Source organism: Lactuca sativa, chromosome 9, assembly GCF_002870075.4.
Source record: "Lactuca sativa cultivar Salinas chromosome 9, Lsat_Salinas_v11, whole genome shotgun sequence".
In the NCBI taxonomy this organism is placed as follows: domain Eukaryota; kingdom Viridiplantae; phylum Streptophyta; class Magnoliopsida; order Asterales; family Asteraceae; genus Lactuca; species Lactuca sativa.
Window position 1 is genome coordinate 182161980 of NC_056631.2, and position 72089 is coordinate 182234068.

The 72089-nt window shown below is 36.2% G+C and overlaps 7 protein-coding genes across 7 annotated transcripts in view; all 7 read right to left on the reverse strand.

Annotated features, from left to right (window-relative positions):
* Positions 1–3354: 3354 nt before the first annotated feature.
* Positions 3355–4258, reverse strand: LOC128128442 (putative germin-like protein 2-1). Its single transcript, XM_052767384.1, has 2 exons — positions 4117–4258; positions 3355–4008 (listed from the first exon to the last, which is right to left on the reverse strand). Exons 1-2 carry the CDS (start codon positions 4226–4228, stop codon positions 3473–3475), a joined length of 648 nt encoding a protein of 215 aa, XP_052623344.1. The 5' UTR covers positions 4229–4258; the 3' UTR covers positions 3355–3472.
* Positions 4259–17536: 13278 nt separating this feature from the next.
* LOC111909638 (putative germin-like protein 2-1) lies at positions 17537–18414 on the reverse strand. Its single transcript, XM_023905419.3, has 2 exons — positions 18281–18414; positions 17537–18172 (listed from the first exon to the last, which is right to left on the reverse strand). Exons 1-2 carry the CDS (start codon positions 18390–18392, stop codon positions 17637–17639), a joined length of 648 nt encoding a protein of 215 aa, XP_023761187.1. The 5' UTR covers positions 18393–18414; the 3' UTR covers positions 17537–17636.
* A 5628-nt stretch (positions 18415–24042) lies between these two features.
* Positions 24043–24968, reverse strand: LOC128128434 (putative germin-like protein 2-1). The gene is made up of 2 exons (XM_052767370.1): positions 24816–24968; positions 24043–24700 (listed from the first exon to the last, which is right to left on the reverse strand). The coding sequence occupies exons 1-2, from the start codon at positions 24925–24927 to the stop codon at positions 24165–24167; spliced, it is 648 nt and encodes a 215-aa protein (XP_052623330.1). The 5' UTR covers positions 24928–24968; the 3' UTR covers positions 24043–24164.
* Positions 24969–30142: 5174 nt separating this feature from the next.
* LOC128128433 (putative germin-like protein 2-1) lies at positions 30143–31071 on the reverse strand. Its single transcript, XM_052767369.1, has 2 exons — positions 30912–31071; positions 30143–30796 (listed from the first exon to the last, which is right to left on the reverse strand). The coding sequence occupies exons 1-2, from the start codon at positions 31021–31023 to the stop codon at positions 30261–30263; spliced, it is 648 nt and encodes a 215-aa protein (XP_052623329.1). The 5' UTR covers positions 31024–31071; the 3' UTR covers positions 30143–30260.
* A 6464-nt stretch (positions 31072–37535) lies between these two features.
* On the reverse strand, positions 37536–38468 carry LOC128128421 (putative germin-like protein 2-1). Its single transcript, XM_052767341.1, has 2 exons — positions 38309–38468; positions 37536–38193 (listed from the first exon to the last, which is right to left on the reverse strand). The coding sequence occupies exons 1-2, from the start codon at positions 38418–38420 to the stop codon at positions 37658–37660; spliced, it is 648 nt and encodes a 215-aa protein (XP_052623301.1). The 5' UTR covers positions 38421–38468; the 3' UTR covers positions 37536–37657.
* A 16225-nt stretch (positions 38469–54693) lies between these two features.
* Positions 54694–55626, reverse strand: LOC111898968 (putative germin-like protein 2-1). The gene is made up of 2 exons (XM_023894853.3): positions 55467–55626; positions 54694–55351 (listed from the first exon to the last, which is right to left on the reverse strand). Exons 1-2 carry the CDS (start codon positions 55576–55578, stop codon positions 54816–54818), a joined length of 648 nt encoding a protein of 215 aa, XP_023750621.1. The 5' UTR covers positions 55579–55626; the 3' UTR covers positions 54694–54815.
* A 16248-nt stretch (positions 55627–71874) lies between these two features.
* LOC111894698 (putative germin-like protein 2-1) overlaps positions 71875–72089 on the reverse strand; it is a 933-nt gene continuing 718 nt past the window's right edge. The window contains exon 2 of the mRNA XM_023890790.3: positions 71875–72089. This exon is cut by the window's right edge and continues 443 nt beyond it. Coding sequence (XP_023746558.1) covers positions 71997–72089 — 93 coding nt within the window. The 3' untranslated portion in view covers positions 71875–71996.

The following is a 72089-nucleotide window of genomic DNA, read 5'->3' on the forward strand; positions in this document are numbered from 1 at the left end:
TCAAGAGAAGAGTTGAAGGGCTAAAAGAGTATATTGGGAAAGAGTGACTCGGCGAGTAGAGTCGCGATTTGGTCGCGTGTTAAGTAGCCGACTCGGCGAGTCAATGAGATGGAATCGGCGAGTAGGCGCTGAGTGGAGAAAACCCTAATTCTCGGGGTTGAGCCCTATATAAAGAACATTATGTTTCCTTCCCAGCCTCTTTATCACCCCTTGAGTCCCAGAAACCCTAATTTCGTGGAGAAACCCCATTGTTGAGCAAATTGGAGCTTGGAGAGGTGGTTGTTAAAGAGATCTTAGAGAAGAAGAGGCTTGGAGCAAGGGGCTTTGCTTGGAATTGAGTTTCATTGCAGTTGGGGCGTTCTTTTGAGGTAATATCTCGTTTTTGAGCTGCTATTTCCAAGATGCATCATTTTGGGGGTATTAGAGATCATATCTTTGGATGTATTGGAGTTTAGAGGTTAGATCTGAGGTTGCTACCTCAGATCTTGAATGGAGAAGAGTTGGAATGCATGAAAGTCCCTGTGTTGAGTGTTGGATGAAGCTATCATGTCCCAAACCTTAGCCCTAATGTGCAAAATGCATAGATCTCTTTAGATTCACGTAAAGTTTGCCACTTTACGTGATGGATGAGTTGTAGGAGGATAGATCTATGTTTTGGATCAATTACATGGCCTGGAATGCTTCTGTATGGATTCAGACCGGTGGTACTCGGCGAGTCACATGGGTGTACTCGACGAGTTGGTTGAAGATGAGCTGGAACTCGACGAGTTGGAAGAACAACTCGGCGAGTTGGATGAAGATGGCCTGGAACTCGGCGAGTAGGTTGAAGATAGCCTTAGACTCGGCGAGTCTGTTCTTGGACTCGGCGAGTCTTGTCGAAGAGTCCCAATATTTTCTGGTTGAGTCGAGAATCGGCGAGTCGCGGGACGACTCGGTGAGTTGTGGGCGAGTGGACTCAGAGTTGTTGGACTCGACGAGTCTCGGGGTGACTCGGCGAGTTAGGTCGCGGATTGAGGAAAGTTCTAAGTATGGGGACTCGGCGAGTCATCGGGTTGACTCGGCGAGTAGAGTCAGTCAGGGGTTGACTTTGACCTCGTCCAAGGGTTGACCAGTTGTCTTTCAGGGGTATTTTGGTAATTAAGGTTATTTATTGAGTGAGTGTGTTGGTGTCCAGTGGAGGAGTTCGTGTCGGAGCTTGGAGCAGCGGGATCTTATCCTTTCAGCCGGCAGTTTCGAGGTGAGTTATCGTCACTATATCAACAGGGTCTAAGGCACCAATGTCGGCCCTTATCGGATTGAGATCCGAGTAGTTGCTGTTATGTTGCTGCTTTGATATGTTTGTATCCTGTGAGTTAGGATGGTATATGTTAGAGACCTGATTGAGATTGGTATCCTAAGAGATAGGGAGATGCTTTGTTAGTGACCTGTTAGGTCGGTATCCTGGTTAGGATGATGATATGTTATGTGATCTGTTGATCCGTTTGTTGACTGTGAATTGCTATATGATTGTATGTATATGTGCACATGGTTGTTTGGACTGGAGTTGGGTTGAGGCGGGTCCTGCTGTGTGCTGTAGGCCAAGATACCCAGGGCGTACCGGTTGTCCCGAAGGCCCAGCGAGCGGTCCGGATAGGCTGTAGGCCCCGAAAGGGCGGACCAGACGTGCCGAAGGCTCGGAGAGTGGACCAGATAGACTGAAGGCCCGGTGCGGGCGAACCAGTCATACTGTAGACTTAGAGAGTGGACCAGGTGGATTGAAGGTTGGGAGTGGGCGCACCAACTACACTGCAGACTCGATGTATGTGGATAGACTCAGAGGGTGGACTAGGTGGACTGTAGGCCGGTGTGGCGGACCAGTCACACAGTAGACCCGAAGTGCATGGCTGTTCTATGATCTGATATGTCATGGCATGTTATGCGTGTATGGTATTAGTGGTTGGTATTTTGGGGATATCTCACTAAGCTTTCAGGCTTACAGTTGTGGTTTCATGTTTTTCAGGTTCTTTAGGAGACTATGGCAAGGCGAATGCGTGATCGTACCGTTCCTCGTAATTTTGTAGTAATGTGATTCTGGGAATACGTTAAATGTTTTATATTGAAAACCTTTTTGTAAAGATTTAATGGAATCGAACTGTTTTTGAAAAATTTAAAATTGGTTGTATTTTTCGGTCGTTACATTTAATTTTGTATGTTATTAGATATTAATATGGATGTAGCTACATGTGTGTATATAATTTTTTAAAGTAGTAGACATCATGTATACATTTTCTTTTTATATTCGTGACATTGTATTTTTGACATATTTGTTTCTATGTTTGATGCTCTCACTTTCTAGTTACCGATGAATGTCAAGAGAAGCTCTGTGGCTTTTTCATACATAGATTTTTATGTTTTACTATGTAACATTTTCTTTAAGTTAATGAAATCTTAAAAGGGTGGTCGGAGGGCAATTCGTGATTTCTGTTTTTAGGCAAGGATCTTGGGAGGGTTTTTCTTTGATTATAGATGGACAGGTTGAAGATAGATGATGCAAATAGGCGTGGCTTTTTCATTCGTAGATTTTTATGTTTTACTATGTAACATTTTCTTTTAGTTAAGGAAATCTTGAAAGGGTGATCGGAGACCAATTCGTGATTTCTATTTTTTGGCAAGGATCTTGGGAGAGTTTTTCTTTGATTATAGATGGACAGGTTGAAGATAGATGATGCAAATAGGCGTGGCTTTTTCATACATAGATTTTTATGTTTTACTATGTAACATTTTCTTTTAGTTAAGGAAATCTTTAAAGGGTGGTTGGAGACCAATTCGTGATTTCTATTTTTAAGCAAGGATCGTGGGAGGTTTTTTCTTTGATTATAGATGGAGAGGTTGAAGATAGATGATACAAATAGGTGTGGGTAAAACCCTAAACACCTTCTGGTTGACAACAGGGGTGGGGAATGGAATGGGAGGTGGGTGGCATAAAGTGAGGTGGATGGGGTTGGGGTTTATCTAATTTCACTTTTAATTATAACAAAAAAGAGTTAAAAGGATAATAAATTAACTTTGCATAGGTTGCACATGTTGACCGACATAGTAACTAAACGAAACACCAAGGACCATATTAATCATTTAAAAAAAAGTTTACGGTTGAACTTCTAGTCTTTCTAAAGCAAGTGTGTTATTTACGTAAATTTGTCTTTGTGATTTCTAAGTCTATTCCTTGCACAAACTTAGGTTTGTCTTTCTGATTTCTAAGTCTATTTCTTGCACACTCTTAGGTCAATTTAACTTTGTGATTTCTAAGTGTATTTCTTGCACACTCTTGGGTTTTGAGTTTATATCTTACTTTTGAAGTAGTTAATTCCACGTAAGTAAATCAAAATCACTATGACAGTAGTATATATATTATTCGATTTTAAATATAACAACATAAACATAACAAATATCACAACATGGATAGGAAAATCAACATTTTGAAAGCATGTAAAAGCTAGAATTTCGATTGAATTTGATAGACAACGTTGATGTCAACTTGAAAGGCCTTCGCAAGAATATCTCCAGCGATATCGGGATTTGAGCCAAAAACAGCGTTTGCAATGGTAATAACACCTGGATTTTGACTACTCAAAGCTGCAATAGCGACAGCATAGCCATTTCCCACGTTTTTCTGGAAGTGAATCAGGCCTTCTGGGAAAACGAAAACATCGCCTTTCTGAAGTTCTTTTGTGATGAGTCGGTTTTGAGGGTTGGACGTGACAAATCCGACTAGAATACGGCCTTCCATAACAGTCAAAATTTCAGTGGCCCGAGGGTGTGTATGTGGGGGGTTAATACCCTGTGGTGCAAAGTCAATACGTGCCATTGAGATACCAAGAGTGTTAAGTCCTGGCAACTCTTCTACGGTCACTGGAGTCACAGCAGACCCAACCGCATTCGATGTATTTCCCATTAGTTGCAGTCCTCTATAAAAGAAATCATCAGCTTGTACAAGCCTCGCCTCTTTACAAACCAAGCCATTCACGAATACTACACCAAGAAAAATAAATAAACTATTAATCACAATTAAATATGATATGTTTTCAAATCATGCATGAATGCAGGAGAGTTTCTCGACTTTCACACATAAATTCTTACCTGTGCTATTTTGGTCTGCCACACAGAAGTCCTGAAGAGGACTAGGGTCCGAAGCAAACGCAAGGGAGCAGCCTGCCACCAAGAGACCAAATAAAAGCCAATGAGACGTCATTGTTGAGAAGCCCAAAACTTGTTTCTGATGACTTAATTATGGTAGCTTGGGAAATCTATGAAATACAGAATGGAACTCCCAATGCTTTTATAGTGAAAATATAGGAAGATCAAGACTAATACCATCATAGCGTCATCAATTATCATCTTGAGATGCATTCAAATTTTGCTGTTCAATTTCTAGAAGCAAGATACATTCAACTTACGTTGTTTGGTTCTTAATTTCATAAAGGTTGCAACTACTAACCTTAATTATATGTCTATGATCCTTCCATTTAGTATATTTACTTATATACTTTTTCATAACATCCATATTTAGGATTCATTTTAATGGAACGTCGTTGAATGTTTATTATGCATGGAAAATTTCTACTTTGATCATTTTTTAAGAAAATCAAAAAGTCTTGAAGAGCAATGTTGACCGTTTCCATACCAGATAAATATTATGGTTAAAGAACGCTTTATGTATATTTTATTTTTCAATTGATGCATTCTAGGCTTTTCTTGAAAAAAATGATTAGCCTCCGTGCAATACAAAAAGGTGCACAATTATCGAAAACCATTTATGTGTATAATCCGTTCATAATGGGTATTACTGGTTGGTTAGACACATATCAAAATTGGTTGGAAGAAGGTGTACTTGGAAAATATCTTGTACACATACATAACATACATTACAGACTTACTACATTCACCGACAGATGCAAAATACTATGGATTTCATTATAGATATAAACTTCATAACGATGTATTGCACACAAATTTACGATCCTTTTAGCAACACGGTATCTTTTCTAGCTGTTTGTAAATTACTTGTATTAATTAGACGTTTAAGTTTAGCAAATAATAATAATAACATAAAATAAAATATAAAAATCTTATTTTTCTTGAATAAATAAAGTAAGACAAATTATACCAAACAGTATATTGGGATTTTATAGTATGAATGGAAACAGTAAATATAAGTCTAAAAATTTGCAAAACAAGGTCCATAAAAATAAACTACTAGGAAAAAACAGGGTAGGTTGCTAAATAACAATGCCTAATCAACGTCGTTTGATCTACCAATGGCTGAGATTGATAACCATGTTTGATGTACCTAATCTCTATGTATACTTTCTAATGAAGATTTTGGAAAGAACTTCCTACGTCTAATCATATATGTCTCTTCCATTAACCTTTTTATAAAAACACACCAACCACCAATGTTGATTTATGTGGGGTTGTTGGCTCACCGTTCGCCCTAGATTTCAACGATGATAGAACACGAAGCAAAGAGGCGAAGATTGAGGAAAGGTTAAATTGTTGAACAACTCTAAAATTAGTGAAATTCGTCTCAATCTATTTTCATCCCACCATATACCTGTATCAAATTTATGAAAAAAATCAAGAAACAATAAACTGAAACTGTAAGCCCGGAGGCTTAGTGAGCTACCCCAAAATACCAAATTATCAGCAACAGATAATCAACAACATGCATACTGAGCCTTCGGCCTGACTGGACCGCCCTGCAGGGCCTACAGTCTATATGGGTCTATGTCGAGCCTTCGTCATGACTGGACCGCCGTACAGGCCTACAGTCTCTCCGGACCGCTCGTAGGGTATGTTGGCCTTCAGCACAAAGTAGGACCGCCTCAACCCAACCATTAAGCAAATAACCATGTGCACATAACTAACATATACTGTCATATACAAGTATCAAACATAACTATCTCACTGATCATCAATACTAGCAATCCCTCATAACAAGAGCACCAACCTAGCAGGTCACTAACATACCAATCCTTACGGATCATAAGAGCATAACAAGGTACTGTCGATCCTGATACCGATCTAACAGATCATAACCACATATAGCATACCATAACCAAATAACAACTAAAGGGCCGACCTTGGTGCGTTAGACCCTATTAATATAGTGAGAATAACTCACCTTGCTAACAGCTCGGAATGATACTGTCCACACCTCCAGATATAACTCCAACCACCTTGCCTGTACCCATAAGTGGTCCTCGCAATAATTACCCAAATTACCAAAACCCTTGGGAGGTATAGGACACCCCATAGTAAAGGTCAAGTCACTGGTCGGTAGTCAACAGTCCATGTTGACCTATATGCTGAAAATAACTTTCTCTGCCTCGAGACCCCACTGATTCCAAAATTTCCCGACTCAACTCACCGAGTCTAGAAGCAGACTCGCCGATTCAATACGTGATCCAGTACTTGGAACTAAAACTGACTCATTGGGTCATCTCCCAGACCTCGCCGAGTCCATGCGGGACCATTTTGGACAAAACCCTACCCGAATCGTTGAGTCATCTCCCAGACTTGCCGAGTCCAAATGCATATTCTCATGATCAAGCGATTATGAGCTATCCCTTTGATCCAATCAGTAGATCCAGGTGCCTACAGTGTATTAGCAACGTAAAGTTGCTACCTTTACGTATTTGCATAATGGGACTTTACTCATAAACAAGGGTTCCTTCATGACACTATTAAGAACTTTATGAACTTAGGGCTCAAAAGAGGTTCAGATCTGAAGTTTCAACTTCAGATCTAGCTCCCATACCATAATCCCTTCATGAATAGCTAAAGAAAGACCTAATCTTCACATATGAAAGATTCTAGAAGAAAAGTGGTCAAGGTAACCACTTGTTACCTCCAAAACGTTCCCAAGCTGAAGTAGACTTTGGATCCACACGAAATCTTTGATGCTAGCCTCTTGATCTACAAATTTCCTTCACAAAAATCACTTCCCAAAGCTCCAAAACACTCTCCAAGATCATACTCACGGAAATTAGAATTTCTGGCTCTCAAGGGGTGATAGAGGACAGTGGGAGGCGCTAATGGTCCAATATATAGGGTGCAAAAACCCTAAAATTTCGGGTTTCCTCGGCCAGCTCCTACTTGTCGAGTCCCTCTTGCCGACTCGTCGAGTCCCTCAATAAATGACGTGTCCTGTCCCGCTTCTACTCGACGAGGCATAGCGTCAACTCATCGATTAGACCTTAAAACTTGAAATTTTAGAAGGAATAATAATGATACCTGACAGTTGGGATGTTACATCTTTGGTTCTCATTTGTAGGTTACCATGGGACTTTATAATGTTTATTTAGTTGTCAAGGATATGGGGAGGTGGTTGCTTTATTTTTTGATGGTCAGGTTTAAGACAAATAACGAAAATAGGGGTGGGTTAAACCCTAAACACCTTCTTCGTTGAAATAGTGATTGTGGATGGTGATGGTAACGGTGGTGGCGGTGGAGGGCGACCGAACAAGGGAGATTAATGGAATGGCGGTAGGTATGGCCATGTAAGGTAAGGTAGGTGGGGTGGGTTGGGTTTATTTGTTATCTTTCTGAATTATAAAAAGTAAAAGCAAAGGATAAAAAACGTATTTGAACTTATGCGAAAGTCAATTTACAATTTTACATAGTTATGGATCGATCATGCAAGTATTCGAAACCATAAGGACCATACTCGTCAAGAAAAAATAATAGTTGTTGAACTTCTTAATTTTTTAAAGCGCACAACATGATATAATCTATTACAAATAGGCACATAAGGCATGTAAATTAAAACTTGGTTTTTGAAAAAATCAAGTTCTCTTTTGCAGAATTTAGGTTTAATGAAGGGAAAATTCATATGACCCTTACTGTCTCATTGTCTTCCACTTGATTACCCTCTTCCTTATATTTCTTTACTTTCTCGGTACAGTCTTTGCTAGAAACACAACAAAACCGGTCACAGGACATTTAAGTTACGATATGGTCTAACAGTTTTACATGGGATGAAAAGGAGATAAGTTTTACCATCGGCTTCCATGAAGGATCTCCTCCCCCATGTGATTTCAAGAAAGTAAAAAGAATTTGGCAACTTTGGACCCTCCTTCCATGATCTTAACATTTTAAGTTTTAAAATTATAGTTTTTAGTCCTTTGCCAAAACAAAATACATCTTTTTATGTTATATAATTGTTCATAATTATTTTATAACATTATTTCTTTATTTATTATAACTCTTAAGGTAAATTCAATAAAATTAAATAACGACACTAGTGTTACAATATGCTGCATTTTTTATCAACATGGTGACCTCCCTAAGGTTACTCAAGAACTCATAAATGAGACAACCAGTAGGATGTTGTCTTGTTTGATTTATTTGTATTGTTTTAAAGTGTGCAAGTTGTTTGCCCTTTGGAAATCGGACCTAAGATCAATCTTGGAGAAGTAACTAGCCCCTTGCAGTTGGTCGAATAGGTCGTCTATACGGGGAAAAGGGTAGTGATTCTTGACCGTCAACTTGTTGAGTTCTCTGTAATCGATGCACATACGGAATGATCCGTCCTTCTTCTTTACGAACAAGACCGGTGCTCCCCAGGGTGAGAAGCTTGGTCTTATAAAGCCCTTGTTGAGCAGCTCATTAAGTTGACCAGACAGTTCTTTCATTTCGGAAGGCGCTAGACGATAGGGCGATTTGGCTACGGGGGTAGCTCCTGGGATTAGGTCGATTCTGAACTCAACCTGACGTTTGGGTGGTAAACCTGGTAGCTCCCCTGGAAAGACGTCAGGGAAGTCGCATACGACGGGGAAGTCTTTTAGATCTTTCGTTTTCCGGCTTGTGTCGACAACGTGTGCAAGGAATGCGCGATATTCCTTACGCAAGTACTTATGGGCTTGAATACTTGAGATGACGCGAAGGCTCGTACTAGGTTTGTCTCCGTAGATTAACAAGGTCTCATTATTCGGTAGATTTAGATGGATTGCTTTGTCGAAGCACAGGATATCATCACGATGGAGACTCAACCAGTCCATGCCCACAATGACATCGAAACTCTTGATCGATACTGGTATGAGGTCGATTGGGAATGAATGATCATCTAGCGTGAGGGTGCAACCTACGTAGATTTCGTTAGAGCTCTCTGTCTTTCCGTTAGCCATTTCTACGACGAATGTTTCTTTTAGTGGTTGTGGGGATTGCTTAAGTAAGTGTTTAAAGTTTTAGTTATGAAACTTCTTTCTTCTCCACTATCGAATAAGATACAAGCATAAGAGTTGTTGAGAAGGAACGTACCCATGACTACTGTGGGGTCGGCTACTGCTTCATTGTGGCCAATAGCGAGTAGTCTTCCTGTTCCTCCCATATTCCCGGCCTTCGGACAGTTTTTCTTGAAATGACCTACCTCGCCGCAACCATAGCAGGCCTGGCTCACTCCTGAGCTGGGGACTTGAGAGATAGGTTTGGGTTGGGATCTGCAAAACCGGACGGTATGGCCCTTCCGACCGCAGTTAGTCCAGTGCAATTCACGGCAAGGGCCGTTATGATGGAAGGGGCACTTGGGGCATTTGGGTAGGTTTCCAGCATAGGATTTGGCTGGCACAGGGGTAGCAGGAGTGGTGGCAGCATGACGGCCACCATCTGTTGGTTTTTGGAAGAGGAATGAGTTTTCTTGCCCTTCTTCTGATCCCAACGCTTCCTCTTGTTGTCGGATGATTTGGGTGGTGCAGTGGTAATCGCCGTGGTTGTTGATGGGGTGGAGGGAGTTTCATGATCAATCAACCTTTGGGCCAATACTTTGGCGCTATTAAAGGTCGTAGGGCGTGATGCTAACACGTTCCCTCGATACGGGGGCACTAAACCCCAGATGTATCATTCTATCTTCTTATTTTCAGTAAGGATCATGTTAGGACACATAGCTACCAGGTTGCAAAATCTGGCCGTATAAGCTATTATGTCGGTCTCCTTCATCTTGAGGTTCCAAAGTTCTTCTTCAATTTTCTGAACTTCGCCCCTAGGGCAGTACTGCCTCATCAATAGGTCCTTCAGTGTGTCCCAGCCCATGACGTTGGCTGTTACAAAGGAGAGTGATTTGACATGGCAATTCCACCGTGTCAAGGCCCTTTCGGTGAAAGTTGCAGCAACGAACTTTATTTTGCTTTCTTCGGGGCATGAGCACATTTCGAAGACAGCTTCAGTTCTTTCGATCCATTGGGACAAAGCAAGGATCCCTCCGGTCCAATTGAAGAATGTCAGTTTGTAGTTCATGAAATCCTTATAAGTACACCCCTGTGCGCGTGAGGGAATTTCACCGTGTCTGGAGTTGATGCCCATTTCAGCTCCACTGGCATCACCAGAATTCATTTGAGCTATAGCAGCTGTTACAGCTGTTTGAAACATCACAGGATCGAACTGTGGAGGAAAAGGTGGTGGAGTTGGAGTATGAGTCGCAGGTCTGCCTCTGTTCGGGCGCTTGCGGGGAGGCATCTTTTACTGAAAGTTTATAGAGATGATGACAGTAGTAAGAATCAATTGGATATATGATGAGAGCATTTCATAGACTAAATCGACATAGTCCAACTATCAGATAGAGTCATAGTAATAAAGTAGGTAACTGCCAATATTATTGGTATTAATGATGTAATATGAGTTCGGGAAAAATGACCTAACAGTAGGTCTTACATCAAATCATAAGGGAAAATGTTGGCAGCCTAGGAGTCTAGGTAAAGTACTTTCAAAATTAGGAATGTTTACAGACCAGTGCTCTACCGAGCATAGAAAAGAAAGGCTATTCCTTAAACAAAAAAGGAAGATAAGTGGACATCTTCTACTGGCGACGGGTATCCATTGGGCGAACCCTCAGATCAGCCAGTTGGCGCACAACTTCATTAAGATGTCGTTCCTGTGCCCTCTGACGCGCCCGGAGTTCCTAGACTTCGGCTTGGGATGCAGCTAGTTGCTACTGCAGAGCCTCATTGGTCCTCCTAGTCCTATCCGTAGCTTCTTCCAGCTACCGGATGCGGACAGTGTTGAGGTTAGAGTTGGCATCAACCTCCACAACTCTACCAATGGCTGCTTGACCTTGCTCGGCGTTCCTGGAAATCCTTCGGACCATGATGGGCAAGACTTGGTCCGCCGAACCTCCCTCCCTTATGTTGTAGAAGCTTTGGTCTCCGTTGAAAGGTAAAGGCTGACCCTGCTCATTGCTCCATCGGTCCAAGGTTATTTCCCACATGGGGGTGGGACCTTGAAATGCCGAATGGGGATTAGGGTTTGGAGCTACTCGGGGAAGGTTGTTGACTTCTGGTTCGGAGTCAAAGCTATCTGAAAAGCCTTCAGCATGGTGATCATCGAACGGGATCGGGTGATCATCTTTTGGCTCCTCATTGAGCCATCCCCCATTGCCTTGGTTTGGATAGTACGGATCGCCGGGATGGTGGAAGCCAGCCATGCAATCTATGCGAGAATGGGGAAAGAAAGGTTAATAGATAATCTAAGATACTTATAAGATGATCGTTACTAGCCGACCCAATACTTGCATAGTGCATACCAATTACATGTAACTGAAGCAGGATAGACCTTCGAATAAGCGACCCTAACTCTAAGTCCACAATCAAACAAGAACAGGAAATGAAGCAAAGGTCATAGATTCTAAGTCTATAGCGCCCTAGTCACATGTAACCGTGGTGTATCCACTTAGCAACTATTGCCCTACTAGTAACAACCCTTTTTAGTTATCATATATGTAGTTAATAGAATGCAGAATACTCCTATAGTATTCTTGTTCTAAAGTTCTTGTGGTAGTGTTGGTAAGTTTTTAGACTTGTTGCAATGCCACAGTCACTCTTAGGCACATGCTAGTCACTCCTAGGAAAATATAGTTGATCAGGCTACATCCACCCAGATGTGACTATATGTCTCTAAGCCTAATTGTGCTGCTCAACAATCTTAATACTTTTGTTCTGTTCTAGTATGATACTGACCCTTTGTATTTATGGATGTATAGATATATATACTTGGTTAAATATTTTAATATTTAAAAGTATATATTTTTGGTCAGAGTGTTTTAGTCCCGAAGTGTTTATAGTTCGTATATCTTTTATGGGTTGATATACTTGATTCACTATAAACAATGCTCTGATACCAATCTGTCACACCCCAAAACCGAGAACGGCGGAATACGTTCTGGGATGGAGGACGTCATGTACAGTATCATAAGAATGGCATAATAGTAAAAACAAGCGACAACAAGCATTGCATTAATATAGTAATTGTAAATACAAGCGTGTTCTGTACAGTTTGATAGACACCAAAAGTATAAACAAAATAAAAGGTGGGTCTTGTATATGCTCCATCTTCTCAAAAGTTGCATCAGTACCTATCTATTTTTGACCTGAGAATACAAGTTATTTTGAAAACGAGTATCAGCATAAAGCTGGTGAGTTCATAAGAATTTAGTGACGTTGCTTGTATAAAAGTGTTTACAATCATGTAATGTAAAAGTTGTGATTAATGTTTGAAAATGGTAAAATCCCTAGAAAATCCTATATTTTCCAGATTTGCATATTTGTAAGTTGAATCCTTTGAGTGTGTAAAATTTTTCCCATTGAGACTGTCAATCATGAAAATAAGGGTATAAATTTCATTTATGTAAAGTAAATGAAGAAAGATAATATCTTATTTCAGCAGTTTTACTGTCGGCTGGATATAGTAGTGTTGCAAACTTTAATTTAGTAATATATGTATATATATTCACTTCGGGAAGTTAGTTTTTAGACTTTAATTCTTAGTGTGTTGACTTGGGTATAAATGTGATTTCTCATGTAACCAATCTGAGTGATAATAGAGTGTCCGACGACCTTCCCGGTCATACGTAGTGTAGCGATGTTTCGTCGCCCCTGGGCCTAGTCGGCTCGGACTGTAGTTAGCAGTCGGGTTGTAATAGTGTCCGTCTTGTATAGATCTATACATGTAGTGGTTGCTTTCCCTCCGGGAAGCGCTGGTTACACGGTGGTTGCACAATAGGGTACCGTATAGAGGAATAGTGTGTCATATTCTAGATTAGTGTATTCTCTTGTATTATAGTATAATGAACATTTTTGTATAATGTATAGAGTTTTTTCTTTAACATGTATTGTCTCGTAATAGTAGTAATTATAGTGAGTATCATAGTGATAGGGGTAATGAGTAGTAGTCTTAACTATACCTATTATAGTTAAATAGAGTGTGGGATTGCATGCCTTTGATTTACAAAGGTATTGAATTAAGTGAAGACTTTCATATCTAACACAAATATATATGATATATAACTAAGAATTCAACGACAGTCGGACAGATAACAGTATACCCCAAGACCACAATCAAACAAGAACAAGAAGCAAGGCGAGCTATCAGTCCTATGTCCTTCAAGTCTTACTTATATAAATATATTGGTGTAGATATAGTTTTAAAAGAAAAGAGGTTTAAAAATAATTTGATAATAGTTTATTAACAGTTTAACATAAAATGCGTTTGATAGTTATTTAAAACTGTTTTGTTTACAAAGAAGTTAAAAGTATAGAAAATCCTTTTTGTTAGCAAGTTATAAATCACATGTGATTGATACTATAACTTGTTGTATTTAACTTGTGTTCCCCCTCCCCATAAAAACATCTAAAAACATTTGAAAGGTTAATTAAGGGGTATGAACTCACCTGCAGCGAGTGGATCGAATGGAAGTCTCGGTTGAGTGTTTGGTGTCAAGTGAAGACTTGAACACACTTTATGACCCTAGTAACATATGAAGACATATGTTTACATATAATTAGTGATTAAGACACTAATTTAACACGTATAGAAATCCTAATGCAAAGAAAAACGCTTTGGTCAAGTGCTAGGAGGCTATTGGGTTGAAAGGAAGGAGTGTAAGGCCTCACTATGGAGTTTACTCCTTAATTACCCACCTTAGGAGAGTTTGCGGTTGAGGGACCAATTCCCCCATGAGTTTACGGCCGTAAACTCATGGGAGGAGTGGATTTGAGTGCTTAAGGGTCTCTTACATCACTAGGAAGGGTTCTAAGGTTAAATCCATGGCTTGAGAAGTGATTAGGGTCTAAAAGGGGACTCCCTTGGAGTTTGCGGTCCTTGGACCACTCCTTGGGAGTTTACGGTCGTGAACACTATGGTTTACGGCCGTAAACCCTTGGACACCTCTTATACTTCATTTTTGTGGTCCTATGCTCACTCCTACAAGTTTCTAGGTTAAGGTCTAAGGCTAAATAAGGGGTTTAGGGCTCATTTTGCATCATTTGAGGGAGTTTACGGCCTAAGAATGTTCTTGGGCCGTAAACCCTCATTCAAGCCTCCAAACTTGATGTTTAAGGCCCAAAACACTTCAAGGTTAAGTTCTAAGCTAGTCTCTAAGCCTAAGGAAGGGATTTAGGGGCATTTTGGCACCCTTTTAGGGGTTTACGACCTAAGAATGTTCTTGGGCTGTAAACTCCTTGTTCTCAGCGTTATTGGATGATTTTAATGCTATATTGACATGAAATGAGCTTTAGAACAATCTAGGGTAAGAGAACTTACAGTTTGGGGGACGAAAACTTGCGGATTTTTGGAAGAATCGGGCCTTGAAGAGAGAGAGTAGAGAGAGAGTGACTAGAGTGGCAAAAGTTCAAGTTGATGACCACTCAACCCTTATATAGGGTTTGAGTTTGTGACCAGGTGGGAATCTACCCAATACCGACGTTAAACGGGGCTTATGGTCGTACCCGATTAAATGGTCGTAATTTGACTTGATTGTAACTAAAACTTTTTAAGGGAATATTGAGGGTGTTTCACGAGTTTCTAATTCGTTCCAACACTTATGAAGTCAAATTAAAAGTCCCAATTTAATTTGCATGATCAAAAATGTTAACGGAAGAATTTAATGAAAACGAGTTTTATTAACGGAAATGGGTTACAGTGATGGAATAAATTTCAGGTTGTCACAGAAACTTAGATTTTTGATTTTGTATGTTATTGGGTATTGCGTTTTCAGATCACACTCTTTATCAGTCTCTTGTCGCAGCATTACAATATCTCACCATCACTCAACCTGATTTTTCCTATGTTGTTAATCAAGTTAGTCAGTTCCTACAAACTCCTACTACTACTACTCATTATCAAGTTTCTAAGCATATTCTACGTTTTGTCAAGGGCATTGTTCTTGACTCAAAATCCAATTTCACATAAGCGTGGAAAACACATCGATCTTGAATATCACTTTATCCGAGAGCTTGTTTCTTTCGGGAAGCTACGCACGAAATTTGTGCCTACCAAGCTTCTTCAGGATGATGACATTTTCACCGAAAGCCTTTTATGTTCACAGTTAGAATTTTTTCGATCCATGCTTTGTCTATGTCCACCACTGATTCGCTTGAGGGGGGATATTAGAGATAAATCCAGACATAATTTAAATGTTAGAGATAAATCTTAGCATACATATCTCTTTACGTCTTCTGTTATGTAATCTATGTAATTATCCTTTGGATATTCCTCTTTTATCTTTGGCTATATATAATACGTCTCAACATAATTGAGATGATGGTTGAACTTCTAGTCTTTCTAAAGCAAGTGGGTTATTTATGTAAATTTGTCTTTGTGATTTCTAAGCCTATTTCTTGCACACTCTTAGGTTTGTCTGGTGCTTAATTTCATAAAGGTTGCAACTACTAACCTTAATTGAGACAATCAGTAGGAATATATGTAGGTTGAAACTACAATCGTGCATGTTGTCTTGTTTGATTTATATGTATTCGTTTTAAAGTGTGGAAGTTGTTTGTCCTTTGGAAACCATGGATGAGAGATGTACGCTCGATGATAAGTTGTTTTCACTATTAGGAAGATGATGCAAGGTATTTGTATGATAAATCAACCATTTAATTTTATTAAGGTTATTTTATTTTATAATTTTTTCGGTTAAGATTTATCTTTATTAAGAATTTTTATGCCCTTTATTAATAAAATATTTAAATTTCTATTATCACTTAATAAAGATGATTTCAATCATAGTTATGAGACATATTAGGGTTTTAGTTTAATTATAAATTGGTTAGCCACCTTTGAGTTTTAGGAGTTGATTCTGATTAATAAAGAATGGTATTTGAAACTCTATTTTCTTTACTTTGTGTTCATGTGGTTGTAATCGGCTACTCAAACCGACCGTCTTATGTCATGAGTAACATATGGTTTTGTTCTTTAATCCATGAAACTAAGATTTTTCAATTTGTATGTAATTTGTTATTGATATGGATGTAGCTACATGTGTTTAATGTGTTTTAAGTAGTAGACAACATGCATATATACATTTTCTTTTTCTGTTCGTGACATTGTATTTTGACATATTTGTTTGTATGTTTGATGCTCTCACTTTCTAGTTACCAATGAATGTCAATAGCTAGAAGCTTTTCAATGGCTTTTTTAAACATAGATTTTTATGTTTTACTATGTATACTTCATTTTCTTTTAGTTAACGAAATCTTGAAAGGATGGTCATGAGACCAAAGCACTTCGTGATTTCTATTTTTAGGGTTGAATTTTGTGAAGTTTTTTCTTTGTTTATAGATGGATATGCTGAAGATAGATGATGCAAATAGGTTTGGGTAAAGCCCTAACCACCTTCTTGATGACAATGGTGGTGGTGGAAGGTGACAACAGAAGGGATTGGAACGGGAGGTGGGTGGCATAAAGTGAGGTGGATGGGGTTGGGGATTATTTCGTTTCATTTTTAATTTTGACAACTAAAATAAAAGAGTTAAAAGGATAGAAAACTAAATTTGTATAGGTCGTTGACCGACCTAGTAAGTAATCGAAACACCAAGGACCATATTAATCTTTTTGAAAAAATTGATGCTTGAACTTCTAGTCTTTCTTAAGCAAGTGGGTTATTTATGTAAATTTGTCTTTGTGATTTCTAAGTCTATTTCTTGCACACTCTTAGGTTTGTCATTGAGATTTGTAAGTCTATTTCTTGCACAAACTTAGGGGGTGTTTGGATTGGGAAAAAATAGGCTGCTTATTGTTTATTGCCTAATCCCACCGCAATAAGCAAAAATTTAAGTGTTTGGAAAGAAGTCTTTAAAAATCAGCTTATTGCGGTAGTAATAAGCTAAATAAGCTGATTTTAATAAGCAAGGGGTGGGATGCTTATTGCTTATTGCTTATTCGTCATTTTACTTATAAAAACTGTTTTGTTTGCCAAACATTTAAAATGCTTATTGGTTATTGTTTATTTCCACCGCAATAAACTAATCCAAACACATTTTAAAAAAGTGTTTATTCTCATCGATATAAGCAAATAAGCAATAAGTTAATAAGCTAAAAACTATTTATCCAATTTCCAAACACCCCCTTAGGTTTGTCTTTGTGATTTCTAAGTCTATTTTCTTGCACACCCTTACGTAAATTTAACTTTATGATTTCTACGTCTATTTCTTGCACACTCTTGCGTTTTGAGTTTATATCTTACTTTTGAAGTAGTTCATTCCACATAAGAAAATCAAAATCAGTATGACAGTAATATAGATTTATTTCATTGAATTTTAAATATAGCAACATAAACATAACAAATACCACACCATTGATAAGAAAATCAACATTTTAAAAGCACGTAAAAGCTAGAATTTGGATTGAATTTGATAGACGACGTTGATGTCAACTTGAAAGGCCTTCGCAAGAATATCTCCAGCGATATCGGGATTTGAGCCAAAAACAGCGTTTGCAATGGTAATAACACCTGGATTTTGACTACTCAAAGCTGCAATAGCGACAGCATAGCCATTTCCGACGTTTTTCTGGAAGTGAATCAGGCCTTCTGGGAAAACGAAAACATCGCCTTTCTGAAGTTCTTTTGTGATGAGTCGGTTTTGAGGGTTGGACGTGACAAATCCGACTAGAATACGGCCTTCCATAACAGTCAAAATTTCAGTGGCCCGAGGGTGTGTATGTGGGGGGTTAATACCCTGTGGTGCAAAGTCAATACGTGCCATTGAGATACCAAGAGTGTTAAGTCCTGGCAACTCTTCTACGGTCACTGGAGTCACAGCAGACTCAACCGCATTCGAGGTATTTCCCATTAGTTGCAACCCACTATAAAAGAAATCATCAGCTTGTACAAGCCTCGCCTCTTTACAAACCAAGCCATTCACGAATACTACACCAAGAAAAATAAATAAACTATTAATCACAATTAAATATGATATGTTTTCAAATCATGCATGAATGCAGGAGAGTTTCTCGACTTTCACACATAAATTCTTACCTGTGCTATTTTGGTCTGCCACACAGAAGTCCTGAAGAGGACTAGGGTCCGAAGCAAACGCAAGGGAGCAGCCTGCCACCAAGAGACCAAATAAAAGCCAATGAGACGTCATTGTTGAGAAGCCCAAAACTTGTTTCTGATGACTTAATTATGGTAGCTTGGGAAATCTATGAAATACAGAATGGAACTCCCAATGCTTTTATAGTGAAAATATAGGAAGATCAAGACTAATACCATCATAGCGTCATCAATTATCATCTTGAGATGCATTCAAATTTTGCTGTTCAATTTCTAGAAGCAAGATACATTCAACTCACTACAAGAATAACAGGCAATAGCGGCGACACCTTTAGGAGCGACAGTCACTTTTAGCAGCGACATCAAACAAATGTGTTTTTTGTCGCCGCTAAAAGTATCCGTCGCCGCTAAAGGCTTATGTTGGCAATCCGCGTCATTTCAATCCTAACCGTTGATTTAGATGATGATCCAACGACTAGGAGGACATAGAAAACCCCGCGTTATTTTCCCTCCGGTGTGTCGCCGCTAAAGGCTACCCGTCGCCGCTAAAGGCGTCGCCGCTAAAGGCGTCTCCGGTATTGCCTGTTCTGGCGATCCGCGTCATTTCAACTCCATCCGTCGATTTAAGCAATGATCCAACGATGTAGGAAACTCCAGATAGTATTCCCTCCGATGTGTCGCTGCTAAAGGTCGCCCGTCGCCGTTAAAGGCGTCGCCGCTAAAGAGCATCGACAATAAAATCAGCTTCGTCTTCACTTTCTTCCGTGATCTACTTCTGTGTTTTCCCTCTTCTTCTCCATTTCCCACCTTCTTGCCGGAGTATACCGCCACCACCACTGTTCATGACGAAAATTTGAGTGTATTTTTATGTATGTATATGTGTATGTGTATGTGTTTTTGTATGTATATGGGTTTGTATGTGTATTTTGTTTGTAGATGTGGATATGTATTTGTATGTATATGTGTATTTTGAGTGTATTTTTATGTATGTATATGTGTTTTTGTATGATCATTTATATGTATATGTGTATTTTGTATGTAAATTATGTATGTGTATGTGTTTTTGTATGTATATGGGTATTTTGTATGTGTATTATGTATGTATGTGTATTTATATGTATACAAATACATATAAATAGCGGCGATGTCTTTACTGGCGACAGATAGTATTAGCAGCGACGCGTCTTTAGTGGCGACAGAAGGCAATAGCGGCGACCAAAGAAGCATTAGCGACGAAGCAATAGCAACGACCCTTTAGCGACGACGTGTTGCCGCTAAAGCTATTAGCGGCGACATTTTCGACTTTTAGCGGCGACGCCCGTCGCCGGTAATACTCTAATTTCTTGTAGTGACTTACGTAGTTTGGTTCTTAATTTCATAAAGCTTGCAACTACTAACCTTAATTATATGTCTATGATCCTTCCATTTAGTATATTTACTTATATACTTTTTCATAACATCCATATTTAGGATTCATTTTAATGGAACGTCGTTGAATGTTTATTATGCATGGAAAATTTCTACTTTGATCATTTTTTAAGAAAATCAAAAAGTCTTGAAGAGCAATGTTGACCGTTTCCATACCAGATAAATATTATGGTTAAAGAACGCTTTATGTATATTTTATTTTTCAATTGATGCATTCTAGGCTTTTCTTAAAACAAAAGATTAGCCTCCGTGCAATACAAAAAGGTGCACAATTATCGAAAACCATTTATGTGTATAATCCGTTCATAATGGGTATTACTGGTTGGTTAGACACATATCAAAATTGGTTGGAAGAAGGTGTACTTGGAAAATATCTTGTACACATACATAACATACATTACAGACTTACTACATTCACCGACAGATGCAAAATACTATGGATTTCATTATAGATATAAACTTCATAACGATGTATTGCACACAAATTTACGATCCTTTTAGCAACACAGTATCTTTAATAGCTGTTTGTAAATTACTTGTATTAATTAGACGTTTAAGTTTAGCAAATAATAATAATAACATAAAATAAAATATAAAAATCTTATTTTTCTTGAATAAATAAAGTAAGACAAATTATACCAAACAGTATATTGGGATTTTATAGTATGAATGGAAACAGTAAATATAAGTCTAAAAATTTGCAAAACAAGGCCCATAAAAATAAACTACTAGGAAAAAACAGGGTAGGTTGCTAAATAACAATGCCTAATCAACGTCGTTTGATCTACCAATGGCTGAGATTGATAACCATGTTTGATGTACCTAATCTCTATGTATACTTTCTAATGAAGATTTTGGAAAGAACTTCCTACATCTAATCATATATGTCTCTTCCATTAACCTTTTTATAAAAACACACAAACCACCAATGTTGATTAATGTGGGGTTGTTGGCTCACCGTTCGCCCTAGATTTCAACGATGATAGAACACGGAGCAAAGAGGCGAAGATTGAGGAAAGGTTAAATTGTTGAACAACTCTAAAATTAGTGAAATTCGTCTCAATCTATTTTCATCCCACCATATACCTGTATCAAATTTATGAAAAAAATCAAGAAACAATAAACTGAAACTGTAAGCCCGAGGGCTTAGTGAGCTACCCCAAAATACCAAATTATCAGCAACAGATAATCAACAACATGCATATTGAGTCTTAGGCCTGACTGGACCGCCCTGCAGGCCTACAGTCTATATGGGTCTATGTCGAGCCTTCGTCATGACTGGACCGCCGCACATGTCTACATTCTCTCTGGACCGCTCGTAGGGTATGTTGGCCTTCAGCACAAAGCAGGACCGCCTCAACCCAACCATTAAGCAAATAACCATGTGCACATAACTAACATATACTGGCATATACAAATATCAAACATAACTATCTCACTGATCATCAATACTAGCAATCCCTCATAACTAGAGCACCGACCTAGTAGATCACTAACATACCAATCCTTACGGATCATTAGAGCATAACAACGTACTGTCGATCCTGATACCGATCTAACAGATATAGTTGTTGAACTTCTTAATTTTTTAAAGCGCACAACATGATATAATCTATTACAAATAGACACATAAGGCATGTAAATTAAAACTTGGTTTTTGAAAAAATCAAGTTCTCTTTTGCAGAATTTAGGTTTAATGAAGGGAAAATTCATATGACCCTTATTGTCTCATTGTCTTCCACTTGATTACCCTCTTCCTTATATTTCTTTACTTTCTCGGTACAGTCTTTGCTAGAAACACAACAAAACCGGTCACAGGACATTCAAGTTACGATATGGTCTAAGAGTTTTACATGGGATGAAAGGGAGATAAGTTTTACCATCGGCTTCCATGAAGGATCTCCTCCCCCATGTGATTTAATGCAAGTAAAAAGAATTTGGCAACTTTGGTCTCTCCTTCCATGATCTTAACATTTTAAGTTTTAAAAGTATAGTTTTTAGTCCTTTGCCAAAACAAAATACATCTTTTTATGTTATATAATTGTTCATAATTATTTTATAACATTATTTCTTTATTTATTATAATTCTTAAAGGAAATTCAATAAAATTAAATAACGACACTAGTGTTACAATATGCTGCATTTTTTTATAAACACGGTGACCTCCCTAAGGTTACTCGAGAACTCATAAATGAGACAACCAGTAGGATGTTGTCTTGTTTGATTTATTTGTATTGTTTTAAAGTGTGCAAGTTGTTTGCCCTTTGGAAATTGGACCTAAGATCAATCTTGGAGAAGTAACTAGCCCCTTGCAGTTGGTCGAATAGGTCGTCTATACGGGGAAGAGGGTAGCGATTCTTGACCGTCAACTTGTTGAGTTCTCTGTAATCCATGCACATACGGAATGATCCGTCCTTTTTCTTTACGAACAAGACCGGTGCTCCCCAGGGTGAGAAGCTTGGTCTTATAAAGCCCTTGCTGAGCAGCTCATTAAGTTGACCGAACAGTTCTTGCATCTCGTAAGGCGCTAGAAGATAGAGCGATTTGGCTACGGGGGTAGCTCCTGGGATTAGGTCGATTATGAACTCAACCTGACGTTTGGGTGGTAAACCTGCTAGCTCCTTTGGAAAGACATCGGGGAAGTCGCATACGACGGGGAAGTCTTTTAGATCTTTCGTTTTCCGGCTTGTGTCAACAACGTGTGTAAGGAATGCGCGATATTCCTTACGCAAGTACTTCTGGGCTTGAATACTTGATATGATGCGAAGGCTCGTACTAGGTTTGTCTCCGTAGATTAACAGGGTCTCATTATTCGGTAGATTTAGACGGATTGCATTGTCTAAGCACAGGATACCAGCACGATGGAGACTCAACCAGTCCATGCCCACAATGAAATCGAAACTCTTGATCGATACTGGTATGAGGTCGATTAGGAATGAATGATCATCTAGCGTGAGGGTGCAACCTATGTAGATTTCGTTAGAGCTCTCTGTCTTTCCGTTAGCCATTTTTACGACGAATGTTTCTTTTAGTGGTTGTGGGGATTGCTTAAGTAAGTGTTTAAAGTTTTAGTTTATGAAACTTCTTTCTGCTCCACTATCGAATAAGATACAGGCATAAGAGTTGTTGAGAAGGAACGTACCCGTGACTACTGTGGGGTCCGCTACTGCTTCATTATGGTCAATAGCGAGTAGTCTTCCTGTTCCTCCCATATTCTCGACCTTCGGACAGTTTTTCTTGAAATGACCTACCTCGCCGCAACTATAGCAGGCCTGGCTCACTCCCGAGCTGGGGACTTGAGAGATAGGTTTGGGTTGGGATCTGTAAAACCGAACGGTATGGCCCTTCCGGTCGCAGTTAGTGCAGTGCAATTCACGGCAGGGGCCGTTATGATGGAAGGGGCACTTGGGGCACTTGGGTAGGTTTCCAGCATAGGATTTGGCTGGCACAGGGGGTAGCAGGAGTGGTGGCCGCATGGACGGCCACCATCTGTTGGTTTTTGGAAGAGGATTGAGTTTTCTTGCCCTTCTTCTGATCCCAACGCTTCCTCTTGTTGTCGGATGATTTGGGTGGTGCAGTGGTAATCGCCGTGGTTGTTGATGGGGTAGAGGGAGTTTCATGATCAATCAACCTTTGGGCCAATTCTTTGGCGCTGTCAAAGGTCATAGGGCGTGATGCTAACACGTTCCCTCGATACGGGGGCACTAAACCCCAAATGTATCATTCTATCTGCTTACTTTCAATAGGGATCGTGTTAGGACACATAGCTACCAGGTCGCAGAATCTGGTAGTATAATTTAAATATTAGAGATAAATCTTAGCATACTTATCTCTTTACGTTTTTAGTTATGTATTCTATGTAATTATCCTTTGGATATTCCTCTTTTATCTTTGGCTATATGTAATACGTCTCATCATAATTGAGATCATGAGTTTTTCCTTATTTACAGACAGCTACTTAAATTTGCATAGCTCGTTGATCGACCTAGTAACTAATTGAAACACCAAGGACCATATATTAATCCTTTTAAAAAAGTTGATGGTTGAACTTCTAGTCTTTCTAAAGCAAGTGGGTTATTTATGTAAATTTGTCTTTGCGATTTCTAAGCCTATTTCTTGCACGCTCTTAGGTTTATCTTTGTTATTTCTAAGTCTATTTCTTGAACAATATTAGGTTTGTGTTTATGATTTCTAAGTCTATTTCTTTCACACCCTTACGTAAATTTGTCTGTGTGATTTCTAAGTCTATTTCTCGCACACCCTTGGGTTTTAATATAGTTTATCTCTTAGTTTTGAAGTAGTTAATTGCACATCAGTAAATCAAAATCACTATGACAGTAGTATATATATTATTCGATTTTAAATATAACAACATATATAAGCATAACAAATACCACACCATTGATAAGAAAATCAACATTTTAAAAGCATTTAAAAGCTAGAATTTCGATTGAATTTGATAGACGAGGTTGATGTCAACTTGAAAGGCCTTTGCAAGAATATCTCCAGCGATATCGGGATTTGACCCAAAAATAGCGTTTGCAATGGTAATAACACCTGGATTTTGACTACTCAAAGCTGCAATAGCAACAGCATAGCCATTTCCCACGTTTTTCTGGAAGTGAATCAGGCCTTCTGGGAACACGAAAACATCGCCTTTCTGAAGTTCTTTTGTGATGAGTCGGTTTTGAGGGTTGGACGTGACAAATCCGACTTGAATACGGCCTTCCATAACAGTCAAAATTTCAGTGGCCCGAGGGTGTGTATGTGGGGGGTTAATACCCTGTGGTGCAAAGTCAATACGTGCCATTGAGATACCAAGAGTGTTAAGTCCTGGCAACTCTTCTACGGTCACTGGAGTCACAGCAGACCCAACAGCATTCGATGTATTTCCCATTAGTTGCAGTCCTCTATAAAAGAAATCATCAGCTTGTACTAGCCTTGACTCTTTGCAAACCAAGCCATTCACGAATACTACGAGGAAAAAAATTAAATAAATAAACTATTAATCACAATTAAATATGATATGTTTTCAAATCATGCATGAAAATGCTGGAGAGTTTCTCGACTTTCACAAATAAATTCTTACCTCTGCTATTTTGGTCTGCCACACAGAAGTCCTGAAGAGGACTAGGGTCCGAAGCAAACGCAAGGGAACAACCTGCCGCCAAGAGACCAAATAAAAGCAAATGAGCCGTCATTGTTGAGAAGCCGAAAACTTGTTTTAATTTTGATGACTTAATTATGGTAGCTTGGGAAATCTATGAAATAAAGAATGGAACTCCCAATGCTTATATAGTAAAAATATTGGAAGATCAAGACTAATACCATCATAGCGTCATCAATTATCATCTTGAGATGCATTCAAATTTTGCTGTTCAATTTCTAGAAGCAAGATACATTCAACTTACGTTATTTGGTTCTTAATTTCATAAAGGTTGCAACTACGAACCTTATATGTCTAAGATCCTTCCATTTAGTATATTTACTTATATACTTTTTCATAACACATCCATATTTAGGATTCATTTTAATGGAACGTCGTTGAATGTTTATTATGCATGGAAAATTTCTACTTTGATCATTTTTTAAGAAAATCAAAAAGTCTTGAAGAGCAATGTTGACCGTTTCCATACCAGATAAATATATGGTTAAAGAACGTTTTATGTATATTTTATTTTTCAATTGATGCATTCTAGGCTTTTCTTGAAACAAAAGATTAGCCTCCGTGCAATACAAAAAGGTGCACAATTATCGAAAACCATTTATTTGTATAATCCGTTCATAATGTCTATTTATTTGTCATGGATATGGGGAGGTTGTTGCTTTATTTGTTGATGGTCAGGTTGAAGACAAATAACGAAAATAGGGGTGGGTTAAACCCTAAACACCTTCTTCGTTGAAATAGTGATTGTAGAAGGTGATGGTTATGGTGGTGGCGGTGTAGGGCGACCGAACAAGGGAGGTGAATAGAATGAGGGTAGGTATGGTGATGTAAGGTAAGGTAGGTGGGGTGGGGTTTGGTTTTGGGTTTATTTGTTATCTTTCTTAATTATAAAATGTAAACCAAAGGTTAAAAAAATGTATTCCAACTTATGCGAAAGTCAATTTACATAGTTATGGATCGATCATGCAAGTAATTGAAGCCAAAAGGACCATACTCGTCAAGAAAAAATAATAATTGCTGAACTTCTTAATTTTTTAAAGCGCACAATATGATTTAATCTAATACAAATAGGCACATAAGGCATGTAAATTAAACCTTGGTATTTGAAAAAATCGTGTTCTCTTTTGCAAAATTTAGGCTTAATGAAGGGAAAACTCATATGACCCTTATTGTCCCGCTGTCTTCCACTTGATTACCCTCTTCCTCTTATTTCTTTACTTTCTCGGTACAGTCTTTGGTAGATACACAAAAAAACCAGTCAGGGGCCATTCATGTTACGATATGGTCTATGAGTTTTACATGGGATGAAAGGGAGACAAGTTTGGTCCCTCCTTCCATGATCTTAACATCTTAAGTTTTAAAATTATAGTTTTTAGTCATTCGCTAAAAAAATAAATCTTTTTATGTTATATAATTGTTTATAATTATTTTATAACATTATTTCTTTATTTATTATAACTCTTAAGGGAAATTCAATAAAATTAAATAACGACACGAGTGTTACAATATGTTGCATTTTTTATAAACATGGTGATCTCCCTAAGGTTACTCAAGAACTCATAAATGAGACAACCAGTAGGAATATATATAGGTGGAAACTATAAGCGTGCATGTTGTCTTGTTTGATTTATTCCTATTGTTTTAAAGTGTGCAAGTTGTTTGCCCTAACCGTGGATGAGAGATGAAGACTCGAGGACGAGTCGTTATCACTATAGGGAAGATGGTGCAGGGTATTAGAAAGATGAATCAATGATTTAATTTAATTTAGTTTATTTTATTCTATGAGTTTTTCTGCTAAGATTTAGCTTTATTATGAATTTTTATGCCCTAAATAAATAAAATATTATGATTTATATTATCTCCGAATTCAGATGATTTCTATAATAATTATGAGTCATATTAGCGTTTTAGTTTAATTATACACAGCGTAGACGCCTTTGAGTTTTAGAAGCTGACTTTGATAAATAAAGCATCATATTTAAAACTCGGTTTTCTTTTCTTTGTGTTCATGTGGTTCTAATCAACTACTCAAATCGTTTGTCTGGAAAGCATCTTAATACATATGTCATAAGTAACACATGGTTTTGTTGTTTAATCAATGAAACTTAGATTTTTTTATTATGTATGTTATTGGGTATTGATATGGATGTAGCTACATGTGTTTAATTTTTTTGAAGTAGTAGACACAATGCATACATTTTCTTTTTATGTCAGTGACATTGTATTTTTGACATATTTGTTTGTATGTTTGATGATCTCACTTTCTAGTTACCAATGAATGTCAAGGGAAGCTTTGTGGCTTTTTCATGCATGGATTATTGTGTTTTACTACGTATGCTTTATTTTCTTTTAGTTAACGAAATCCTAGAAGGGTGGTCGGAGGCAAAACCACTTCGTGATTTTATTTAGGCAAGGATTTTAGGAGGTTTTATCACTGATTATAGATAGACAAGTTGAAGATAGATGATGCAAATAGGTGTGGGTAAAACCCCAAACACTTACTTACTGGTTGACAACGTTGGAAGGCGACCAAAGAAAGGAATGGAATGGGAGATGGGTAGCGTAAAGTAAGGTGGATGGGGTTGGGGTTTATTTAATTTAATTTTCGGTGATAACTACTAAAATAAGAGTGTTAAAAGGATAGTATTAGAGATAAATCAAGACTTAATTCATATATTAGAGACAAATCTTAGCATACTTATCTCTTTATGTTTTCTGTTATGTAATCTATGTAATTATCCTTTATATATTCCTCTTGTAATTTTGGCTATCTATAATACATCTCATCATAATTGAGATGTTGACTTTTTCCTTATTTACATGGTATCATCAGCCTAGTATGATCCTAAACCTAATTCCTTTGTATATTCCTTATTTACATGGTTCATATGTTTTGAACCATCTACCTCCCAAATATACATTAAAAGACATGCACAGTTTGATGAAACATCATTTCCATATAAGACACAAACTCTATCTTCTGACCATTTTTCTTTTGGAGTTGACTAGCTTTTTCGACCATCATACGTTTGTTCCATCTTCACCAATGGCTGCGAAACCTCTTCCTCAACAACCATCTACTCACGACCCATGCTCACTCTGCATTATTCCATCTGTTGTACCACCTGGTCTGATTCATCAACCTTTCAATTTAGTCACGATTATTATATCGACTAACAAACCTTCTGCTTCGATCCCTCCCATTGTTGCAGATTCGCCGGTCTCAGTTGACCAAGTGTTAGATACGAGCTCCAGTACTAAGTACGAACCAACATCCCTGCCACATCTCCTCCAACTTCACGTCATCTAATGATTACTCACTCCGAGCCTGGTATTTTTAAAACATGACATGTTGCAAACTTGGCTTGGTTATCTCATCACTCTCTTCATCATGCACTTTTTCCCATTACTGAACCCAAAGGACTCAAGTCTGCTGCAAAGCACTCTCTTTGGATGATGGCAATGGATGAAGAAATAAAATTCCAACGTTCCGATGATACTTGGGATCTCGTCCCTTGTCCTTCTGACTCCAACATTGTTGGCTCTAAATGGGTGTTTTGAACTAAACTTCACTCAGATAGAACCATTGATAGGTATAAAGCTTGCTTTGTATCTCAAGGTTTCACTGTGATACCTGAGACTGATTACTCTCATACTTTTAGTCCGATTGTGTTTTCTTCATCAACCATTATAATTGTTGTTTCTCTTGCAACCATTTATCATTGTCTTCTTCATCAACTTGATGTTAAGAATGCTTTTTTACATGACAATCGTAATGAACTGGTTTACATGGAACAACCCCCCGACTTTATTGCTCCTGCTCGTCCCAATCGTGTGAGCAAGTTAAAAAAAAAAAGCATTATATGGTTTAAAACAAGGTCCTTGTGCTTGGTTTAAACGCTTGAGTGATTTCTTGTTCAAACACGGCTTTACAAATAGCATGTCTGATCCTTCTTTGTTTTGGTTATCACAAAGGACATATACTACTATATTTCCTGGACTATATTGATGAGTTTATTTTAAAAGGTTCAGACAAGGCTATCATCAAGCGATTTCTTTCTTATCTAAAGAAGGATTTTGTTGTTAAAGATCTCAGATTGCTTAAAGATACATTGATGGTTTCTTATCTAAATAAGGAGTTTGTTGGTAGTTTTTTTGGGTCTCAAGGTTTACTATACCATTCATGGTTTGTTCCTCAGTCAAGCTAAATATACACATGATATTCTCACATGTGCTAGTTTGCTTGAAGCTAAGCATGTCTCCACTCCACTTGCTCCACATGAGTTATTTACGACATTGGGTATTGCGTTTTCATATCACACTCTTTATCGGTCTCTTGTCGCTGCGTTACAATATCTCACCATCACTCGAAGTGATATTTCCTATGTTGTAAATCAAGTTAGTCAGTTCCTACAAGCTCCTACAACTGCTCATTATCAAGTTTTTAGGCATATTCTACGTTTTGTCAAGGGCTTTGTTCTTGACTCAAAATCCAGTTTCACATAAGCGTGATAAACACATAGATCTTGACTATCACTTTATCCGAGAGCTTGTGTCTTCCAGGAAGCTACGCACAAAACTTGTGCCGACCAAGCTTCTTCAGGATGATGACATTTTCACCAAAAGAGTTTTACGTTCACACTTATAATTTTTTCGATCCATGCTTTGTCTAAGTCCGCCACAGATTCGCTTGAGAGGGGATATTAGAGATAAATCCAGACATAATTTAAATATTAGAGATAAATCTTAGCATACTTATCTCTTTACGTTTTTAGTTATGTACTCTGTGGAATTATCCTTTGGATATTCCTCTTTTATCTTTGGCTATATGTAATACGTCTCATCATAATTGAGATGATGAGTTTTTCCTTATTTACAGACAGCTACTTAAATTTGCATAGCTCGTTGATCGACCTAGTAACTAATTGAAACACCAAGGACCATATATTAATCCTTTTAAAAAAGTTGATGGTTGAACTTCTAGTCTTTCTAAAGCAAGTGGGTTATTTATGTAAATTTGTCTTTGTGATTTCTAAGCCTATTTCTTGCACACTCTTAGGTTTATCTTTGTTATTTCTAAGTCTATTTCTTGAACAATATTAGGTTTGTGTTTATGATTTCTAAGTCTATTTCTTTCACACCCTTAAGTAAATTTGTCTGTGTGATTTCTAAGTCTATTTCTCGCACACCCTTGGGTTTTAATATAGTTTATCTCTTAGTTTTGAAGTAGTTAATTCCACATCAGTAAATCAAAATCACTATGACAGTAGTATATATATTATTCGATTTTAAATATAACAACATATATAAGCATAACAAATACCACACCATTGATAAGAAAATCAACATTTTAAAAGCATTTAAAAGCTAGAATTTCGATTGAATTTGATAGACGAGGTTGATGTCAACTTGAAAGGCCTTTGCAAGAATATCTCCAGCGATATTGGGATTTGACCCAAAAATAGCGTTTGCAATGGTAATAACACCTGGATTTTGACTACTCAAAGCTGCAATAGCAACAGCATAGCCATTTCCCACGTTTTTCTGGAAGTGAATCAGGCCTTCTGGGAACACGAAAACATCGCCTTTCTGAAGTTCTTTTGTGATGAGTCGGTTTTGAGGGTTGGACGTGACAAATCCGACTAGAATACGGCCTTCCATAACAGTCAAAATTTCAGTGGCCCGAGGGTGTGTATGTGGGGGGTTAATACCCTGTGGTGCAAAGTCAATACGTGCCATTGAGATACCAAGAGTGTTAAGTCCTGGCAACTCTTCTACGGTCACTGGAGTCACAGCAGACCCAACAGCATTCGATGTATTTCCCATTAGTTGCAGTCCTCTATAAAAGAAATCATCAGCTTGTACTAGCCTTGACTCTTTGCAAACCAAGCCATTCACGAATACTACGAGGAAAAAAATTAAATAAATAAACTATTAATCACAATTAAATATGATATGTTTTCAAATCATGCATGAAAATGCTGGAGAGTTTCTCGACTTTCACAAATAAATTCTTACCTCTGCTATTTTGGTCTGCCACACAGAAGTCCTGAAGAGGACTAGGGTCCGAAGCAAACGCAAGGGAACAACCTGCCGCCAAGAGACCAAATAAAAGCAAATGAGCCGTCATTGTTGAGAAGCCGAAAACTTGTTTTAATTTTGATGACTTAATTATGGTAGCTTGGGAAATCTATGAAATAAAGAATGGAACTCCCAATGCTTATATAGTAAAAATATTGGAAGATCAAGACTAATACCATCATAGCGTCATCAATTATCATCTTGAGATGCATTCAAATTTTGCTGTTCAATTTCTAGAAGCAAGATACATTCAACTTACGTTGTTTGGTTCTTAATTTCATAAAGGTTGCAACTACGAACCTTATATGTCTAAGATCCTTCCATTTAGTATATTTACTTATATACTTTTTCATAACACATCCATATTTAGGATTCATTTTAATGGAACGTCGTTGAATGTTTATTATGCATGGAAAATTTCTACTTCGATCATTTTTTAAGAAAATCAAAAAGTCTTGAAGAGCAATGTTGACCGTTTCCATACCAGATAAATATTATGGTTAAAGAACGCTTTATGTATATTTTATTTTTCAATTGATGCATTCTAGGCTTTTCTTGAAACAAAAGATTAGCCTCCGTGCAATACAAAAAGGTGCACAATTATCGAAAACCATTTATGTGTATAATCCGTTCATAATGGGTATTACTGGTTGGTTAGACACATATCAAAATTGGTTGGAAGAAGGTGTACGTGGAAAATATCTTGTACACATACATAACATACATTACAGCCTTACTACATTCACCGAGAGATGCAAAATACTATGGATTATAGATATAAACTTCATACCGATGTATTGCACACACATTTACGATCCTTTTAGCAAAACAGTATCTTTTCTAGCTGTTTGTAAATTACTTGTATTAATTAGACGTTTAAATTTACCAAATAATAATAATAACATAAAATAAATAAAAAAATCTTATTTTTCTTGAATAAATAAAGTAAGACAAATTATACCAAATAGTATATTGGGATTTTATAGTATGAATGGAAACAGTAAATATAAGTCTAAAAATTTGCAAAACAAGGCCCATAAAAATAAACTACTAGGAAAAAACACGGTAGGTTGCTAAATAACAATGCCTAATCAACGTCGTTTGATCTACCAATGACTTATTGATAACCATGTTTGATGTGCCTAATCTCTATATATGCTTTCTAATGAAGATTTTGGAAAGAACTTCCTACAATAATCTACATCTAATCATATATGTCTCTTCCATTAACCTTTTTATAAAACACACCAACCCCCAATGTCGATTTATGTGGGGTTGTTGGATCAACGGTCGCCCTAGATTTCAACGAAGATAGAACACTGAACAAAGAGGCGAAGATTGAGGAAAGGTTAAATTGTTGAACAACACTAAAATTAGCGATATTCGTCTCAATCTGTTTACATCCCCACCATAAACCTGTATCAAAATTATGAAAAAAAAAATCAAGAAACAATAAATTATTTCAAAGTGATTCTTGTCTTCCTTGCTTGATTAAGCCATATGTGTATCCCCTTGTTCCAATCCATTCCCAACGAGTTCTAATGATTGGGGGATTGTGTCATCTTAATCCTTTTGCCATTAGTAATACAAGGTTTTGTTCTTTCATCCATGAAACCTATATTCGTAATTTTGTATGTTATAGCCATTGGTATGGATGTAGCTACATGTGTTTAATTTAATTGATGTCATAGACAACATTCGCACTTCTACTTATTATTTTTTGTCACATTGTATTTTTGGCTAATTTGTTCATATCTTTTAGGTTCACACTTGCTAGTTACTAATGAATTTCTAGAGAATCATTGTATGTGTTTTGTTCACATTTGCAAGTTACCATGGGGCTTCATAATGTCTATTTATTTGTCATGGATATGGGGAGATTGTTTCTTTATTTGTTGATGGTCAGGTTGAAGACAAATAACGAAAATAGGGGTGGGTTAAACCCTAAACACCTTCTTCGTTGAAATAGTGATTGTGGAAGGTGATGGTTATGGTGGTGGCGGTGCAGGGCGACCGAACAAGGGAGGTGAATAGAATGGGGGTAGGTATGGTGATGTAAGGTAAGGTAGGTGGGGTGGGGTTTGGTTTTGGGTTTATTTGTTATCTTTCTTAATTATAAAATGTAAACCAAAGGTTAACAAAATGTATTCCAACTTATGCGAAAGTCAATTTACATAGTTATGGATCGATCATGCACGTAATTGAAGCCAAAAGGACCATACTCGTCAAGAAAAAATAATAATTGCTGAACTTCTTAATTTTTTAAAGCGCACAATATGATTTAATCTAATACAAATAGGCACATAAGGCATGTAAATTAAACCTTGGTATTTGAAAAAATCGTGTTCTCTTTTGCAAAATTTAGGCTTAATGAAGGGAAAATTCGTATGACCCTTATTGTCTCGCCGTCTTCCACTTGATTACCCTCTTCCTCATATTTCTTTACTTTCTCGGTATAGTCTTTGGTAGATACACAACAAAACCGGTCAGGGGCCATTCATGTTACGATATGGTCTATGAGTTTTACATGGGATGAAAGGGAGATAAGTTTTACCATCGGCCTCCATGAAGGATCTCTCCCCCCCCCCCCCCCCCCCCCCCCCCAATGTGATTTCAGGAAAGTAAAAATAATTTGGCAAGTTTGGTCCCTCCTTCCATGATCTTAACATCTTAAGTTTTAAAATTATAGTTTTTAGTCATTCACTAAAAAAATAAATCTTTTTATGTTATATAATTGTTTATAATTATTTTATAACATTATTTCTTTATTTATTATAACTCTTAAGGGAAATTCAATAAAATTAAATAACGACACGAGTGTTAAAATATGTTGCATTTTTTATAAACATGGTGATCTCCCTAAGGTTACTCAAGAACTCATAAATGAGATAACCAGTAGGAATATATATAGGTGGAAACTATAAGCGTGCATGTTGTCTTGTTTCATTTATTCCTATTGTTTTAAAGTGTGCAAGTTGTTTGCCCTAACCGTGGATGAGAGATGAAGACTCGATGACGAGTCGTTTTCACTATGGGGAAGATGGTGCAGGGTATTAGAAAGATGAATCAATGATTTAATTTAATTTAGTTTATCTTATTCTATTAGTTTTTTTTGCTAAGATTTAGCTTTATTAGGAATTTTTATGCCCTAAATAAATAAAATATTATGATTTATATTATCTCCGAATTCAGATGATTTCTATCGTAATTATGAGTCATATTAGAGTTTTAGTTTAATTATACACAACGTAGATGCCTTTGAGTTTTAGAAGTTGACTTTGATAAATAAAGCATGGTATTTAAAACTCGGTTTTCTTTTCTTTGTGTTCATGTGGTTCTAATCGACTACTCAAATCGTTTGTCTGGAAAGCATCTTAATACATATGTCATAAGTAACACATGGTTTTGTTGTTTAATCAATGAAACTTAGATTTTTTTTATTTTGTATGTTATTGGGTATTGATATGGATGTAGCTACATGTGTTTAATTTTTTTGAAGTAGTAGACACAATGCATACATTTTCTTTTTATGTCTGTGACATTGTATTTTTGACATATTTGTTTGTATGTTTGATGATCTCACTTTCTAGTTACCAATGAATGTCAAGGGAAGCTTTGTGGCTTTTTCATGCATGGATTATTGTGTTTTACTACGTATGCTTTATTTTCTTTTAGTTAACGAAATCCTAGAAGGGTGGTCGGAGGCAAAACCACTTTGTGATTTTATTTAGGCAAGGATCTTAGGAGGTTTTATCACTGATTATAGATAGACAAGTTGAAGATAGATGATGCAAATAGGTGTGGGTAAAACCCCAAACACTTACTGGTTGACAACGTTGGAAGGCGACCAAAGAAAGGAATGGAATGGGAGATGGGTAGCGTAAAGTAAGGTGGATGGGGTTGGGGTTTATTTAATTTAATTTTCAGTTATAACTACTAAAATAAGAGAGTTAAAAGGATAGTATTAGAGATAAATCAAGACTTAATTCATATATTAGAGACAAATCTTAGCATACTTATCTCTTTATGTTTTCTGTTATGTAATCTATGTAATTATCCTTTATATATTCCTCTTGTAATTTTGGCTATCTATAATACATCTCATCATAATTGAGATGTTGACTTTTTCCTTATTTACATGGTATCATCAGCCTAGTATGATCCTAAACCTAATTCCTTTGTATATTCCTTATTTACATGGTTCATATGTTTTGAACCATCTACCTCCCAAATATACATTAAAAGACATGCACAGTTTGATGAAACATCATTTCCATATAAGACACAAACTCTATCTTCTGACCATTTTTCTTTTGGAGTTGACTAGCTTTTTTGACCATCATACGTTTGTTCCATCTTCACCAATGGCTGCGAAACCTCTTCCTCAACAACCATCTACTCACGACCCATGCTCACTCTGCATTATTCCATCTGTTGTACCACCTGGGCTGATTCATCAACCTTTCAATTTAGTCACGATTACTATATCGACTAACAAACCATCTGCTTCGATCCCTCCCATCCCTGCAGATTCTCCGGTCTCAGTTGACCAAGTGTTAGATAGGAGCTCCAGTACTAAGTACGAACCAACATCCCTGCCACATCTCCTCCAACATCACGTCATCTAATGATTACTCACTCCGAGCCTCGTATTTTTTAAACATGACATGTTGCAAACTTGGCTTGGTTATCACATCACTCTCTTCACCATGCACATTTTCCCATTACTGAACCCAAAGGATTCAAGTCTGCTGCAAAGCACTCTCTTTGGATGATGACAATGGATGAAGAAATAAAATTCCAACGTTACCATGATACTTGGGATCTCGTCCCTTGTCCTTCTGACTCCAACATTGTTGGCTCTAAATGGGTGTTTCGAACTAAACTTCACTCAGATAGAACCATTGATAGGTATAAAGCTTGCTTTGTATCTCAAGGTTTCACTGTGGTACCTGAGACTGATTACTCTCATACTTTTAGTCCGATTGTGTTTTCTTCATCAACCATTATAATTGTTGTTTCTCTTGCAACCATTTATCGTTGTCTTCTTCGTCAACTTGATGTTAAGAATGCTTTTTTACATGGCAATCGTAATGAATTGGTTTACATGGAACAACCCCCCCGACTTTATTGCTCCTGCTCGTCGCAATCGTGTGTGCAAGTTAAAAAAAGGCATTATATGGTTTAAAACAAGCTCCTTGTGCTTGGTTTAAACGCTTGAGTGATTTCTTGTTCAAACACGGCTTTACAAATAGCATGTATGATCGTTCTTTGTTTTGGTTATCACAAAGGACATATACTACTATATTTCCTGGACTATATTGATGAGTTTATTTTAAAAGGTTCAGACAAGGCTATCATCAAGCGATTTCTTTCTTATCTAAAGAAGGATTTTGTTGTTAAAGATCTCAGATTGCTTAAAGATACATTGATGGTTTCTTATCTAAATAAGGAGTTTGTTGGTAGTTTTTTTGGGTCTCAAGGTTTACTATACCATTCATGGTTTGTTCCTCAGTCAAGCTAAATATACACATGATATTCTCACATGTGCTAGTTTGCTTGAAGCTAAGCATGTCTCCACTCCACTTGCTCCACATGAGTTATTTACGACATTGGGTATTGCGTTTTCATATCACACTCTTTATCGGTCTCTTGTCGCTGCGTTACAATATCTCACCATCACTCGAAGTGATATTTCCTATGTTGTAAATCAAGTTAGTCAGTTCCTACAAGCTCCTACAACTGCTCATTATCAAGTTTTTAGGCATATTCTACGTTTTGTCAAGGGCTTTGTTCTTGACTCAAAATCCAGTTTCACATAAGCGTGATAAACACATAGATCTTGACTATCACTTTATCCGAGAGCTTGTGTCTTCCAGGAAGCTACGCACAAAACTTGTGCCGACCAAGCTTCTTCAGGATGATGACATTTTCACCAAAAGAGTTTTACGTTCACACTTATAATTTTTTCGATCCATGCTTTGTCTAAGTCCGCCACAGATTCGCTTGAGAGGGGATATTAGAGATAAATCCAGACATAATTTAAATATTAGAGATAAATCTTAGCATACTTATCTCTTTACGTTTTTAGTTATGTACTCTGTGGAATTATCCTTTGGATATTCCTCTTTTATCTTTGGCTATATGTAATACGTCTCATCATAATTGAGATGATGAGTTTTTCCTTATTTACAGACAGCTACTTAAATTTGCATAGCTCGTTGATCGACCTAGTAACTAATTGAAACACCAAGGACCATATATTAATCCTTTTAAAAAAGTTGATGGTTGAACTTCTAGTCTTTCTAAAGCAAGTGGGTTATTTATGTAAATTTGTCTTTGTGATTTCTAAGCCTATTTCTTGCACACTCTTAGGTTTATCTTTGTTATTTCTAAGTCTATTTCTTGAACAATATTAGGTTTGTGTTTATGATTTCTAAGTCTATTTCTTTCACACCCTTAAGTAAATTTGTCTGTGTGATTTCTAAGTCTATTTCTCGCACACCCTTGGGTTTTAATATAGTTTATCTCTTAGTTTTGAAGTAGTTAATTCCACATCAGTAAATCAAAATCACTATGACAGTAGTATATATATTATTCGATTTTAAATATAACAACATATATAAGCATAACAAATACCACACCATTGATAAGAAAATCAACATTTTAAAAGCATTTAAAAGCTAGAATTTCGATTGAATTTGATAGACGAGGTTGATGTCAACTTGAAAGGCCTTTGCAAGAATATCTCCAGCGATATCGGGATTTGACCCAAAAATAGCGTTTGCAATGGTAATAACACCTGGATTTTGACTACTCAAAGCTGCAATAGCAACAGCATAGCCATTTCCCACGTTTTTCTGGAAGTGAATCAGGCCTTCTGGGAACACGAAAACATCGCCTTTCTGAAGTTCTTTTGTGATGAGTCGGTTTTGAGGGTTGGACGTGACAAATCCGACTAGAATACGGCCTTCCATAACAGTCAAAATTTCAGTGGCCCGAGGGTGTGTATGTGGGGGGTTAATACCCTGTGGTGCAAAGTCAATACGTGCCATTGAGATACCAAGAGTGTTAAGTCCTGGCAACTCTTCTACGGTCACTGGAGTCACAGCAGACCCAACAGCATTCGATGTATTTCCCATTAGTTGCAGTCCTCTATAAAAGAAATCATCAGCTTGTACTAGCCTTGACTCTTTGCAAACCAAGCCATTCACGAATACTACGAGGAAAAAAATTAAATAAATAAACTATTAATCACAATTAAATATGATATGTTTTCAAATCATGCATGAAAATGCTGGAGAGTTTCTCGACTTTCACAAATAAATTCTTACCTCTGCTATTTTGGTCTGCCACACAGAAGTCCTGAAGAGGACTAGGGTCCGAAGCAAACGCAAGGGAACAACCTGCCGCCAAGAGACCAAATAAAAGCAAATGAGCCGTCATTGTTGAGAAGCCGAAAACTTGTTTTAATTTTGATGACTTAATTATGGTAGCTTGGGAAATCTATGAAATAAAGAATGGAACTCCCAATGCTTATATAGTAAAAATATTGGAAGATCAAGACTAATACCATCATAGCGTCATCAATTATCATCTTGAGATGCATTCAAATTTTGCTGTTCAATTTCTAGAAGCAAGATACATTCAACTTACGTTGTTTGGTTCTTAATTTCATAAAGGTTGCAACTACGAACCTTATATGTCTAAGATCCTTCCATTTAGTATATTTACTTATATACTTTTTCATAACACATCCATATTTAGGATTCATTTTAATGGAACGTCGTTGAATGTTTATTATGCATGGAAAATTTCTACTTCGATCATTTTTTAAGAAAATCAAAAAGTCTTGAAGAGCAATGTTGACCGTTTCCATACCAGATAAATATTATGGTTAAAGAACGCTTTATGTATATTTTATTTTTCAATTGATGCATTCTAGGCTTTTCTTGAAACAAAAGATTAGCCTCCGTGCAATACAAAAAGGTGCACAATTATCGAAAACCATTTATGTGTATAATCCGTTCATAATGGGTATTACTGGTTGGTTAGACACATATCAAAATTGGTTGGAAGAAGGTGTACGTGGAAAATATCTTGTACACATACATAACATACATTACAGACTTACTACATTCACCGACAGATGCAAAATACTATGGATTATAGATATAAACTTCATACCGATGTATTCCACACACATTTACGATCCTTTTAGCAAAACAGTATCTTTTCTAGCTGTTTGTAAATTACTTGTATTAATTAGACGTTTAAATTTACCAAATAATAATAATAACATAAAATAAAATAAAAAAATCTTATTTTTCTTGAATAAATAAAGTAAGACAAATTATACCAAATAGTATATTGGGATTTTATAGTATGAATGGAAACAGTAAATATAAGTCTAAAAATTTGCAAAACAAGGCCCATAAAAATAAACTACTAGGAAAAAACAGGGTAGGTTGCTAAATAACAATGCCTAATCAACGTCGTTTGATCTACCAATGACTTATTGATAACCATTTTGATGTGCCTAATCTCTATATATGCTTTCTAATGAAGATTTTGGAAAGAACTTCCTACAATAATCTACATCTAATCAAATATGTCTCTTCCATTAACCTTTTTATAAAACACAACAACCACCAATGTCGATTTATGTGGGGTTGTTGGATCAACGGTCGCCCTAGATTTCAACGAAGATAGAACACTGAACAAAGAGGCGAAGATTGAGGAAAGGTTAAATTGTTGAACTACTCTAAAATTAGCGAAATTCGTCTCAATCTGTTTACATCCCCACCATAAACCTGTATCAAAATTATGAAAAAAAAAAATCAAGAAACAATAAATTATTTCAAAGTGATTCTTGTCTTCCTTGCTTGATTAAGCGATATGTGCATCCCCTTGTTCCAATCCATTCCCAACGAGTTCTAATGACTGGGGGATTGTGTCATCTTAATCCTTTTGCCATTAGTAACACAAGGTTTTGTTCTTTAATCCATGAAACCTATATTGGTAATTTTGTATGTTATAGCTATTGGTATGGATGTAGCTACATGTGTTTAATTTAATTTATGTCGTAGACAACGTTCGCACTTCTACTTATTATTTTTTGTCACATTGTATTTTTGGCTAATTTGTTCATATGTTTTAGGTTCACACTTGCTAGTTACAAATGAATTTCTAGAGAATCATTGTATGTGTTTTGTTCTCATTTGCAAGTTACCATGGGGCTTCATAATGTTTATTTATTTGTCATGGATATGGGGAGGTTGTTGCTTTATTTGTTGATGGTCAGGTTGAAGACAAATAACGAAAATAGGGGTGGGTTAAACCCTAAACACCTTCTTCGTTGAAATAGTGATTGTGGAAGGTGATGGTTATGGTGGTGGCGGTGCAGGGCGACCGAACAAGGGAGGTGAATAGAATGGGGGTAGGTATGGTGATGTAAGGTAAGGTAGGTGGGGTGGGGTTTGGGTTTGGGTTTATTTGTTATCTTTCTTAATTATAAAATGTAAACCAAAGGTTAAAAAAATTTATTTGAACTTACGCGAAAGTCAATTTACATAGTTATGGATCGATCATGCAAGTAATTGAAACCAAAAGGACCATACTCGTCAAGAAAAAATAATAATTGCTGAACTTCTTAATTTTTTAAAGCGCACAATATGATTTAATCTAATACAAATAGGCACATAAGGCATGTAAATTAAACCTTGGTTTTTGAAAAAATCGTGTTCTCTTTTGCAAAATTTAGGCTTAATGAAGGGAAAATTCGTATGACCCTTATTGTCTCGCTGTCTTCCACTTGATTACCCTCTTCCTCATATTTCTTTAGTTTCTCGGTATAGTCTTTGGTAGATACACAACAAAACCGGTTAGGGGCCATTCATGTTACGATATGGTCTATGAGTTTTACATGGGATGAAAGGGAGATAAGTTTTACCATCGGCCTCCATGAAGGATCTCCCCCCCCCCCCCCCCCCATGTGATTTCATGAAAGTAAAAATAATTTGGCAAGTTTGGTCCCTCCTTCCATGATCTTAACATCTTATGTTTTAAAATTATAGTTTTTAGTCATTTGCTAAAAAAATAAATCTTTTTATGTTATATAATTGTTTATAATTATTTTATAACATTATTTCTTTATTTATTATAACTCTTAAGGGAAATTCAATAAAATTAAATAACGACCACTACTAGAAAAACAACCTTTTACGACGCTCATTGCGCGTAGTAAAAGGCTCAGACAACGCGCAAATGCGCGTCAAGGAAGGCCCTGTCATAAAGAGAGACGACGCGCTTTTGCGCGTCGTCTATAGAGGACGCGCATTTACGACGCTCATTTACGACGTGCAATTACGACGCGCGTTTACGACACGCAATGCGTATCAAGGAAGGCCCTGTCATAAAGGAAGGCGACACGCATTCGCGTGTCGTAACCTTACGACGCGCATATTAATGACACGCAATGCGTATCATTAAAACCCCTGTCAAGAAAGGCCATGTCAAAAAGGAAGATGACACACATTTTTGCGTATCGTAAATTTAAATGTTTAAAAAAATATATTTATTTATTTATTAATTTTTAAATTAAATTTGCTTTTACTGTCTCATAATAGAAATAAAATATCATATAAAAAATACAATTCATTGCATAAAATTTAATGTCATACAATTGTATTTCTTACAATAAATAAATTTGCATTCATCTAATCTACTCTGTGTTTCATACTAACAATTGAAATGAAGAATGCAACACTTGCGCGCATTTGCAGCATCTTATCTCTTTCAGCTTGAGCTTTCTTTTCCTCCTCTAATTCCAGAGCTATTCGTTTTCATCAACCCTGTAAACACAACACAAAATCACTTGTCATTTTCATTCTGCTTTAGAAATGTCAGCAGTAAAGTTAATGGATTCTGAAGAAGAAAACTTTGTTCCAATAAATTTAGCAACTTCACTGAACTTTTCTACACTTGGGAACTTCAGAACAGATGGTCTAAACCCACGTATATCAAAATTTAATGTCATCATAATGTAAGGAGCTGCAACATGAATTAACTTCATTTTAGTTTATGTCACAAAAATAAGGAGAGAGGATAGGTTATTCACCCAAATTCATGGCAAGACAGCTGGTGAAAAGGAAATCCAAGAAAGTAGTCACGATGAACAGATGCTTGATCTTCCGCAGGTCCATGCCAACTAACTTCATTGGTCACTTTCAAATGGCCTAGATCAATTTCCAAGAAACTGCATCCATGAAAGAAACACCGAGAAACCATTTTCAAAAGATGTTTATGCAAAGAACCTTCAATAAGTAATTATAGCATCCCCATACAAACAACTAACTGAATGAGAATGACATGCACCTTTAAAACAAGTGCCATTGTCGCTATTGAAACACTCTTCTGGACAATATTTATAGTAGAAACTATATACATATCCTTATCTATTTATAGTAGAAACTATATATAACACCAACCACTCCAGTTCTCTGCACACATTAACACAACACATTTTTTTATTTTTAAATATTGTTATTAAAAAAAAAAGTAAACATTTCACCTAAAAAATTATACTATAAGGATAAAAAACCAATCCTGGATGTTGTAACCCTTTCTGGATATAACTCCGGTGATCAGGTTGAGAACTCCAGGAGCATTATTGACAAGAATGTTCACAGTGTGAGACTTATGACCAGTTAACTGTTTTATTAATATTAAATCCGAGTTATATATATCCCATAAACTATTTGGTAAATAATGATTGATAAGACATTAATGAAAAATGAGAAATTGACGCATATCTTACATCTGCTTCATAAAGCACACCCCAATGGGGGTCAAGGAGTTGATTCATTGAGAACCTATTGTAGTACTCCACAGGATAAACATCTCACTACATTCAAACAAATATATCACAACTCAAATTAATAAAAAAAAAGAAGAAATTATCACAAATAGAAACCTGCAAAGAATTAAAGAATATACCCCTGAAACCGCACTCAAGATCTCATCAACCGTGTGACTTATATTTGAGGCAGTAGGAATTGGAGCTGGGGCTTCCAGATCTGGATAAGAAGCAGCACGAAAGTTCCAAAATGGAGCAGTTTCACTTAACTTTTTATCTTCTTAAAGCAATCTAGAATTTGCAGCATACCAGTAGACTAGTGAAGCTTTTTAGGGCTAATTTTTTATGATAAAGAAGAGATTGAGAGCGGGTTTTTTGTCCCATTTGACATGAAAATAAAAAGGTACCTGGATTCTTGAGGGACTTTTAACTTCAAGGTTTGTAGATGCAGTGGAGATGAAAGTAGAAAAAGGGGAGGAGAATGTGATGGAATTATCAATGGTAAGGGTGGTGGTAGAGATTTGTTGACAAATCTTCTCAACCATAAAAAATGGAGTTGTACGCACTGCCAGAAGTGGTAATAGCTCAGAAAATGCAGTGAACCTGTTAATTGTTATGTTACCACATAAACAAAAAATGTTTCAGAACACAACAAGGGCAAAATGGGAAAATTAAGAAATTATGAGGAAAATGGTTGGAGAAAGATGTAAACATGCTTACTAAAATAAATTATTAATAATTAAGTGAAGCAAGCAAAGTAAGAAGAAATAGGTAAATAGGGAAGGAACTTGAAATTACTCTTAGAATGCTTACAAGGAGAGAATTCTAAAGGTTTTAAGTAGTATAAAGAAAGGGTGGGGCTATAGAACAATTACAGTTTCCTTATAGTGAACTTAGGTTATTTATAATTATAATGGCAAGAATTGATGGATGTGGGGTAGATTGAACTTAATTTTCAACAAAGGGTAAATAGGTCATTTAACTTAACCTTTAAAGACTCAAGATTCTTGTAACTCATGATAGTGTCGGGAGAAAGACACAGCTAACCCACAGGTTCAACCTTTACTCTCTAGTTGAACAATTTTACTTCTCTAAGTGGCTTTTGTTGAAACATTGGGACAAGAGCATCTTTTTGTTCACAGTGTGAGACTTATGATGAAGCTCTGTATAAGGGTTTAGGGTCTGAAGGGAGATGAGATTGTGAAGACCATCTTCTGCTTCCATGGTAGCTTTATGTGTCTGAGATATGTTGGTCTAGCCAATAACTCCACGATGTCTAGGTCCGCTTACTGATTTGTTTAGCTGTTTAACAAAACAAGAAATTTAGTTAATTTGGCTCAAAAAATTCACAGCTTTATTGTGAAAAACTGAAATCAAAACTATACTTTTGAAAATATAGTTGACAGATCATCTAAATCCAATACAGATCTTGCACCTGGCTCCTGTGGAAAAAGAAGATGTAAGATTTAGAAAGATGAGATATTTTATCACTGCAGGTTTAGGGATTTGAATTTGCATGAAGTTAATTGAAACTATTGTAACGACTTTAGATGTCTAAAATGTGAAGTGATGAATGCATAATATCTCAAACGTTTAGATTTATGAACAATAAATGAAGATAAATATGGAGTGAAGTGAAAACAAAAGATGCACAATGTACATTATACCTCTTCTCTGTGAAATAAATGGCATTCATCATCAGGAACTCCAGTTGAAGGATTATCTTCATCTTCTTCTAAACACCTAAACTCAATTTTCTCAGTAGTAGGTCGACCAAAAAAAGGATACTGTGAAGCATCAAAGAGTTTATCATCTGCTCAATAATGAAAGAATCAAGCATAAAAAACAAAATCACTACTAGAAAAACAACCTTTTACGACGCTCATTGCGCGTCGTAAAAGGCTCAGACGACGCGCAAATGCGTGTCAAGGAAGGCCCTGTCATAAAGAGAGATGACGCGCTTTTGCGCGTCGTCTATAGACGACGCTCATTTACGACGCGCTATTACAACGCGCGTTTACGACACGCAATGCGTATCAAGGAAGGCCCTGTCATAAAGGAAGACGACACGCATTCGCGTGTCGTAACGCTACGACGCGCGTGTTAATGACACGCAATGCGTATCTAGAAAGCCCCTGTCAAGAAAGGCCATGTCATAAATGAAGATGACACATATTTTTGCGTATCATAATTTTAAATGTTTAAAAAAATATTATTTATAGATTTACTAATTTTCAAATTAAATAATACATTAAAAATCTCATAATACAAAATAAAATACCAAAAATAACAAAGATAATTCATTTCACTAATATGTCAGATAAAAATAATTATTCCAATAGTGAGTAGATGTTATAAAAAAAATTAACTCATTTATATATAATTGCATCATCTAGCTTACTATGTGCCAACAACTCTCTGTGTGTTTATTTTTGCTTCAGTCTCGTTTCCTCCAAAGCTTCTAGCCATGCCAAAATATTATATCTTGAGTCTCGTTTCAAGAACCAACATCACCTTCAATCACCCAATTAAACTCTAATGTTGGTAGACTGAGAGTTCCAGAATCAAGTTTACAACTATCACCTTCAATCACCCAATTAAACTCTAGATCTTCTGTTGTTTGAAAGAAATTGGTGTTTCTAATCTATGAACAAAAAACGCAAAGACCAAGGTTAACATTTGCTATACAGAAAGCACAACTGCACATATGAATATATAATACGCAACATAAACATTTTCATGAAAAAGATATAGACAGTAAGAGTGATGATATTGATACCTTAATTACGCCATTGGTGAACGAAATTTTAATTGGTTGATAGCAATACTTGACCTCTGAAAACAAATAAACAAAGGATCGCATCATAATTAGCTCAATGAAGTAATTCTTATACATTGTCTCTACCAAAAGATTCATCATGGAAACATTTTTGTTGGAAATAACTAAACAAAAACCTAAATAATAAGCAAAAAAATTATAGTAATCACCATTTACAGCAGGATGAGGAGTCCGATCAGGCCATATAAGACCATTTAAGTAGAAATTTAAGTCATTTGGTGTATCTCCAAAGTCACCTCCATATGCCCAGTATTTGCTAGCATTTGCATTTTCCTTGAGTAACCCCTGAAACGAGATGCAAATATTTAGAACTACACTTGCACCACATTTACAATTTTATAAAATTTTATATGCCCAGTATTTGTACACAACCACAACCACTTATTCCATCTTATTTCCTATAAATGTGTATATATATATATATATATATATATATATATATATATATATATATATATATATATCATACAATTACAAACACAAGTAACTCACCTGTTTACTTTCTAGTTAGGCAACTAGCTCCATAACAAAGTCTAACTAACTATAAATATTATGAAACCAAATCAAACCACAAGTTACAAACTAATAAACAAAGTCAACCAAGTTAAGATTAAGATGATGGGATCTAAAATGCATCCAGCTCCTGGATAACCGTAAAGGGTAAGAAGGTAAAATCAGTTGTAAAAAAAAGAATAATAATGTAAATTCATTGGTAAAAGGGTAAAAGGGTAAGAAAGTAAACTCATTTGTAGAAGGGGATAAATCAGTACTTGTCCCAATTCCCACTCTAGAATTCCCAGCTTCTTCATGTGCAGTTGCTAATTAGGTGTAACACTTAACCGACCTTCTTTTCTAGGTGTAACACTTAGTTGAGCCTGAAAAAAGTTAAAAATAAATAAATAAATAAATAAAAACATCACAATCGTATACAATACATGATACGTGAAACTCCACCACTCTCAATCATGACAGATACTTCAACTGGTAAATAGTTTTTCACTATTAAAGGATTACTTAATGTAATCAGGTGAATACACCTCTTATTTGACTGATCCTGGTTCTCTATCTTGTCAGCAATATTAGCATCATGAATATATAAATTTGATCCCTTGTTTACCCTCCCAGCCCCAGCAGAAGGCCAACACACATCATGCACAAACACACATCAACGAAAAGGATGACTACTTAGAAGAGAAGGGTAGCAGACAAATGACCTCAAATGTCCAGTCTTGCTTTAATTAGAAAGAATAATGGAAATGCTATAAGCTTAACTCCATAGGTAAGTGCTCCATAATGAATGCCATCTTATCCGAGACCTGATTATGCTAAACGTAGAGGAAGAGGAAACTCGTGTACTGGGTATACAGGGTCCAAAATCTTGGGAGATACACCAAATTGGAAATCGAATCTGACTTTTATCTGGAATGAATAAACTGAGAAATTTATTAATAAATGAAAAAAAACACTAAAGGATGAACAATATCTTAGTCTTAGAGACAAGCTGTAAATAGTATCTTAAGAGCCTGTTATACAAGATAAGAAATGTACAGATAGAAATAAAACAACACAGGACCACTCACTCAAACACGTTTTAACAGATGACATGTAAATGTAATAACCTTCCTATGGATAGAAAATTAGAATTATGTGCCCTTATAACAGATATGCGTAACTATCTAAGAATGCAAAGAGAAGGATATACGACATGATAAATGAAGAGGGGTTATGGTTTGATGTTGGAATTTGGAAACTAACCAGAGCAGCAAGCTTAGTTGCCAAACACTTCCTTGCTCTTTCGACATATTCAAGTGCTTCATCATACTGTAAAATCAAAAAAAAATTGAAAGATATTTAAAGTTCTAAGCAAACAAGTACAAGTGAAGATATCCAAATCCAGATTCCAAAAAATACCTTTTCTCTACGAACTAAGAGAACAACCTTGAAGAGTGTCCCATTACTGCCACCATCACCTGTGGCAGCAGTATTCCGCATGTAGGTGACAGTACGAAGACTTTCTGTAACCACCATTGATTATTATTTTCCATGCATGCTTCTATCCTTTTTTAGTACAGTAGGGTTAAAACTTTATTCAATTGGATATTGGGGACTGAGAGCCGATAACATAAGAGCAACTGCCATTGATTATGTATTTAGAATCTTTTTTTTTCTGTAGATGTCTACATATCTGTGTTGGGGTTTCTTTTTGCTGAGAAAGTACCACACATTTACTTATTTGTTAAGGTTAATTGTTTTATGGACACAAGAATTGAAATCAAGAATAAGGTTCCCTCACCACTTTACAATCACACACACGCCACAATTCTGGTGGAATATGCTTCTGCAGTAAGATGAACATGACACTGTGAGACATTATGGAGTAATTAAGTTAAGTAGAAGAATTAATAATAAACCAAAATGCAGGTTTACATGTTAGATTTAACAAAACTTTTTACTTGGACTTGTTCAAGATGTGATGGCCTTACCACGATACCTGGCACAGTTTATAATTATAACATATGAAAACTGAAAAAAAAAAGTATTCTTTAAATTATGTTGATTTTGTTGTTATCTTGAATCAGGGTTTTCAAGTATTAGAGCTAATTGTTGATGTTGAGGACTGTCTTCAGGCCTTTTTTGGGATTGCAGATGATCTGGATGCAATTTTTATTGCATTCAGAACTGTTCCCAAACACCCTGAGTTTACTTTCATCACCATCATCCAGTTTAGATACATACTTAGACATCTAATCCCACTCCCCCATGTTACAAGCAACATTAGCAGCCTGAGCCAAGGACAAAATGGTAAATATTATCGCAAAATAAATCAAAGACGCTTGAGAGTTGAGAGTTGAGAGAGATATAAATTATGAGCAGACCATTGGTGTCATTTCTAATCGAGCAGCTGGCTCAGCAAGTAAAGCTCGCTGCACAAAAAGAAAAAATGAAGCAACTATAAACTCATATCAACTGAAAAACAATGTGATACTTTTTTGCTTAATTGAGAAGAAGATGCAAGCAAAAAATAAGAAGTTTGACTTGCGAATGCAGGAAAATATCAAAAGTTTGAGAAGTAGATGCAGGAAAAATGGGAGGCATAAAGTAGAAATCGATAATACCGTGTGATATTGCAGCAGAGTTGATGCAGATGCACGAAAAAAATCAGAATCCTTTTTGCTTGATTGAGAAGATGAAGTTGAGGGATTAATGAGAATTTGTGTTCCCCTTATTTGCTGAACAGATGAAGAAATAACACCAAGGCTAGAAGCGTAACTGGACTAGGGTTTGTAAATGTGAGGATTCGTTGTAGATGGAGTAGGGTAGAGGTGAAGAGGGGTTCAGTTACCAATTTTATGTTGAGATTATTGTGTCTAATCGTCGCCATAAAGATACAATCGAGAGAGAATGGTCCTCGATTTCTAGAAGGAAGCGAGGGTGTTATAGAGAGGGGGAAGAATGAAGGTCGATCCGTCGGGTGGAGATCTAAGGAGAGAGTGAGCGGGGTTCTTCAAAATTTTGGGGATTTTCCCCCTTTAGATATTAATGAAGGATCAGACTCGCGTTCTTACAACACAGAACGAAGCCAATGTTTCTGATGGTGGCGGCTGCTAGGTTTTACAGAGAGAAGGAGGGGAGAAAATGAAGGTCATCGGCAGTGGAGAGGAAAGAATGAGTGGGTCTTCCAAAATTTTGGGGATTTTTTTTCCTCCGTGTTTGATAAGTCCCACCTAAAAGGCGTGTTTCATTAAATAATTATAAAGCGACATTGTTACTCGACGCAAATTTTATGAAAGCACCCTCCGCATTTTTTTTTCTTTTCTGACACTATTTTTAGTGCACGCATAAATGCGTGTCCTCTATCCTTAAAATTTTGGAAAACTAACATTAATTTTTAGGGCACTTGCGAATGCGTGTTGTCTATCAGTATGTGTCATTGTTTGCGCGTCATTAAAGGCCTTTTTTCTAGTAGTGAATCTTGAAACAACAGAAATAATAAGAAAGAACAACGACTCTTGCAGACAATAAAACCAATGATAATTTGTTCTATTGCCCGATGAACTTCTTTTGTTTTCTTCCTCAGGTAAAAATGGTAACATGTTCGACATCCAGATACCGAAATATGAACTTGTGTGGGGTGTAGGTACTAGTAAATCATTCAAATAAAAGATTCCTTCATCGGAGATATCACCTCAATCACACAAGAGAGAGAGAGAGAGAGAGAGAGAGAAAGAAAGAGAGAGCCATGATCTAAGGGAAGAGGCCATGGTAGCCACGAGATTTGAGAAAACTGTATGCGACATCCTTAGAACCATGAGTATCGGGAGCAGAAGAAGTGCCTCCAATGCAAAGTTAGTTATGGCCACCGGAGGAGGAAATCATGATTGAAACTTGTATGGTTTTTCTGGTTAGGGTTTTACAGAAGAGAAGAGAAGAGGATTCAAAATCGAAATTAGAGGCATGAATAAAGGAAAAATAAGAACCTCGATCTTATCTTCGACATTATCGACGATGTCGACGTTGCTTTCAACATCGAGTGGGAGATATAATGGTTCCAGTGGGTAGAAGTAAGTGAGCCTTGATCGACGTCCTCCCTTTCTCTCGAACGCCTTTTGTATCCCACAGATATTCCTTTATAACGGAGGTGAAGGGAACGCACAAAGAAACCCCTATGAGAGAGAAAGCAATAGCCGATTTGAAGCAACCGACAAATGAAATTGAAAGGTAGACGCGCTACACTCCTTTTTTGTTCGTGTCACCACACATCAACATAGAGAAATCGAGAACCCCTGTGGGTTAGATCTGTCCAGAAGACGGGATCAGAGATTTGGTGATATTGCGATTTTGTTGCGTGAGAAAAGAGGATTTGTGATGATATTAGGGTTTTTTTTGGGTATTAGAGTGACAGAGATAGAGAAAGAGAGAGAGTGAGAGAGAGAGAGAGAAGAAAGATGGAAATAAGATAGAGGATAACAATGGCGGCCTTTCAAACTTTTGGGATTTTCGTTTCCCCCCAGCTGCAAAAAAAAGAGAACGCGCCTTTCATTCAAAAAATATAAAGCGACATTTCTAGACGACGCCCATTTTTAAATAAGTGCCCTCCGTGTTTTTAATTTTTTTTCTTGGACATTAATTTTAGGGCACGCACAAAAAGCGTGACCTCTATCCTTCAAAAGTTTGAAGAGATGACATTATTTTTAGAGCGCCCGCTTTTGCGTATCGTAAATCACCGCGTGTCATTGTTTGCACGTCATTAAAGGCGGTTTTTCAAGTAGTGGACACGAGTGTTACAATATGTTGCATTTTTTATAAACATGGTGATCTCCCTAAGGTTACTCAAGAACTCATAAATGAGACAACCAGTAGGAATATATATAGGTGGAAACTATAAGCGTGCATGTTGTCTTGTTTGATTTATTCCTATTGTTTTAAAGTGTGCAAGTTGTTTGCCCTAACCATGGACGAGAGATGAAGACTCGAGGACGACTCGTTTTCACTATGGGGAAGATGGTGCAGGGTATTAGAAAGATGAATCAAAGATTTAATTTAATTTAGTTTATTTTATTCTATGAGTTTTTCTACTAAGATTTAGCTTTATTAGGAATTTTTATGCCCTAAATAAATAAAATATTAAGATTTATATTATCTCCGAATTCAGATGATTTCTATCATAATTATGAGTCATATTAGCGTTTTAGTTTAATTATACATAGCGTAGACGCCTTTGAGTTTTAGAAGTTGACTTTGATAAATAAAGCATGGTATTTAAAACTCGGTTTTCTTTTCTTTGTGTTCATGTGGTTCTAATCGACTACTCAAATCGTTTGTCTGGAAATCATCTTAATACATATGTCATAAGTAACACATGGTTTTGTTGTTTAATCAATGAAACTTAGATTTTTTATTTTGTATGTTATTGGGTATTGATATGGATGTAGCTACATGTGTTTAATTTTTTTGAAGTAGTAGACACAATGCATACATTTTCTTTTTATGTCTGTGACACTGTATTTTTGATATATTTGTTTGTATGTTTGATGCTCTCACTTTGTAGTTACCAATGAATGTCAAGGGAAGCTTTGTCGCTTTTTCATGCATGGATTATTGTGTTTTACTATGTATGCTTTATTTTCTTTTAGTTAATTAACGAAATCCTAAAAGGGTGGTCGGAGGCAAAACCACTTCGTGATTTTATTTAGGCAAGGATCTTAGGAGGTTTTATCACTAATTATAGATAGACAAGTTGAAGATAGATGATGCAAATAGGTGTGGGTAAAACCCTAAACACTTACTGGTTCACAACGTTGGAAGGCGACCAAAGAAAGGAATGGAATGGGAGATGGGTAGCGTAAAGTAAGGTGGATGGGGTTGGGGTTTATTTAATTTAATTTTCAGTTATAACTACTAAAATAAGAGAGTTAAAAGGATAGTATTACAGATAAATCAAGACTTAATTCATATATTAGAGACAAATCTTAGCATACTTATCTCTTTATGTTTTCTGTTATGTAATTTATGTAATTATCCTTTATATATTCCTCTTGTAATTTTGGCTATATATAATACATCTCATCATAATTGAGATGTTGACTTTTTCCTTATTTACATGGTATCATCAGCCTAGTATGATCCTAAACCTAATTCCTTTGTATATTCCTTATTTACATGGTTCATATGTTTTGAACCATCTACCTCCCAAATATACATTAAAAGACCTGCACAGTTTGATGAAACGTCATTTCCATATAAGACACAAACTCTATCTTCTGACCATTTTTCTTTGGAGTTGACTAGCTTTTTTGACCATCATACGTTTGTTCCATCTTCACCGATGGCTGCGAAACCTGTTCCTCAACAACCAGCTACTCACGACCCATGCTCACTCTGCATTATTCCATCTGTTGTACCACCTGGGCTGATTCATCAACCTTTCAATTTAGTCACGATTACTATATCGACTAACAAACCTTCTGCTTCGATCCTTCCCATCGCTGCAGATTCTCCGGTCTCAGTTGACCAAGTGTTAGATACGAGCTCCACTACTAAGTACGAACCAACATCCCCTGCCACATCTCCTCCAACTTCACGTCATCTAATGATTACTCGCTCCGAGCTTGGTATTTTTAAAACATGACATGTTGCAAACTTGGCTCAGTTATCTCATCACTCTCTTCATCATGCACTTTTTCCCATTACTGAACCCAAAAGATTCAAGTCTGCTGCAAAGCACTCTCTTTGGATGATGGCAATGGATGAAGAAATAAAATTCCAACGTTCCGATGATACTTGGATCTCGTCCCTGGTCCTTCTGACTCCAACATTGTTGGCTCTAAATGGGTGTTTCGAACTAAACTTCACTTAGATAGAACCATTGATAGGTATAAAGCTTGCTTTGTATATCAAGGTTTCACTGTGGTACCTGAGACTGATTACACTCATACTTTTAGTCCGATTGTGTTTTCTTCATCAACCATTATAATTGTTTTTTCTCTTGCAACCATTTATCGTTGTCTTCTTCATCAACTTGATGTTAAGAATGTTTTTTTACATGGTAATCGTAATGAACTGGTTTACATGGAACAACCCCCCGACTTTATTGCTCCTGCTCGTCCCAATCGTGTGTGCAAGTTAAAACAACGGTATTATATGGTTTAAAACAAGCTCCTTGTGCTTGGTTTAAACGCTTGAGTGATTTCTTGTTAAAACAAGGCTTTACAAATAGCATGTTTTATCCTTGTTTGTTTTGGTTATCACAAAGGACATATACTACTATATTTCCTGGACTATATTGATGAGTTTATTTTAAAAGGTTCAGACAAGGCTATCATCAAGCGATTTCTTTCTTATCTAAAGAAGGAGTTTGTGGTTAAAGATCTCAGATTGCTTAAAGATACATTGATGGTTTCTTATCTAAATAAGGAGTTTGTTGTTAGTTTTTTTGGGTCTCAAGGTTTACTATACCATTCATGGTTTGTTCCTCAGTCAAGCTAAATATACACATGATATTCTCACATGTGCTAGTTTGCTTGAAGCTAAGCATGTCTCCACTCCACTTGCTCCACATGAGTTATTCACAACATTGGGTATTGCGTTTTCATATCACACTCTTTATCGGTCTCTTGTCGCTGCGTTACAATATCTCACCATCACTCGACGTGATATTTCCTATGATGTAAATCAAGTTAGTCAGTTCCTACAAGCTCCTACAACTGCTCATTATCAAGTTTTTAGGCATATTCTACGTTTTGTCAAGGGCTTTGTTCTTGACTCAAAATCCAGTTTCATATAAGCGTGACAAACACATAGATCTTGACTATCACTTTATCCGAGAGCTTGTGTCTTCCGGGAAGCTACGTACTAAACTTGTGCCGACCAAGCTTCTTCAGGATGATGACATTTTCACCAAAAGAGTTTTACGTTCACACTTATAATTTTTTCGATCCATGCTTTGTCTAAGTCCGCCACAGATTCGCTTGAGAGGGGATATTAGAGATAAATCCAGACATAATTTAAATATTAGAGATAAATCTTAGCATACTTATCTCTTTACGTTTTTAGTTATGTATTCTGTGTAATTATCCTTTGGATATTCCTCTTTTATCTTTGGCTATATGTAATACGTCTCATCATAATTGAGATGATGAGTTTTTCCTTATTTACAGACAGCTGCTTAAATTTGCATAGCTCGTTGATCGACCTAGTAACTAATTGAAACACCAAGGACCATATATTAATCCTTTTAAAAAAGTTGATGGTTGAACTTCTAGTCTTTCTAAAGCAAGTGGGTTATTTATGTAAATTTGTCTTTGTGATTTCTAAGCCTATTTCTTGCACACTCTTAGGTTTATCTTTGTTATTTCTAAGTCTATTTCTTGAACAATATTAGGTTTGTGTTTATGATTTCTAAGTCTATTTCTTTCACACTCTTACGTAAATTTGTCTGTGTGATTTCAAAGTCTATTTCTCGCACACCCTTGGGTTTTAATATAGTTTATCTCTTAGTTTTGAAGTAGTTAATTCCACATCAGTAAATCAAAATCACTATGACAGTAGTATATATATTATTCGATTTTAAATATAACAACATATATAAGCATAACAAATACCACACCATTGATAAGAAAATCAACATTTTAAAAGCATTTAAAAGCTAGAATTTCGATTGAATTTGATAGACGAGGTTGATGTCAACTTGAAAGGCCTTTGCAAGAATATCTCCAGCGATATCGGGATTTGACCCAAAAATAGCGTTTGCAATGGTAATAACACCTGGATTTTGACTACTCAAAGCTGCAATAGCAACAGCATAGCCATTTCCCACGTTTTTCTGGAAGTGAATCAGGCCTTCTGGGAACACGAAAACATCGCCTTTCTGAAGTTCTTTTGTGATGAGTCGGTTTTGAGGGTTGGACGTGACAAATCCGACTAGAATACGGCCTTCCATAACAGTCAAAATTTCAGTGGCCCGAGGGTGTGTATGTGGGGGGTTAATACCCTGTGGTGCAAAGTCAATACGTGCCATTGAGATACCAAGAGTGTTAAGTCCTGGCAACTCTTCTACGGTCACTGGAGTCACAGCAGACCCAACAGCATTCGATGTATTTCCCATTAGTTGCAGTCCTCTATAAAAGAAATCATCAGCTTGTACTAGCCTTGACTCTTTGCAAACCAAGCCATTCACGAATACTACGAGGAAAAAAATTAAATAAATAAACTATTAATCACAATTAAATATGATATGTTTTCAAATCATGCATGAAAATGCTGGAGAGTTTCTCGACTTTCACAAATAAATTCTTACCTCTGCTATTTTGGTCTGCCACACAGAAGTCCTGAAGAGGACTAGGGTCCGAAGCAAACGCAAGGGAACAACCTGCCGCCAAGAGACCAAATAAAAGCAAATGAGCCGTCATTGTTGAGAAGCCGAAAACTTGTTTTAATTTTGATGACTTAATTATGGTAGCTTGGGAAATCTATGAAATAAAGAATGGAACTCCCAATGCTTATATAGTAAAAATATTGGAAGATCAAGACTAATACCATCATAGCGTCATCAATTATCATCTTGAGATGCATTCAAATTTTGCTGTTCAATTTCTAGAAGCAAGATACATTCAACTTACGTTGTTTGGTTCTTAATTTCATAAAGGTTGCAACTACGAACCTTATATGTCTAAGATCCTTCCATTTAGTATATTTACTTATATACTTTTTCATAACACATCCATATTTAGGATTCATTTTAATGGAACGTCGTTGAATGTTTATTATGCATGGAAAATTTCTACTTCGATCATTTTTTAAGAAAATCAAAAAGTCTTGAAGAGCAATGTTGACCGTTTCCATACCAGATAAATATTATGGTTAAAGAACGCTTTATGTATATTTTATTTTTCAATTGATGCATTCTAGGCTTTTCTTGAAACAAAAGATTAGCCTCCGTGCAATACAAAAAGGTGCACAATTATCGAAAACCATTTATGTGTATAATCCGTTCATAATGGGTATTACTGGTTGGTTAGACACATATCAAAATTGGTTGGAAGAAGGTGTACGTGGAAAATATCTTGTACACATACATAACATACATTACAGACTTACTACATTCACCGACAGATGCAAAATACTATGGATTATAGATATAAACTTCATACCGATGTATTCCACACACATTTACGATCCTTTTAGCAAAACAGTATCTTTTCTAGCTGTTTGTAAATTACTTGTATTAATTAGACGTTTAAATTTACCAAATAATAATAATAACATAAAATAAAATAAAAAAATCTTATTTTTCTTGAATAAATAAAGTAAGACAAATTATACCAAATAGTATATTGGGATTTTATAGTATGAATGGAAACAGTAAATATAAGTCTAAAAATTTGCAAAACAAGGCCCATAAAAATAAACTACTAGGAAAAAACAGGGTAGGTTGCTAAGTAACAATGCCTAATCAACGTCGTTTGATCTACCAATGACTTATTGATAACCATTTTGATGTGCCTAATCTCTATATATGCTTTCTAATGAAGATTTTGGAAAGAACTTCCTACAATAATCTACATCTAATCAAATATGTCTCTTCCATTAACCTTTTTATAAAACACAACAACCACCAATGTCGATTTATGTGGGGTTGTTGGATCAACGGTCGCCCTAGATTTCAACGAAGATAGAACACTGAACAAAGAGGCGAAGATTGAGGAAAGGTTAAATTGTTGAACAACTCTAAAATTAGCGAAATTCGTCTCAATCTGTTTACATCCCCACCATAAACCTGTATCAAAATTATGAAAAAAAAAATCAAGAAACAATAAATTATTTCAAAGTGATTCTTGTCTTCCTTGCTTGATTAAGCGATATGTGCATCCCCTTGTTCCAATCCATTCCCAACGAGTTCTAATGACTGGGGGATTGTGTCATCTTAATCCTTTTGCCATTAGTAACACAAGGTTTTGTTCTTTAATCCATGAAACCTATATTGGTAATTTTGTATGTTATAGCTATTGGTATGGATGTAGCTACATGTGTTTAATTTAATTTATGTCGTAGACAATGTTCGCACTTCTACTTATTATTTTTTGTCACATTGTATTTTTGGCTAATTTGTTCATATGTTTTAAGTTCACACTTGCTAGTTACAAATGAATTTCTAGAGAATCATTGTATGTGTTTTGTTCTCATTTGCAAGTTACCATGGGGCTTCATAATGTTTATTTATTTGTCATGGATATGGGGAGGTTGTTGCTTTATTTGTTGATGGTCAGGTTGAAGACAAATAACGAAAATAGGGGTGGGTTAAACCCTAAACACCTTCTTCGTTGAAATAGTGATTGTGGAAGGTGATGGTTATGGTGGTGGCGGTGCAGGGCGACCGAACAAGGGAGGTGAATAGAATGGGGGTAGGTATGGTGATGTAAGGTAAGGTAGGTGGGGTGGGGTTTGGGTTTGGGTTTATTTGTTATCTTTCTTAATTATAAAATGTAAACCAAAGGTTAAAAAAATTTATTTGAACTTACGCGAAAGTCAATTTACATAGTTATGGATCGATCATGCAAGTAATTGAAACCAAAAGGACCATACTCGTCAAGAAAAAATAATAATTGCTGAACTTCTTAATTTTTTAAAGCGCACAATATGATTTAATCTAATACAAATAGGCACATAAGGCATGTAAATTAAACCTTGGTTTTTGAAAAAATCGTGTTCTCTTTTGCAAAATTTAGGCTTAATGAAGGGAAAATTCGTATGACCCTTATTGTCTCGCTGTCTTCCACTCGATTACCCTCTTCCTCATATTTCTTTAGTTTCTCGGTATAGTCTTTGGTAGATACACAACAAAACCGGTTAGGGGCCATTCATGTTACGATATGGTCTATGAGTTTTACATGGGATGAAAGGGAGATAAGTTTTACCATCGGCCTCCATGAAGGATCTCCCCCCCCCCCCCCCCCCCATGTGATTTCATGAAAGTAAAAATAATTTGGCAAGTTTGGTCCCTCCTTCCATGATCTTAACATCTTATGTTTTAAAATTATAGTTTTTAGTCATTTGCTAAAAAAATAAATCTTTTTATGTTATATAATTGTTTATAATTATTTTATAACATTATTTCTTTATTTATTATAACTCTTAAGGGAAATTCAATAAAATTAAATAACGACCACTACTAGAAAAACAACCTTTTACGACGCTCATTGCGCGTAGTAAAAGGCTCAGACAACGCGCAAATGCGCGTCAAGGAAGGCCCTGTCATAAAGAGAGACGACGCGCTTTTGCGCGTCGTCTATAGAGGACGCGCATTTACGACGCTCATTTACGACGTGCAATTACGACGCGCGTTTACGACACGCAATGCGTATCAAGGAAGGCCCTGTCATAAAGGAAGGCGACACGCATTCGCGTGTCGTAACCTTACGACGCGCATATTAATGACACGCAATGCGTATCATTAAAACCCCTGTCAAGAAAGGCCATGTCAAAAAGGAAGATGACACACATTTTTGCGTATCGTAAATTTAAATGTTTAAAAAAATATATTTATTTATTTATTAATTTTTAAATTAAATTTGCTTTTACTGTCTCATAATAGAAATAAAATATCATATAAAAAATACAATTCATTGCATAAAATTTAATGTCATACAATTGTATTTCTTACAATAAATAAATTTGCATTCATCTAATCTACTCTGTGTTTCATACTAACAATTGAAATGAAGAATGCAACACTTGCGCGCATTTGCAGCATCTTATCTCTTTCAGCTTGAGCTTTCTTTTCCTCCTCTAATTCCAGAGCTATTCGTTTTCATCAACCCTGTAAACACAACACAAAATCACTTGTCATTTTCATTCTGCTTTAGAAATGTCAGCAGTAAAGTTAATGGATTCTGAAGAAGAAAACTTTGTTCCAATAAATTTAGCAACTTCACTGAACTTTTCTACACTTGGGAACTTCAGAACAGATGGTCTAAACCCACGTATATCAAAATTTAATGTCATCATAATGTAAGGAGCTGCAACATGAATTAACTTCATTTTAGTTTATGTCACAAAAATAAGGAGAGAGGATAGGTTATTCACCCAAATTCATGGCAAGACAGCTGGTGAAAAGGAAATCCAAGAAAGTAGTCACGATGAACAGATGCTTGATCTTCCGCAGGTCCATGCCAACTAACTTCATTGGTCACTTTCAAATGGCCTAGATCAATTTCCAAGAAACTGCATCCATGAAAGAAACACCGAGAAACCATTTTCAAAAGATGTTTATGCAAAGAACCTTCAATAAGTAATTATAGCATCCCCATACAAACAACTAACTGAATGAGAATGACATGCACCTTTAAAACAAGTGCCATTGTCGCTATTGAAAAACTCTTCTGGACAATATTTATAGTAGAAACTATATACATATCCTTATCTATTTATAGTAGAAACTATATATAACACCAACCACTCCAGTTCTCTGCACACATTAACACAACACATTTTTTTATTTTTAAATATTGTTATTAAAAAAAAAGTAAACATTTCACCTAAAAAATTATACTATAAGGATAAAAAACCAATCCTGGATGTTGTAACCCTTTCTGGATATAACTCCGGTGATCAGGTTGAGAACTCCAGGAGCATTATTGACAAGAATGTTCACAGTGTGAGACTTATGACCAGTTAACTGTTTTATTAATATTAAATCCGAGTTATATATATCCCATAAACTATTTGGTAAATAATGATTGATAAGACATTAATGAAAAATGAGAAATTGACGCATATCTTACATCTGCTTCATAAAGCACACCCCAATGGGGGTCAAGGAGTTGATTCATTGAGAACCTATTGTAGTACTCCACAGGATAAACATCTCACTACATTCAAACAAATATATCACAACTCAAATTAATAAAAAAAAAGAAGAAATTATCACAAATAGAAACCTGCAAAGAATTAAAGAATATACCCCTGAAACCGCACTCAAGATCTCATCAACCGTGTGACTTATATTTGAGGCAGTAGGAATTGGAGCTGGGGCTTCCAGATCTGGATAAGAAGCAGCACGAAAGTTCCAAAATGGAGCAGTTTCACTTAACTTTTTATCTTCTTAAAGCAATCTAGAATTTGCAGCATACCAGTAGACTAGTGAAGCTTTTTAGGGCTAATTTTTTATGATAAAGAAGAGATTGAGAGCGGGTTTTTTGTCCCATTTGACATGAAAATAAAAAGGTACCTGGATTCTTGAGGGACTTTTAACTTCAAGGTTTGTAGATGCAGTGGAGATGAAAGTAGAAAAAGGGGAGGAGAATGTGATGGAATTATCAATGGTAAGGGTGGTGGTAGAGATTTGTTGACAAATCTTCTCAACCATAAAAAATGGAGTTGTGCGCACTGCCAGAAGTGGTAATAGCTCAGAAAATGCAGTGAACCTGTTAATTGTTATGTTACCACATAAACAAAAAATGTTTCAGAACACAACAAGGGCAAAATGGGAAAATTAAGAAATTATGAGGAAAATGGTTGGAGAAAGATGTAAACATGCTTACTAAAATAAATTATTAATAATTAAGTGAAGCAAGCAAAGTAAGAAGAAATAGGTAAATAGGGAAGGAACTTGAAATTACTCTTAGAATGCTTACAAGGAGAGAATTCTAAAGGTTTTAAGTAGTATAAAGAAAGGGTGGGGCTATAGAACAATTACAGTTTCCTTATAGTGAACTTAGGTTATTTATAATTATAATGGCAAGAATTGATGGATGTGGGGTAGATTGAACTTAATTTTCAACAAAGGGTAAATAGGTCATTTAACTTAACCTTTAAAGACTCAAGATTCTTGTAACTCATGATAGTGTCGGGAGAAAGACACAGCTAACCCACAGGTTCAACCTTTACTCTCTAGTTGAACAATTTTACTTCTCTAAGTGGCTTTTGTTGAAACATTGGGACAAGAGCATCTTTTTGTTCACAGTGTGAGACTTATGATGAAGCTCTGTATAAGGGTTTAGGGTCTGAAGGGAGATGAGATTGTGAAGACCATCTTCTGCTTCCATGGTAGCTTTATGTGTCTGAGATATGTTGGTCTAGCCAATAACTCCACGATGTCTAGGTCCGCTTACTGATTTGTTTAGCTGTTTAACAAAACAAGAAATTTAGTTAATTTGGCTCAAAAAATTCATAGCTTTATTGTGAAAAACTGAAATCAAAACTATACTTTTGAAAATATAGTTGACAGATCATCTAAATCCAATACAGATCTTGCACCTGGCTCCTGTGGAAAAAGAAGATGTAAGATTTAGAAAGATGAGATATTTTATCACTGCAGGTTTAGGGATTTGAATTTGCATGAAGTTAATTGAAACTATTGTAACGACTTTAGATGTCTAAAATGTGAAGTGATGAATGCATAATATCTCAAACGTTTAGATTTATGAACAATAAATGAAGATAAATATGGAGTGAAGTGAAAACAAAAGATGCACAATGTACATTATACCTCTTCTCTGTGAAATAAATGGCATTCATCATCAGGAACTCCAGTTGAAGGATTATCTTCATCTTCTTCTAAACACCTAAACTCAATTTTCTTAGTAGTAGGTCGACCAAAAAAAGGATACTGTGAAGCATCAAAGAGTTTATCATCTGCTCAATAATGAAAGAATCAAGCATAAAAAACAAAATCACTACTAGAAAAAAAACCTTTTACGACGCTCATTGCGCGTCGTAAAAGGCTCAGACGACGCGCAAATGCGTGTCAAGGAAGGCCCTGTCATAAAGAGAGATGACGCGCTTTTGCGCGTCGTCTATAGACGACGCTCATTTACGACGCGCTATTACAACGCGCGTTTACGACACGCAATGCGTATCAAGGAAGGCCCTGTCATAAAGGAAGACGACACGCATTCGCGTGTCGTAACGCTACGACGCGCGTGTTAATGACACGCAATGCGTATCTAGAAAGCCCCTGTCAAGAAAGGCCATGTCATAAATGAAGATGACACACATTTTTGCGTATCATAATTTTAAATGTTTAAAAAAATATTATTTATAGATTTACTAATTTTCAAATTAAATAATACATTAAAAATCTCATAATACAAAATAAAATACCAAAAATAACAAAGATAATTCATTTCACTAATATGTCAGATAAAAATAATTATTCCAATAGTGAGTAGATGTTATAAAAAAAATTAACTCATTTATATATAATTGCATCATCTAGCTTACTATGTGCCAACAACTCTCTGTGTGTTTATTTTTGCTTCAGTCTCGTTTCCTCCAAAGCTTCTAGCCATGCCAAAATATTATATCTTGAGTCTCGTTTCAAGAACCAACATCACCTTCAATCACCCAATTAAACTCTAATGTTGGTAGACTGAGAGTTCCAGAATCAAGTTTACAACTATCACCTTCAATCACCCAATTAAACTCTAGATCTTCTGTTGTTTGAAAGAAATTGGTGTTTCTAATCTATGAACAAAAAACGCAAAGACCAAGGTTAACATTTGCTATACAGAAAGCACAACTGCACATATGAATATATAATACGCAACATAAACATTTTCATGAAAAAGATATAGACAGTAAGAGTGATGATATTGATACCTTAATTACGCCATTGGTGAACGAAATTTTAATTGGTTGATAGCAATACTTGACCTCTGAAAACAAATAAACAAAGGATCGCATCATAATTAGCTCAATGAAGTAATTCTTATACATTGTCTCTACCAAAAGATTCATCATGGAAACATTTTTGTTGGAAATAACTAAACAAAAACCTAAATAATAAGCAAAAAAATTATAGTAATCACCATTTACAGCAGGATGAGGAGTCCGATCAGGCCATATGAGACCATTTAAGTAGAAATTTAAGTCATTTGGTGTATCTCCAAAGTCACCTCCATATGCCCAGTATTGGCTAGCATTTGCATTTTCCTTGAGTAACCCCTGAAACGAGATGCAAATATTTAGAACTACACTTGCACCACATTTACAATTTTATAAAATTTTATATGCCCAGTATTTGTACACAACCACAACCACTTATTCCATCTTATTTCCTATAAATGTGTATATATATATATATATATATATATATATATATATATATATATATATATATATATATATATATATATATATCATACAATTACAAACACAAGTAACTCACCTGTTTACTTTCTAGTTAGGCAACTAGCTCCATAACAAAGTCTAACTAACTATAAATATTATGAAACCAAATCAAACCACAAGTTACAAACTAATAAACAAAGTCAACCAAGTTAAGATTAAGATGATGGGATCTAAAATGCATCCAGCTCCTGGATAACCGTAAAGGGTAAGAAGGTAAAATCAGTTGTAAAAAAAAGAATAATAATGTAAATTCATTGGTAAAAGGGTAAAAGGGTAAGAAAGTAAACTCATTTGTAGAAGGGGATAAATCAGTACTTGTCCCAATTCCCACTCTAGAATTCCCAGCTTCTTCATGTGCAGTTGCTAATTAGGTGTAACACTTAACCGACCTTCTTTTCTAGGTGTAACACTTAGTTGAGCCTGAAAAAAGTTAAAAATAAATAAATAAATAAATAAAAACATCACAATCGTATACAATACATGATACGTGAAACTCCACCACTCTCAATCATGACAGATACTTCAACTGGTAAATAGTTTTTCACTATTAAAGGATTACTTAATGTAATCAGGTGAATACACCTCTTATTTGACTGATCCTGGTTCTCTATCTTGTCAGCAATATTAGCATCATGAATATATAAATTTGATCCCTTGTTTACCCTCCCAGCCCCAGCAGAAGGCCAACACACATCATGCACAAACACACATCAACGAAAAGGATGACTACTTAGAAGAGAAGGGTAGCAGACAAATGACCTCAAATGTCCAGTCTTGCTTTAATTAGAAAGAATAATGGAAATGCTATAAGCTTAACTCCATAGGTAAGTGCTCCATAATGAATGCCATCTTATCCGAGACCTGATTATGCTAAACGTAGAGGAAGAGGAAACTCGTGTACTGGGTATACAGGGTCCAAAATCTTGGGAGATACACCAAATTGGAAATCGAATCTGACTTTTATCTGGAATGAATAAACTGAGAAATTTATTAATAAATGAAAAAAAACACTAAAGGATGAACAATATCTTAGTCTTAGAGACAAGCTGTAAATAGTATCTCAAGAGCCTGTTATACAAGATAAGAAATGTACAGATAGAAATAAAACAACACAGGACCACTCACTCAAACACGTTTTAACAGATGACATGTAAATGTAATAACCTTCCTATGGATAGAAAATTAGAATTATGTGCCCTTATAACAGATATGCGTAACTATCTAAGAATGCAAAGAGAAGGATATACGACATGATAAATGAAGAGGGGTTATGGTTTGATGTTGGAATTTGGAAACTAACCAGAGCAGCAAGCTTAGTTGCCAAACACTTCCTTGCTCTTTCGACATATTCAAGTGCTTCATCATACTGTAAAATCAAAAAAAAATTGAAAGATATTTAAAGTTCTAAGCAAACAAGTACAAGTGAAGATATCCAAATCCAGATTCCAAAAAATACCTTTTCTCTACGAACTAAGAGAACAACCTTGAAGAGTGTCCCATTACTGCCACCATCACCTGTGGCAGCAGTATTCCGCATGTAGGTGACAGTACGAAGACTTTCTGTAACCACCATTGATTATTATTTTCCATGCATGCTTCTATCCTTTTTTAGTACAGTAGGGTTAAAACTTTATTCAATTGGATATTGGGGACTGAGAGCCGATAACATAAGAGCAACTGCCATTGATTATGTATTTAGAATCTTTTTTTTTCCTGTAGATGTCTACATATCTGTGTTGGGGTTTCTTTTTGCTGAGAAAGTACCACACATTTACTTATTTGTTAAGGTTAATTGTTTTATGGACACAAGAATTGAAATCAAGAATAAGGTTCCCTCACCACTTTACAATCACACACACGCCACAATTCTGGTGGAATATGCTTCTGCAGTAAGATGAACATGACACTGTGAGACATTATGGAGTAATTAAGTTAAGTAGAAGAATTAATAATAAACCAAAATGCAGGTTTACATGTTAGATTTAACAAAACTTTTTACTTGGACTTGTTCAAGATGTGATGGCCTTAACACGATACCTGGCACAGTTTATAATTATAACATATGAAAACTGAAAAAAAAAAGTATTCTTTAAATTATGTTGATTTTGTTGTTATCTTGAATCAGGGTTTTCAAGTATTAGAGCTAATTGTTGATGTTGAGGTCTGTCTTCAGGCCTTTTTTGGGATTGCAGATGATCTGGATGCAATTTTTATTGCATTCAGAACTGTTCCCAAACACCCTGAGTTTACTTTCATCACCATCATCCAGTTTAGATACATACTTAGACATCTAATCCCACTCCCCCATGTTACAAGCAACATTAGCAGCCTGAGCCAAGGACAAAATGGTAAATATTATCGCAAAATAAATCAAAGACGCTTGAGAGTTGAGAGTTGAGAGAGATATAAATTATGAGCAGACCATTGGTGTCATTTCTAATCGAGCAGCTGGCTCAGCAAGTAAAGCTCGCTGCACAAAAAGAAAAAATGAAGCAACTATAAACTCATATCAACTGAAAAACAATGTGATACTTTTTTGCTTAATTGAGAAGAAGATGCAAGCAAAAAATAAGAAGTTTGACTTGCGAATGCAGGAAAATATCAAAAGTTTGAGAAGTAGATGCAGGAAAAATGGGAGGCATAAAGTAGAAATCGATAATACCGTGTGATATTGCAGCAGAGTTGATGCAGATGCATGAAAAAAATCAGAATCCTTTTTGCTTGATTGAGAAGATGAAGTTGAGGGATTAATGAGAATTTGTGTTCCCCTTATTTGCTGAACAGATGAAGAAATAACACCAAGGCTAGAAGCGTAACTGGACTAGGGTTTGTAAATGTGAGGATTCGTTGTAGATGGAGTAGGGTAGAGGTGAAGAGGGGTTCAGTTACCAATTTTATGTTGAGATTATTGTGTCTAATCGTCGCCATAAAGATACAATCGAGAGAGAATGGTCCTCGATTTCTAGAAGGAAGCGAGGGTGTTATAGAGAGGGGGAAGAATGAAGGTCGATCCGTCGGGTGGAGATCTAAGGAGAGAGTGAGCGGGGTTCTTCAAAATTTTGGGGATTTTCCCCCTTTAGATATTAATGAAGGATCAGACTCGCGTTCTTACAACACAGAACGAAGCCAATGTTTCTGATGGTGGCGGCTGCTAGGTTTTACAGAGAGAAGGAGGGGAGAAAATGAAGGTCATCGGCAGTGGAGAGGAAAGAATGAGTGGGTCTTCCAAAATTTTGGGGATTTTTTTTCCTCCGTGTTTGATAAGTCCCACCTAAAAGGCGTGTTTCATTAAATAATTATAAAGCGACATTGTTACTCGACGCAAATTTTATGAAAGCACCCTCCGCATTTTTTTTTTTTCTTTTCTGACACTATTTTTAGTGCACGCATAAATGCGTGTCCTCTATCCTTAAAATTTTGGAAAACTAACATTAATTTTTAGGGCACTTGCGAATGCGTGTTGTCTATCAGTATGTGTCATTGTTTGCGCGTCATTAAAGGCCTTTTTTCTAGTAGTGAATCTTGAAACAACAGAAATAATAAGAAAGAACAACGACTCTTGCAGACAATAAAACCAATGATAATTTGTTCTATTGCCCGATGAACTTCTTTTGTTTTCTTCCTCAGGTAAAAATGGTAACATGTTCGACATCCAGATACCGAAATATGAACTTGTGTGGGGTGTAGGTACTAGTAAATCATTCAAATAAAAGATTCCTTCATCAGAGATATCACCTCAATCACACAAGAGAGAGAGAGAGAGAGAGAGAGAGAAAGAAAGAGAGAGCCATGATCTAAGGGAAGAGGCCATGGTAGCCACGAGATTTGAGAAAACTGTATGCGACATCCTTAGAACCATGAGTATCGGGAGCAGAAGAAGTGCCTCCAATGCAAAGTTAGTTATGGCCACCGGAGGAGGAAATCATGATTGAAACTTGTATGGTTTTTCTGGTTAGGGTTTTACAGAAGAGAAGAGAAGAGGATTCAAAATCGAAATTAGAGGCATGAATAAAGGAAAAATAAGAACCTCGATCTTATCTTCGACATTATCGACGATGTCGACGTTGCTTTCAACATCGAGTGGGAGATATAATGGTTCCAGTGGGTAGAAGTAAGTGAGCCTTGATCGACGTCCTCCCTTTCTCTCGAACGCCTTTTGTATCCCACAGATATTCCTTTATAACGGAGGTGAAGGGAACGCACAAAGAAACCCCTATGAGAGAGAAAGCAATAGCCGATTTGAAGCAACCGACAAATGAAATTGAAAGGTAGACGCGCTACACTCCTTTTTTGTTCGTGTCACCACACATCAACATAGAGAAATCGAGAACCCCTGTGGGTTAGATCTGTCCAGAAGACGGGATCAGAGATTTGGTGATATTGCGATTTTGTTGCGTGAGAAAAGAGGATTTGTGATGATATTAGGGTTTTTTTTGGGTATTAGAGTGACAGAGATAGAGAAAGAGAGAGAGTGAGAGAGAGAGAGAGAGAGAAGAAAGATGGAAATAAGATAGAGGATAACAATGGCGGCCTTTCAAACTTTTGGGATTTTCGTTTCCCCCCAGCTGCAAAAAAAAGAGAACGCGCCTTTCATTCAAAAAATATAAAGCGACATTTCTAGACGACGCCCATTTTTAAATAAGTGCCCTCCGTGTTTTTAATTTTTTTTCTTGGACATTAATTTTAGGGCACGCACAAAAAGCGTGACCTCTATCCTTCAAAAGTTTGAAGAGATGACATTATTTTTAGAGCGCCCGCTTTTGCGTATCGTAAATCACCGCGTGTCATTGTTTGCACGTCATTAAAGGCTGTTTTTCAAGTAGTGGACACGAGTGTTACAATATGTTGCATTTTTTATAAACATGGTGATCTCCCTAAGGTTACTCAAGAACTCATAAATGAGACAACCAGTAGGAATATATATAGGTGGAAACTATAAGCGTGCATGTTGTCTTGTTTGATTTATTCCTATTGTTTTAAAGTGTGCAAGTTGTTTGCCCTAACCATGGACGAGAGATGAAGACTCGAGGACGACTCGTTTTCACTATGGGGAAGATGGTGCAGGGTATTAGAAAGATGAATCAAAGATTTAATTTAATTTAGTTTATTTTATTCTATGAGTTTTTCTACTAAGATTTAGCTTTATTAGGAATTTTTATGCCCTAAATAAATAAAATATTAAGATTTATATTATCTCCGAATTCAGATGATTTCTATCATAATTATGAGTCATATTAGCGTTTTAGTTTAATTATACATAGCGTAGACGCCTTTGAGTTTTAGAAGTTGACTTTGATAAATAAAGCATGGTATTTAAAACTCGGTTTTCTTTTCTTTGTGTTCATGTGGTTCTAATCGACTACTCAAATCGTTTGTCTGGAAATCATCTTAATACATATGTCATAAGTAACACATGGTTTTGTTGTTTAATCAATGAAACTTAGATTTTTTATTTTGTATGTTATTGGGTATTGATATGGATGTAGCTACATGTGTTTAATTTTTTTGAAGTAGTAGACACAATGCATACATTTTCTTTTTATGTCTGTGACACTGTATTTTTGATATATTTGTTTGTATGTTTGATGCTCTCACTTTGTAGTTACCAATGAATGTCAAGGGAAGCTTTGTCGCTTTTTCATGCATGGATTATTGTGTTTTACTATGTATGCTTTATTTTCTTTTAGTTAATTAACGAAATCCTAAAAGGGTGGTCGGAGGCAAAACCACTTCGTGATTTTATTTAGGCAAGGATCTTAGGAGGTTTTATCACTAATTATAGATAGACAAGTTGAAGATAGATGATGCAAATAGGTGTGGGTAAAACCCTAAACACTTACTGGTTCACAACGTTGGAAGGCGACCAAAGAAAGGAATGGAATGGGAGATGGGTAGCGTAAAGTAAGGTGGATGGGGTTGGGGTTTATTTAATTTAATTTTCAGTTATAACTACTAAAATAAGAGAGTTAAAAGGATAGTATTACAGATAAATCAAGACTTAATTCATATATTAGAGACAAATCTTAGCATACTTATCTCTTTATGTTTTCTGTTATGTAATTTATGTAATTATCCTTTATATATTCCTCTTGTAATTTTGGCTATATATAATACATCTCATCATAATTGAGATGTTGACTTTTTCCTTATTTACATGGTATCATCAGCCTAGTATGATCCTAAACCTAATTCCTTTGTATATTCCTTATTTACATGGTTCATATGTTTTGAACCATCTACCTCCCAAATATACATTAAAAGACCTGCACAGTTTGATGAAACGTCATTTCCATATAAGACACAAACTCTATCTTCTGACCATTTTTCTTTGGAGTTGACTAGCTTTTTTGACCATCATACGTTTGTTCCATCTTCACCGATGGCTGCGAAACCTGTTCCTCAACAACCAGCTACTCACGACCCATGCTCACTCTGCATTATTCCATCTGTTGTACCACCTGGGCTGATTCATCAACCTTTCAATTTAGTCACGATTACTATATCGACTAACAAACCTTCTGCTTCGATCCTTCCCATCGCTGCAGATTCTCCGGTCTCAGTTGACCAAGTGTTAGATACGAGCTCCACTACTAAGTACGAACCAACATCCCCTGCCACATCTCCTCCAACTTCACGTCATCTAATGATTACTCGCTCCGAGCTTGGTATTTTTAAAACATGACATGTTGCAAACTTGGCTCAGTTATCTCATCACTCTCTTCATCATGCACTTTTTCCCATTACTGAACCCAAAAGATTCAAGTCTGCTGCAAAGCACTCTCTTTGGATGATGGCAATGGATGAAGAAATAAAATTCCAACGTTCCGATGATACTTGGATCTCGTCCCTGGTCCTTCTGACTCCAACATTGTTGGCTCTAAATGGGTGTTTCGAACTAAACTTCACTTAGATAGAACCATTGATAGGTATAAAGCTTGCTTTGTATATCAAGGTTTCACTGTGGTACCTGAGACTGATTACACTCATACTTTTAGTCCGATTGTGTTTTCTTCATCAACCATTATAATTGTTTTTTCTCTTGCAACCATTTATCGTTGTCTTCTTCATCAACTTGATGTTAAGAATGTTTTTTTACATGGTAATCGTAATGAACTGGTTTACATGGAACAACCCCCCGACTTTATTGCTCCTGCTCGTCCCAATCGTGTGTGCAAGTTAAAACAACGGTATTATATGGTTTAAAACAAGCTCCTTGTGCTTGGTTTAAACGCTTGAGTGATTTCTTGTTAAAACAAGGCTTTACAAATAGCATGTTTTATCCTTGTTTGTTTTGGTTATCACAAAGGACATATACTACTATATTTCCTGGACTATATTGATGAGTTTATTTTAAAAGGTTCAGACAAGGCTATCATCAAGCGATTTCTTTCTTATCTAAAGAAGGAGTTTGTGGTTAAAGATCTCAGATTGCTTAAAGATACATTGATGGTTTCTTATCTAAATAAGGAGTTTGTTGTTAGTTTTTTTGGGTCTCAAGGTTTACTATACCATTCATGGTTTGTTCCTCAGTCAAGCTAAATATACACATGATATTCTCACATGTGCTAGTTTGCTTGAAGCTAAGCCTGTCTCCACTCCACTTGCTCCACATGAGTTATTCACAACATTGGGTATTGCGTTTTCATATCACACTCTTTATCGGTCTCTTGTCGCTGCGTTACAATATCTCACCATCACTCGACGTGATATTTCCTATGTTGTAAATCAAGTTAGTCAGTTCCTACAAGCTCCTACAACTGCTCATTATCAAGTTTTTAGGCATATTCTACGTTTTGTCAAGGGCTTTGTTCTTGACTCAAAATCCAGTTTCACATAAGCGTGACAAACACATAGATCTTGACTATCACTTTATCCGAGAGCTTGTGTCTTCCGGGAAGCTACGCACAAAACTTGTGCCGACCAAGCTTCTTCAGGATGATGACATTTTCACCAAAAGAGTTTTACGTTCACACTTATAATTTTTTCGATCCATGCTTTGTCTAAGTCCACCACAGATTCGCTTGAGAGGGGATATTAGAGATAAATCCAGACATAATTTAAATATTAGAGATAAATCTTAGCATACTTATCTCTTTACGTTTTTAGTTATGTATTCTATTTAATTATCCTTTGGATATTCCTCTTTTATCTTTGGCTATATGTAATACGTCTCACCATAATTGAGATGATGAGTTTTTCCTTATTTACAGACAGCTACTTAAATTTACATAGCTGGTTGATCGACCTAGTAACTAATTGAAACACCAAGGACCATATATTAATCATTTTAAAAAAGTTGATGGTTGAACTTCTAGTCTTTCTAAAGCAAGTGGGTTATTTATGTAAATTTGTCTTTGTGATTTCTAAGCCTATTTCTTGCACACTCTTAGGTTTATCTTTGTTATTTCTAAGTCTATTTCTTGAACAATATTAGGTTTGTGTTTATGATTTCTAAGTCTATTTCTTTCACACCCTTACGTAAATTTGTCTGTGTGATTTCTAAGTCTATTTCTCGCACACCCTTGGGTTTTAATATAGTTTATCTCTTAGTTTTGAAGTAGTTAATTCCACATCAGTAAATCAAAATCACTATGACAGTAGTATATATATTATTCGATTTTAAATATAACAACATATATAAGCATAACAAATACCACACCATTGATAAGAAAATCAACATTTTAAAAGCATTTAAAAGCTAGAATTTCGATTGAATTTGATAGACGAGGTTGATGTCAACTTGAAAGGCCTTTGCAAGAATATCTCCAGCGATATCGGGATTTGACCCAAA

Coding starts and splice junctions, on each gene's coding strand:
- LOC128128442 (XM_052767384.1), bottom strand. CDS start 4,228: ATGACGTCTCATTGGCTTTTATTTGGTCTCTTGGTGGCAGGCTGCTCC. Junction 4,009..4,116: donor GGCAGACCAAAATAGCACAG/GTAAGAATTTAT, acceptor TTCTTGGTGTAG/TATTCGTGAATGGCTTGGTT.
- LOC128128433 (XM_052767369.1), bottom strand. CDS start 31,023: ATGACGGCTCATTTGCTTTTATTTGGTCTCTTGGCGGCAGGTTGTTCC. Junction 30,797..30,911: donor GGCAGACCAAAATAGCAGAG/GTAAGAATTTAT, acceptor TTTTCCTCGTAG/TATTCGTGAATGGCTTGGTT.
- LOC111909638 (XM_023905419.3), bottom strand. CDS start 18,392: ATGACGTCTCATTGGCTTTTATTTGGTCTCTTGGTGGCAGGCTGCTCC. Junction 18,173..18,280: donor GGCAGACCAAAATAGCACAG/GTAAGAATTTAT, acceptor TTCTTGGTGTAG/TATTCGTGAATGGCTTGGTT.
- LOC128128421 (XM_052767341.1), bottom strand. CDS start 38,420: ATGACGGCTCATTTGCTTTTATTTGGTCTCTTGGCGGCAGGTTGTTCC. Junction 38,194..38,308: donor GGCAGACCAAAATAGCAGAG/GTAAGAATTTAT, acceptor TTTTCCTCGTAG/TATTCGTGAATGGCTTGGTT.
- LOC128128434 (XM_052767370.1), bottom strand. CDS start 24,927: ATGACGGCTCATTTGCTTTTATTTGGTCTCTTGGCGGCAGGTTGTTCC. Junction 24,701..24,815: donor GGCAGACCAAAATAGCAGAG/GTAAGAATTTAT, acceptor TTTTCCTCGTAG/TATTCGTGAATGGCTTGGTT.
- LOC111898968 (XM_023894853.3), bottom strand. CDS start 55,578: ATGACGGCTCATTTGCTTTTATTTGGTCTCTTGGCGGCAGGTTGTTCC. Junction 55,352..55,466: donor GGCAGACCAAAATAGCAGAG/GTAAGAATTTAT, acceptor TTTTCCTCGTAG/TATTCGTGAATGGCTTGGTT.